At 44.3% G+C, this 71,425-nt stretch overlaps 4 protein-coding genes and 1 pseudogene across 11 annotated transcripts in view; 1 reads left to right on the plus strand and 4 right to left on the minus strand.

The window, feature by feature from the left end:
• Positions 1–3,668: 3,668 nt before the first annotated feature.
• On the plus strand, positions 3,669–8,045 carry nop9 (NOP9 nucleolar protein). Of its 2 annotated transcripts, none has more exons than XM_020463420.2 (11): positions 3,669–3,779; positions 4,229–4,601; positions 4,716–4,952; positions 5,056–5,280; positions 5,362–5,469; positions 5,594–5,735; positions 6,112–6,304; positions 6,541–6,801; positions 6,962–7,174; positions 7,330–7,435; positions 7,810–8,045. In XM_020463420.2, exons 2-11 carry the CDS (start codon positions 4,283–4,285, stop codon positions 7,962–7,964), a joined length of 1,959 nt encoding a protein of 652 aa, XP_020319009.2. In that variant the 5' UTR covers positions 3,669–3,779; positions 4,229–4,282; the 3' UTR covers positions 7,965–8,045. The 2 variants fall into 2 exon arrangements, with proteins under 2 accessions (XP_020319009.2, XP_031663092.1); XM_031807232.1 differs by having other exon boundaries at positions 3,771–3,944.
• Positions 8,046–17,244: 9,199 nt separating this feature from the next.
• On the minus strand, positions 17,245–37,144 carry LOC109872189 (GTP-binding protein REM 2-like). 3 transcript variants are annotated; one of them, XM_031806582.1, is made up of 6 exons: positions 36,601–37,086; positions 34,512–34,827; positions 33,802–33,875; positions 23,753–23,930; positions 20,479–20,834; positions 17,245–19,371 (listed from the first exon to the last, which is right to left on the minus strand). In XM_031806582.1, the coding sequence occupies exons 1-5, from the start codon at positions 36,610–36,612 to the stop codon at positions 20,509–20,511; spliced, it is 906 nt and encodes a 301-aa protein (XP_031662442.1). In that variant the 5' UTR covers positions 36,613–37,086; the 3' UTR covers positions 17,245–19,371; positions 20,479–20,508. The 3 variants fall into 3 exon arrangements, with proteins under 3 accessions (XP_031662442.1, XP_020318920.1, XP_031662441.1); XM_020463331.2 differs by having other exon boundaries at positions 20,484–20,834; positions 36,601–37,085; XM_031806581.1 differs by having other exon boundaries at positions 17,245–20,834; positions 36,601–37,144.
• A 4,722-nt stretch (positions 37,145–41,866) lies between these two features.
• On the minus strand, positions 41,867–47,807 carry LOC109871602 (somatostatin receptor type 3). Its single transcript, XM_031806583.1, has 3 exons — positions 47,741–47,807; positions 45,386–45,862; positions 41,867–45,303 (listed from the first exon to the last, which is right to left on the minus strand). The coding sequence occupies exons 2-3, from the start codon at positions 45,790–45,792 to the stop codon at positions 44,649–44,651; spliced, it is 1,062 nt and encodes a 353-aa protein (XP_031662443.1). The 5' UTR covers positions 45,793–45,862; positions 47,741–47,807; the 3' UTR covers positions 41,867–44,648.
• Positions 47,808–61,242: 13,435 nt separating this feature from the next.
• Positions 61,243–66,079, minus strand: LOC109871501 (kinetochore protein NDC80 homolog; annotated as a pseudogene).
• A 3,559-nt stretch (positions 66,080–69,638) lies between these two features.
• LOC109871930 (capping protein, Arp2/3 and myosin-I linker protein 3) overlaps positions 69,639–71,425 on the minus strand; it is a 47,861-nt gene continuing 46,074 nt past the window's right edge. For 2 of the 5 annotated variants that reach the window (XM_031806585.1, XM_031806584.1), the window contains exons 38-40: positions 71,322–71,405; positions 70,865–70,984; positions 69,639–70,541 (exon numbers count right to left, since the gene is read on the minus strand). In XM_031806585.1, the coding sequence (XP_031662445.1) occupies positions 70,492–70,541; positions 70,865–70,984; positions 71,322–71,405 (254 nt within the window). In that variant the 3' untranslated portion in view covers positions 69,639–70,491. The remainder of the gene's footprint in view (positions 70,542–70,864; positions 70,985–71,321; positions 71,406–71,425) is intronic. The other 3 variants (XM_031806586.1, XM_031806587.1, XM_031806588.1) reach the window with 2 other exon arrangements.

Below are 71,425 nucleotides of genomic sequence, written 5' to 3' on the forward strand. Positions count from 1 at the left end.
TATTGGTAAAGGAAAATAGAAAAAGTTGGTCTTACATAAGCTCAGAAAAGCGACTCTTTTTTCAAATTGCGTATTTATACTCAAATGTGTCTCGTCCTACTACAGTACAGCTAGCACAGTCTAGAAATGTCGAGAGTTCTTGTGATTGAGGGTGAGGGTCAAGAGTCAGGATTGGTATGTGCCTTAGTAACACCTCTTTGTTAAACAATAACTGAGTTATTCAGACCTCTCCCATTCCTGTTGAGGGGTTTACTACTTCAACTATAGGTGTGAGGAAAGTGAAGGTATTTTTTAGTGGGCAGCGGCAGGTATTGTAGGTATTGATTCCATATAATCACTTGATTGTCAATCTGTGTTTTTTTACAGGATATGGGTTTGGTCAGGGCTGATTTTTGTAACATTGACCACAGCCCATTACTTACATGTATTTTTAATTCCCCAATATTTCAATAGAGCGTATTGAAGAGCGTGGGTATTTTAGTCATATGTTCTGGAGCCTGAAATGAAATGGAAATGGGCAAGCAATGTTTAATATAGTGACTTATTGTATGTTGGGCTGGGTTTTAAGAAAGCAAAGCATCACAATTGAGAACATTCAGTAGGAAGTGATGCCTTCAACTGACAGGAAACGAGAACACGAGAGCGATAATAATTTTGACAGGCAGCCAAGTAGATAACTCCACATCGAAAAGTGTATAGAATAAAAATATATATTGAAGATAGCCCAGAGAGCCTATAGATGAGTAGAGCAACATTAATGTGAACAGGAAGGGAGTGAGGGAATTATGAAGAAAACAGATGATCTGTGTGCCTGTTTTGCACATACATGTTTTATTGTGTCATGTCTTGTGTCTGAGGGTTTGAGTGCATTTACAAGTTCCAGATAATGATCTGGTGACATCATGAGGGTGTTGGCCTCACTGTGTGCTTTACACAGTGGTGGGAAAAGTACCCAATTTTCATACTTGAGTAAAAGAAAAAGATGACTTCATAGAAAACAACTCAAGTAAAAGTGAAAGTCACCCAGTAAATTACTTGAGTAAAAGTTGAAAAAAGTATTTTTGAAATATACATATACTACCAGTCAAAAGTTTTAGAACACCTACTCATTCAAGGGTTTTTCTTTATTTGTACTATTTTCTACATTGTAGAATAATAATGAAACATCAAAACTATGAAATAACACATATGGAATCATGTAGTAACCAAAAAAGTGTTAAGCAAATCAAAACCTTTATTTTTCTTTTTGACAGTCTTCAAAGTAGCCGCCCTTTGCCTTGATGACAGCTTTGCACAATCTTGGCATTGTTTAAATCAGCTTCATGAGCTATTCACCTGGAATGCATTTCAATTAACAGGTGTGCCTTGTTAAAAGTTCATTTGTGGAATTTCTTTCCTTCTTATTGTGTTTGAGCTAATCAGTTGTGGTGTGACAAGGTAGGGGTGTGTCGTGTCTTTGGCTATGCCGGATTAAGTGATATGACATGCTATTCTATAAAATAATTTCTCTGTAACTAGTATTACCTGATTGAGCTAATCATGTGTAATTAACTAGAGAGTCGGGGCACCACAAAATAATATTAATGGAGCTGTTATCTTCCGAATAAACTCTTAAAGACCTAGTAATATTTTACATCAATAGCAGTCAATATTAATCGTCACCTTAAGTCTCATCTGAAAGTTGTAAACTCTTGGTTATCTTCACAAACCCTGGCTAACAAGTTGAATCAGCAATATAAAATTGGGTTTAATTATTATTCATTAAGTACCACCGCATATGTTCAATTGGTCGGATGACCAGAATATAGTTCATTTCCCCCCACCTTCTGATGTTCCCATAATCTCTATGTTAACCAAGGGGTTTTCAAATTTCACATCAGTAGGGTAGAGAGAGGAAAAAGGGGGGAATAGGTATTTATGACTGTCTTAAACCTACCCCCAGGCCAACGTCATGACAGGTGGAATACAGAAGATAGCCCTTTGGTAAAAGACCAAGTCCATATTATAGCAAGAACAGGTCAAATAAGCAAAGAGAAACGACAGACCATCATTACTTTAAGACATGAAAGTCAGTCAATACGGACAATTATCAAGAACTTTGAAAGTTTCTTCAAGTGCAGTCGCAAAATCCATCAAGTGCTGTGATGAAACTGTCTCTCATGAGGACTGCCTCAGCAAAGGAAGACCCAGAGTTACCTCTGCTGCAGAGGATATGTTCATTAGAGTTACCAGCCTCAGAAATTGCAGTCCAAATAAATTATTCACAGAGTTCAAGTAACAGACACATCTCAACATTCAATGTTCAGTGGAGACTGTGTGAATCAGGCCTTCATCGTCGAATTGCTGCAAAGAAACCACTACTAAAGGACACCATTAAGTAGACGAGACTTGCTTGGGCCAAGAAACACGAGCAATGGACATTAGACCGGTGGAAATTTGTCCTTTGGTCTGGAGTCCAAATTTGAGTTTTTGGTTCCAATGTCTTTGTGAGACGCGGTGTGGGTGAACGAATGATCTCTGCATGTGTATTTCCCACCGTAAAGCATGGAGGAGGAGGGGTTATGGTGTGGGGGTGATTTGCTGGTAACACTGTCTGTGATTTATTTAGAATTCAAGGCACACTTAACCAGCATGGCTACCACAGCATTTTGCAGCAATACGCCATCCCATCTGGTTTGGGCTTAGTGGGACTATCATTTGTTTTTCAGCAAAACAATGACCCAACACACCTCCAGGCTGTGTAAGGGCTATTTTACCCAGAAGGAGAGTGATGGAGTGCTGCATCAGATGACCTGGCCTCCACAATACACCGACCTCAACTCAATTGAGATGGTTTGGGATGAGTCAAACCGCAGAGTGAAGGAAAAGCAGCCATCAAGTGCTCAGCATACTGTATGTGAGAACTCCTTCAAGACTGTTGGAAGATATTTCCAGGTGAAGCTGGTTGAGAGAATGCCAAGAGTGTGCCAAGCTGTCATCAAAGCAAAGAGTGGCTATTTGAAGAATCTCAAATACAAAATATATTTTGATATGTTTGAGTTTTTTGGTTACTACATGATTCCATATGTGTTATTTAATAGTTTTGATGTCGTCACTATTATTCTACAATGTAGATAATAGTAAAAAGAAAGAAAAGCCCTTGATGGAGTAGGTGTTCTAAAACTTTTGACTGGTAGCGTAAGTATCAAAAGTAAATGTAAGTGCTAAAATATACGTAAGAATCAAACATAAAAATATGGCTGACTTAAAATTCCCTATATTAAGCATGGCACAATTAGTTTAGATTTATTTACGGATAGCCAGGGGCACACTCCAACACAGACATACTTTACAAATGAAGCATTTGTGCTAAGCATTCAAAAAGTAACAGGTGTCAGGGAAAAAGTATGGAGTAAAAAGAACATTATTTTCTTTATGAATATAGTGGATTAAAAGTACAATTTGTCAAAAATATAAATAGTAAAGTAAAGTACAGATTCTCAAAAAACTACTTGAGTACTTTTCCCCACTGGTTTTACTGTAATGTGATGAAATATCTGGACTCAGGAGAAATTAGACACTGTGACAATGATATTTTTGTTGAATCAATTAGAGCCCATTCATACAGTCAGTCCTAATGTATGACAACCAGCAACCACAATTCATGATTCGTTCCGTTGCCCTGTGGATAATGAAGCAAAGCCAAGAGCCCCCTGCTGGTTGAGGAAAGACATGCACGAAATTGACCTTTGGAAATCGACGTCATCTTCACGCGTCAACAACAGACCATCGTTTCACATGTGAGTTGTTCTATTAGCTAGCTTGATGTTACATTTTCTAACTTTTTAAAATGTTATTATGTGTCTTGTTTTTGACTCCATTCATATAGCTAGTTTATAAGTTATGAGACAATCAAATATACAGACGATTTGAACTGGAAGAGAACGGTCGCAGTGATCTAGCTTGTGAGCTATTTATTCTTATGGGTTATTCTTGTTAGCTAGCTAACGTCAGCTAAACCAAAACAGTTTATTCTTGTTGTTAGCTAGCTAGCTAAATCGAAGAAGATTCCGATTGTTAATGTATTGACAGCTCCTTGAATTTAGGTTGTTCTTAATCAAAAGTGTACTTTCAACTGACAAATATTTTGTCTCATATTCATGGCTGGTCCGTATTAGTTTAAGAGTGACCAGGGGGTAAGCATCTGCTTTTCATCTTATTCAACAACATGCACATTGTTTTTTTACAGACAGAAGATACCAGTACCCAAGTAAACAAGTTGCGTTGGTGTCCTTACTTTAAAATGCTGGCGAAAATGGAGGAAAATAACCAGTGGAGAGAGGCAGGATTGAAGAGGAAGTATCCTGAAGATAGAGGGAGAATGAGAGGAGAAGTGAGTGGAAGAGGAGGAGCGGGAGAAAGAGGAGAAGATGAAGGCAGAAATAGAGGAAGAGAAGCAGGTGAACGAGGAGAAGATGGAGAGGGAAAGAGAGGAGGAGCGGGTGGAAGAGGAGGGGGTGAAGGAGGAGGTGCCAAGAAGCGTCTAGATGCCTTGAGTGTGGGATACTTCCGCAGAGTGGGAGAGAGACTCAGCGAAGGTTTCACAGAGGACGAGGAGAAAGGTGAGAGCCCTTGCACAGGGAAGGAGATTGTGTCAATTATGTGCATAAATGTTTGCATGAGCATACAATGCTCTACAACATAGCTTCACATCTTAATTTCTTCCTCCCCTATAGTTCTCTTTGTGGAGAACGTGCTGACGGAGGTCAAAGGGCAGGCTGCCCTGGTTGCCATGGATGTGACAGGAAGTGTCACCCTCCAGCGTCTGCTCCCATTGGCTAGCCCCGGCCAGGTGGGGGAGGTGCTGGCTGAGCTTGGCGGAGAATCTGGGTCCGATTTTAAGACCGTGTCTTGTGACAAATGTGGGGGTCATGTCTTGGAGAGCGCCCTCAGACAGATGCCCAGATGGAGAGGTGAGTCTGATTGTGACCAGAGTCTGAAAACAATTTCTAGCATCTGAAATGTCAAGATATAATAGAATGACATGAAATGAATCTCCTTTATATTGTCTCTTAGAAAAGAGCTCATCAGAGGAAAAGACAGCTACCACAGAAGGAGATTCCGAGACAGAAGAGGGGGATTGTGGGATACTAGAGGCCCAGGTTCTGTCCCTGTGTCACGTGGTGATGGAGCACTGTGCAGAGTTCATCAGACACACACACGGCTCCCACGTGGCCCGCACGCTCATACATTTACTGGCAGGCTGCCTTGGTCCAGCCCGCACCGACACAGCACGCCCAGGTACACACACACACACGCACACAATTATCCAAACACACTCATACACACAATAACTTATCTTGTCTGTGTATTTTGTTCCAGGTGTAAAGGACAGGAATGTCACCACTCAGCTGACCTACTTTGAGGCGCCCACATCATTCTGGTGGGAACTAAAAACCCTGTCTACCTCCCTGATGGATAATGTCAATGGTAAGTCTTCTGTCATCAAGCTACAATACATTGAAACTCCTCATTGCACTTCGCAGTAGATCTTCAGAGTACATATAAGCTAGTCACAATGGCATTACATGACCTATCTCTCCACTTCCATCAGTGTGTGTGACTGATGCCGTGGCTAGTACAGTGTTCCAGACCATGTTGACGGTGTGTCACAGAAACCGACCCAAGCTCTGCAAGCTGCTCACCAAAGGTATCGTGGAGTACCTGACATCACTCAGCTCTGCTCCTGGAGTCAGGTCAGTGAGATTTCCTCGAGACATTTGAGTCCATGTATCTTTGCACCTTTTTTTTATCAGGGCCCGGACGATATTGCAGTATATTTCCATGCCAAAAATGAAAACACAAAGTAGACTCTTTGTTCGTTTAAAAACCTGCTGTATGTAAAATATTTTGTGCTGTGGCTGGGAAAATAAATACATGTGGCTGAATGACATCATAATGATGTTTGTTTAAAACATTAGGGCTGTTTTCCTGAAGAATTTAAATCCACTTGGTTGTTTGGTTTCCTTGCCACGATACTAACGAGTATCGCTGTACTGGTATCGTCCCAGCCCTACTTTTTATACGTTTGGTTTTATTGTCTTTGTCTCTCTTTTTGCCTCTTTCTCTTAGTCCTCTCTTGGTCTTTCTGAAGGACCAGGCCTCCAGTCGGCTAATTGAAATAGTCCTCCAGTTATCCCACAAGGCCTTGCTCCGTGACCTCTATAAGAACCACCTCCAGGGTCAGCTGGTAACCCTGGCCATCCATCCAATCGCCAACTTCCCCATACAGAGACTGACAGCAGCCTCCACCAATTACAAAGTGGTATGCCAATATGTATACTCCCTATAGTTATTGCTGTGATTAAGTTATATGTATGCATCATGGTTACTTAAGTGTTATTCATACAGATACCATACTATTACTCCTGAAATCCATAAGATGGTAGATACTGATGAATTTAATCTGTATTTACCAGGGTGCATGATAAAACAGAACAAAAGTTTACAATGACAGTGGTAACTCTACCTCCACTATTTGTCTCTCCCTTCCTCCCTCAGTTCCTGAAGGTGTTTGATGAGCTAGCCGAGGGTTTGGAGGCCATCTTGGCAGCAGGTCACATGGGTGTGATCGTCCAGCTGACAGACAGCTGTGCAGAGCGGGAGGACAAACAGGGAGAGATGATGCAACGCCTCCTTAATGCTTTTCACTGTGCTGAACCTGCCTCTCGACACACGGCCTGCCTGCCTCTCTTCCTGTCCCTGCTCACACACGAGGTGTACTACAGCTCCGAGGCAGTAGAGGGCAACACACAAACAGAGGTATTGGTCTCAAAGTCCCCAAATGAACTTGATGTTCTGAATGCACCCACCCACCCTACTTTGGATCTGACACCAAGGCTCATTGACGCCAAGCATATTGTGTGTCTATCCATAAAAAGACCAACACTGTCATCTTTTGTATTCCCTCTTCCCTCCCTAGCGCCCCCTATCCTCTATCTGTTACCACGGCTCACGTCTGGTCCAGTCACTGGCCAAGTTCAAAGACCGCTCCCTGCTCCTGAACAGCCTCCGCTCTCTGACCCCCGCTGACCACCTAACCCTGGGAACCGACCAATCAGGCAGCCACGTTCTGCAGCTCCTGGTGACCTCCTCCAGCGATAAGGGGAGGGGAAAGATCCTGAGGAGACTGGAGGTAGTTCTTGCTGGAGAGATGATAACCGAAACAGTACTTCCTCTCATTGTTAGTCATAGTCCAAAGCTGACTGTTTTGTTGTTCACATTCTCACAGCAGTCCCCATATCTCCTAATCCCCACTCTCTCCCTGCCATGTCCTTACTTGGCTCCCAGGGCCAGTATGTCCAGATGGCCTGCTCCAGGTATGGCAGCCGTGTGTTGGAGGCAGTCTGGAACAGCGCCACTGTCCCCCAGAGACAGAGCATCGCTAAGGAATTAGGTAAAATCTACAAAAATGTGTTAGTGTTGCTGAAGTTTAAGTTGTCACCCAAGAATGGAGCTGCTAGTAGCTACTCACTAGTTTACTGGTTAGTATTGATTTCATTGTGTTGGGGGTTGGGGCAAGCATATAATCAAATTCTGTTTCCCAAACTCGGTCCTGGGGACCCCAAGGGGTGCATGTTATGGTTTTTGCCCTAAAATAATACATTTGTCTTCAAGCTTTGATTATTTGAATCAACTGTGTGGTGCTAGAGCTAAAAACCAAAGTGTGCACCAATTGGGGCTCCCAGGACCGAGGTTTGGGAAAAGCTGTTTAAGACCATGTGTTTTGTTTTTAATGCCATTCTTGCTCTTTCTCTCTTTCTCTCTCAGTGCCTTGTGAGACACAGCTTAGATCAGGCCAGTTTTCTCGTCACGTTTGGGCCAAATTTGCACTGACCCACTTTGTGAAGAGGAAGGCCCAGTGGCAGGAAGTGCAGACGGGTGAATCGAAGAAGAGGAAACTCTTTAGTGACATTCTGGAGTGAGAAATTGTGCTGGGAATTGTCTTCTATGGAATTTCAATGTGATTTTTCTACGCGTTCCAATAAAAAGTATATAAACATCCACTCTTCATTTGTATGCATGGTTAGGAGTGATAGTAAAGTACACTAATTACCAAATCTCACATTAAGATTAACAGAAGTCATGCTTAATTGTATAGATTAGCAGTATATTTTTCTAGCATTTTAGTATGAAAATCCAGACACATTTTTTTACTATACCAACACTATTTTAGGGGTCTGTAATAAGGCATTTATAAATTGTGTGTTCACCATTTATCAATCATTACTTTCACACGAATAAATAATTTAATAATCATTATTGTTGCAGTCACTAATCTAAAGTGAGTGCTATTTCCTGTGCCTTCAGAAAGTATTCAGACTCCTTGACTTTCCACATTTTGTTGCGTTAGCCTTAATCTAAAATAGCTTTTTTTTTTTTTAAGCATCCTCTACACAATACCCCATAATGACAAAGCAAAAACAGGTTTACACATTTTTGCTAATTTATTAAAACTTAAATATTACATTTACATAAATAATCAGACCCTTTACTCAGTACTTTTGTTGAAGCACCTTTGCAGCGATTACAGCCTCAAGTCTTCTTGGGTATGATGCTACAAGTTTGGCACACCTGTATTTGGAGAGTTCTCTTCTCTGCAGATCCCCTCAAGCTCTGTCAGGGTGGATGGGGAATGTTGCTGCACAGTTATTTTCAGGTCTCCAGAAATGTTAGATCGGGTTCAAGTCCGGGCTCTGGCTGGGCCATTCAAGGACATTCAGAGACTTGCCCCGAAGCCACTCTTGCGTTGTCTTGGTTGTGTACTTAGGGTCATTGTCCTGTTGGAAGGTGAACCTTCAACCCAGTCTGAAGACCTGAGTGCTCTGGAGCAGGGTTCATCAAGGATCTCTGTATTTTGCTCAGTTGATCTTTCCCTTGATCCTGACTAGTCTCCCAGTCCCTGCCACTGAATAACATCCCCACAACATGATGCTGCCACCACCATGCTTCACCATAGGGATGGTGCCAGGTTTCCTCCAGATGTGACGCTTGACATTCAGGCCAAAGAGTTCAATCTTGGTTTTATAAGACCAGAGAATCTTGTTTCTCATGGTCTGAAAGTCTTTAGGTGACTTTTGGCAAACTCCAAGTGTGCTGTCATGTGCCTTTGACTGAGGAATGGCTTCCATGTGGCCACTCTACCATAAAGGCCTAATTGGTTGAGTGCTGCAGAGAAGGTTCTGCCATCTCTACAGAAGAACTCTAGAGCTCTGTCAGTGACCATTGGGTTCTTGGTCACCTCCTTGAACAAGGCCCTTCTCCCCCGATTGCTCAGTTTGGCCGGGTGGCTAGCTCTAGGAAGAGTCTTGGTGGTTCCAAACTATTTCTATTTAAGAATGATGGAGACCATTGTGTTCTTGTGGACCTTCAATGCTGCAGAAATGTTTTGGTACCCTTCCCTAGATCTGTGCCTCGACACAATGCTGTCTCGGAGCTCTACGGACAATTCCTTTGACCTCATGGCTTGGTTTGTGCTCTGACATGCACTGTCAACTGTGGGACCTTATATAGACAGGTGTGTGCCTTTCCAAATCATGTCCAATTAATTGAATTTACCACAGCTGGACTCCAATCAAGTTGTAGAAATGTTTCAAGAATGATCAATGGAAACAGGATGCCCCTGATGTCTCATAGCTAAGGGCCTAAATACTTATTTACATAAGGTATGTTTTATTTTTAATAAATGTGTAGAAATGTCTAAAAAACTGTTTTTGCTTTGTCCTTATGGGGTATTGTGTGTAGATTTCTGAGGATATATATATATATATTTTAATAAAGATGTAATGTAACCAAATGTGGAAAAAGTCAAGAGGTCTGAATACTTTCCGAAGGCACTGTATATTTATAAATGTCTGAGGGACCAGTGTAATTTCCCACAAACAGATGGGCATGCCATTGGTATACAATCCTGTAGTACCCGGCTATAAGAATAAGCGCTCAACACAGGATTATTATTTAAATATATATTTACACGTAAATAGCTAGTTTACTAACATTTACAAATATGGGAGTAATAATTAATAAATGTTGAGCATACAGTTTGTAAATGCCTTATAAATGGTTTATTATGGACCCTTATAATAAAGTGTTAACAAAATCCTTTATGCAAACTACCATAAAAACTGTCATACACACATTTGTTTATATTATCAAGAGGAAATGACCTAACAGGAAATTGTGGCCCTGAGCAGCAGGTGTGTGGATGGCACCTCATTAAAAGGTTATCTGGTTGTTTGTCAAAGGAGGTGAACGTTGGAAAACAACTATTAAGGCTCTCCATCAAATATTTAGCTAGTGACAGTAAATGAGGCCTTGGATTTGGAGATCAAATTTAAGGTCTGGCCACAGCTTCTGCAACGACTGCTTGCATCAGCACTGGAGAAGCTCAGCCTCCCTGGAATGTTGAGTTTCTTTGAAAAGGAGTCTTGTTTTGTAAATGCAACAGCCCTAAGAAGCTTTACCAACAACATGACAAAGTTTGAGGACACGGGTTATAAAGATTTAAAAGAAGAGAGCTATCCTGATCGCCTGTTGCAAAGGTAAAAAGTCCAGAGTTGTCCGATGGTAAAAGGTGAAAGCTGAGCCAGTTGAAGAGGAGATATCAGCTTCCTCTATCATGACTGATTAAGTGTGAGGATAGCTGAGGCCTATCATCATTGAGGTTATCAAGTAACATAAGACCATGAAGTTCGGATTCACGCAGTCTCCTCTGAACAGTTGATGTTGAGATGTGTCTGTTACTTGAACTCTGTGAACTATTTATTTGGGCTGCAATCTGAGGTGCAGTTAACTCTAATGAACGTATCCTCTGCAGCAGAGGTAACTCTGGGTCTTCCTTTCCTTTGGAGGTCCTCATGAGAGCCAGTTTCGTCATAGCGCTTGATGTTTTTTGTGACTTTCAAAAGGTCTTGAAATTTTCTGGATTGACTGACCTTCATGTCTTAAAGTACAGATGGTCTGTCGTTTCTCTTTGCTTATTTGACCTGTTCTTGCCATAATATGGACATGGTCTTTTACCAAATAGGGCTATCTTCTGTACACCACCCATACCTTGTCACAACACAACTGATTGGGTGGCTACTTTGAAGAATATCAAATATATTTTGATTTGTTTAACACTTTTTTGGTTACTAAATGATTCCATATGATTTTTCATAGTTTTGATGTCTTCACTATTATTGTACAATGTAGAAAATAGTAAAAATAAAGAAAAATCCTTGAATGAGTAGGTGTGTCCAAACTTGACTGGTACTATATATCTGGGTTTTTTTCCCTCACAAACATCACAGATGTTATTTGTGGATATTTACTCTCAATTCTGCCGGAAGTAGGATATGTCTCCTCTTCTTACCTTGTTCTCTATGTTTAGCATTTTACTGGTCCTGTGTATGACCTCTATTCTCTTCAAGTCTGATTAAGATGGAACAAGGGGCGGAAGTTGGCCTATAAAGATCTGCAAGTGTTCCAACTCCCCTGTTATTACCAAAACCTCAACCAGCCCAATACAGCAAGTTATGAAGATGCAACTTGCACAGGTCCAGACTACTGAGAAGCTCAGTCGCCAAAGGTCAACTGTATCCAGACACTAAACCAGATAAGACACATCCAGTCAGAAACGTGTGCTCAGTGTGGGAGAAGCTTTGGAAGGCTCACATACGCACCCATGAACGCAATACGCCTCATTGTACCACATGTGGGAGGAGCTATTGCTAATAAGGATGACCTTGTGCTTCATATGCAACCTACTGGTTAGAAGCTGTTTCCTTGCTTACAGTGTCAGGCTTCACAAGGAAAAGTGCCTTGTTGTATCATGGTCGAAGCCACACAGGTGAGAAGCCGTATCACTGCACTTTATGTGGAAAGAGCTTCACCAAGAGGAGTGGTTTGAAAAACCACGAGCGAGCCCACAGTGGATGCAAAGCTCATCAGTGCCAAGATTGTAACCCATCTGAAGGAGCACACATTTCTTCATGCTAGAGAAAGTCTGTATTCCTGCATTCTGTGTGACAACAACATTCAACAGAAAGTCCAGCCTTGAGCATCATATGTGCAAACATGCTGGACAAAGACCCTTCCACTGTTAAAAATGTGTCACGGACTTCTCAAGAAAACATGAGCTTGTTACACATCAGATGATACACTTTGAAGACCGACTGTTTCAGTGCTCGGACTGTGAGAAAGCGTTCCGCCTTCTCATCTCACATCACACATGAGAACTCACACCGGAGAGAAGCTATGTGAGAAGATGTTCAGCTCTCTCAATTGTCTGAAAAACCATCACAGTGTGAGAAGAGATTTAGCTGCTCTGGCGATACACCTCCATAGCCACACCAAGGAGAAACCATACAGGTGCTCCATATTTTACTTTTATTTAACCAGGCAAGTCAGTTAAGAACAAATTCTTATTTTCAATGACAGCCTAGGAACAGTGGGTTAACTGCCTTGTTCAGGGGCAGAATGACAGATTTTTACCTTGTCAGCTCAGGGCTTCGATCTTGCAACCTTTCGGTTACCAGTCCAACGCTCTAACCTGCAGCCCCATATGTGAGAAGAGTTTCCGATGCTCGACCACTCTGAAAGGCCATCGGGAAACTCACTCCGAGGACAGGCTCTTCTGTTGTCTGCAGTATGGTAAGACCTTCAAAACGACTTGACGGCCTCAAATGGCACGAGAAAAGTCATGCCAACCAGAGACTTTGCAGCTGTGATTACCGTGGGATCGGTTTTAATACTCCCATTACTCTGACATCACATCAGATCGTTCACTCCACAGAGGGACCGTTTCACTGTGGTGAGTGTGGCAAGACATTCACTAGAAAATACACTTTCAAGAAACACCAAGACTTCCACTCCGGTTCCAAAGAGTACAAAATGCCCATACTGCGGGGAAACCCTTAGCTCACCAACAACCTCAATCACCAAAAGTGAAAGAAGGCTGTATCATTGCACTGACTGTGAGAAGAGTTTCAGTTCAGTAGCGTACCTGAAGAAGAACCAATAGCTCCACAGTGGGGAGAAGCCCTACCACTGCTCAATGTGGAGAGTCCTAACTAGCCACCAGCTGGGCCACACTGGAGAGAGGGAACACATCTGTGACCAGTGTGGGAAGACCTTCACCCAGCTGATACACCTCAGAAGGCATGAGAAGATCCAGTCTGGGGAGAGGCCACACCAGTGTGATGTGGGAAAGGTTTGGTCAAGAGGGATCAGCTGAAGAGCCGTCTGCAAACTCATGTCGATAAGGCATGAAGGAAAGGAGGGTTTGTTTGTCACTTGAGATTGATTTCGTTTCACCCAGTGTTTCCCTAAAATAGGCAATTGATTTGACTTACTGCACGTTTGATTAGATAGTACCATCTATGGAAGCACCTCTTTGAAGGAGCTATTCAATTGCAAAGAAATATTGCATGAGTCATGTGACTGCATTATACTTGCATCAAAGCTGCACGAAAAGGATGTCATGCTTATTCAAATTTATTTTCGTTAAGAATCAATAAACGTTTTGGTTAATCAATTTTATTCCCTCCACCATTGTCATTCTAATGATGTTCCACTATGTGCTTGGTCATAATGGTATTGCAACTAGAACTGGGAGCACTTACCTGATTGTTTTATGAAGGTCTGGTAAAAAGGGCCTCTTCTTTCCAGCTCAGCATTTGAAGAATGAAACAATATGACCACACAATGCTCTATACTCTCCCCTAGATGGCAGTGTGATAGCAAATAATCAGATCATGCATTGACGTCACCATTAATCAGCTCATAAAGCACATATCTGTATGGATAATACTGTGTACATCATTGTAATTGTGAGTTAATTTTCAGTCTAATATTGGGCTTATAGGCTGATGGCATTGGCGGTAAAATAAATGATATGTTATTGATTTTGAACTCAAAGCTTTGTTCTCTATGATGGAGATCCTGGTCTAGGTTCAATCAATGAAACGTAATGTTGACCTGGTTACATAAATACGGCCAGTTTAGTTCATTCTCTTCATATTTCGTACAATGTTTTTTTCTCCAACAATAGGCCAATGTCCAACCATTCAAATCAGTACTAATGTCGTAAACCCATTCTGAATTCTCGAGCCAAAAAGAGCTTAAGAACCGCGTGGCCTTTCCTTTTTCCTCTTGACCTGCTATTAATCAACATTAGGGGGATTTAGTGACCATTTAGTGGGAGTTCAGACGATACTGAGGTTGATTTGCCACTTTTGCTCCCACAATGCAATCACTTAGCCTGATGAGCTGTTTCTACTCTGTGGGGCATGATTCTTATGCAACAAAATCTGCATGAATAAGAATAACCCGTTTCAGCCACAGTGCACTGTATTTATCCTCAGAAGCTCTAGGTTGTTTATTAGTGTCTATTCCTAATCAGCTCTACATGCACTGATGAGAGACGGCAGAACACTGACCTTTGGGATACAATGAGGCAGTGCCCCATGCATTTAAAATCACATCCATTCCCCTGGGATTCTGTGTTGCAATCACTCAATGCTACTCAATGTCTTAGTTACTTGAGTACATGGCAGCTATTAGTTGCGCAGTACAGCTGCCTTCATCTCTACTCCATCCCCCCTCGTGCCAAATTACCTCTTCCATAACATACCAACACACAAGCACGCATAGCGTGTGTAGATGTACTCCAATTGACAAAAAAAAAGTTGTTTACTTGTCAAGTTAAGATTAGTCAGAATGAAAATTATCTCTGGCATAGATAGTACTACACCTCTCTCTCCCCATCCCTCCTGCTCATATGCCCAGTCTGTTTCAGTCTATGCCCAGAGAATGAGTCAGCAGAGGAGGGAGAGAAGGTATCTGGCATCAGTCATGATTTGAGACATGATTCTGAAGCCTGATCAGTCTCATTTTCTATTTGCCCTCTGAGCTTCACCCCTGTAGTCCAAAATTGTAGGTTATCATTGTGCCGTGTTCGTTCCGTGTGACAGTGAATCCACAGGTATTTTTAAGTTGGTGTGATTTTGATATGTTAATGTATATGTGGTGTTTCTCAAGTGTATATTGCTGAATGTGTTTAGGGGTGTGTGCTCTGTCAGTGTTTGAGAGAGATGTGTGTATTTAAAAAAAGCTCTCATTAGTCCTAGGCTGAATATGTGCTTATCCTTTTCCCGCCTACTTTTTTACTTTACCACAGACTGCACCTCACTGCTAGCTATTTCTGTCCCTCTGTCTTCTTGAAAGAAAACAAACAACCTACCCCAAAAGATGCTAAAACAAATAAAAAGACAGATGCCATAGGACTCTGGGACTCCTGGTCTCCTTGACAACAGTCTCCAAGCAACTGTCACTCCTCCATCCCCCCAACCCCCTTTCTTCCCACTCAAGAGTTCACCTGGATCTACTCCAGCTTGCATCCATGAACATCAGTAGCTAACTGAAATACTCCAGCTAGCATCCATGAACATCAGTAGCTAACTGAAATACTCCAGCTAGCATCCATGAACATCAGTAGCTAACTGAAATACTCCCACTTGCATCCATGAACATCTGTAGCGAACTGAAATACTCCAGCTAGCATCCATGAACATCAGTAGCTAACTGAAATACTCCAGCTAGCATCCATGAACATCAGTAGCTAACTGAAATACTCCAGCTAGCATCCATGAACATCAGTAGCTAACTGAAATACTCCAGCTAGCATCCATGAACATCAGTAGCGAACTGAAATACTCCAGCTAGCATCCATGAACATCAGTAGCTAACTGAAATACTCCAGCTAGCATCCATGAACATCAGTAGCTAACTGAAATACTCCAGCTAGCATCCATGAACATCAGTAGCTAACTGAAATACTCCCACTTGCATCCATGAACATCTGTAGCGAACTGAAATACTCCAGCTAGCATCCATGAACATCAGTAGCTAACTGAAATACTCCAGCTAGCATCCATGAACATCAGTAGCTAACTGAAATACTCCAGCTAGCATCCATGAACATCAGTAGCTAACTATCTTTCACCAATAGATCTGTGTCTGTGGCTTCGGCTGTGTACTCCCCTCTGAAACGGAACATGATGATGTATAATGTTATTTTTGCCCACAAACTAGGGTAAAGCAGAAAGCCCTGCGCAGTACTGAGACACTCCAATGCTTTTCCTTTAGGGATTGTAGGTGTTGGTACACCATGTGGTACACAATGGGACAGTGGCAAATGCCAAGACAATTGTCCTTGATGAAGACTAATGGGCCAATAACGTTCTGGAGGAGTACAACATTTTGACATTGGAGTTATCTCCCAAAGTGTTGAGGTTGTACTTTTGCTAGAAGAACTGACACAGCAGAAAATGTAACTAGGGCACATACCTGCACTCAATGGCCTTTTTATAATATTTACAGAATACGCTTTTAGGATGACTTTATTTTACAAAGCCATTACTAAACATTAGATCAGGGATGGGCAACTGGGGGCTCAGTCGGGGTCTCAATTTACTGTTGAGCGTTAGAATAGTAGAATACACAAGATGCAATTTGGCTGTGGATCAGCGGTTTTTCCAATTGTCAGTCACTCAATTAGCCATGTCAGCAAAAATGATTTACATTGGTAAGTTAGTATAGCTAGCTAGCTAGTAATCATATTCTGAATACCAACCAGGACCCTGACCTCTTGACCCCATTGATGTTGTTAGTCACCCTCACTCAGATCTCATATTAACGGTGCATAAATTATGGCAAAATGTGTAGAATTTCAGGAAATTAGTTTTAAAATGGCAAAAATTGATAAAATTGCAGTAAAATGTTAATACTTCTGTCTGCCCCATGGCAGATTTAGTAGAATTGCATGTTATTTGGTATAAAATTGAGAGAAAAAATAATCTCCACCATATGGCAAAATGTGTAGAATACAAAAAAATTGCTTTAAAAAGATGCAACATTTTCTCAAAGCCCCATGGCAAATGTGTAGACATTCATTCTCCGCCTTCAAGACGGGGGTCAGTAAAATGTTTTGCCAGCGAGGTATAGGGGGGAACCAACCAAATCTCGCTTAGGGCCCCCAAAAGACTAGATCGGCTACTGGTATAATGCATTTAGTTACAGTAAGAGAGTTAAGTAGAGCCACTGTGGCCCCGCAAGATGAGTTCATATTTGTTGTGGCCCCCACCCCAATCAAAGTTGCCCATCCCTGTGTTAGTTTAACACTAGTGTGTGAAACAAATGAGACAAGAACATATAACACTCATCAAGGACGTCAAACAAAATGAATTTATTATCTTTCGAAAGACAAGTGTGTAATAATAGACAGTGACAAATGAGTGAGCATGTGTAGCTAATGTATGTCAATGTAGTTGCCACACGCGGACAAGACATCCAAGCAACGTTTCCAGAACGCTTATGGTTGTGCTTGCCTGTGTGGCCAGCCCCCACAGTAACGCTCTGTTCTATGGTAGTTCATGTACAGGTAACTGCCAAGATAAAGGGAACACTTGCGCAAATGAGGGATACAAAGTATATTAAAATCAGGTGCTTCCACACAGGTGTGGTTCCTGAGTTAATTATGCAATTAATATCCCCCATCATGCTTAGGGTCAGTGTTGTAGTACTCGAGTCCGTTTTCATGACTTGTGACTCAACTTGGACTCGACCACTGGTAACTCGGACTCAACTTCTCAACCATTGGCAGCCTGGTTTCAAAGACTAGACGTAACAAAGTAAATGTAAATTTGAGACACTCAAATTAGTATGATATGTTAGGTATGGTTACATAAGACAGAAGGTTACTTAAGGCAAAAATGAAAGGATGGTGATTGGTCGGGGTGGATGGGTGGGTGCATAATGCAAAAGTCTGGAAATTCAGACTTGTTCGAATCTCATCATGGACAACTTTAGCATTTTAGCAACTTTAACTACTTGCTACTTTGCATGTTAACTAACCCTTCCCATAACCTTAACCCTTTAACCTAACATTAGCCACAACAAATTGGAATTCATAACATATCATATGAATTGGATGAGCATCCAAAAATGAATACATACCATACGAAACATAACATATCACACTAAATGGGGAGTCTCGGATTTACATATAGAATAATACAAAATGATCTGAGACCAGGATGCCATTGTTGACTCGGACTCGCCTTCTTGTAACGTTACACTTGGACTGGATAGGCTACTATGAGACGCAGAATATAAGTGGCACTAGGTGTGCAGAGCAGCGAGGACTCTGCTCTCTAGCAGTGGGAAGGACATGCCACACCTGGCACATGCAGCCTACATCAGCTTGTGAGCTGCGGGGGAGCAAGCGATGTTTGTGGGCAGTCAGGATCCACTCCGGCTCCGATCATAGGCTACACATCGCGCAAGTGTCTCTTGCTTCCCTGTAACCACCAGCCTACTATTTAGCTTTATCTGCTTTACCAAATTGAAAACAATAGTATTGAGTTTAACAGTAAAACAACAGTCTAGCTATTTGTCTCTCTCCTAGACTATAGAAAAGTAGGCGGTCTTTGAATTTGTCATCTTGCTATACCCTCTCAATTTCCCCCCTGCATCCCATAGCCAGTCTCCCTTTAGTTTTCACTCTGCAATAAATAAATTAAAACTACACAAATGTCAGTGGGTCGATAACAAACAAGTAGTTGAGAGCCTGACTTACCATTCATTTATGTAGTAAATAAGTAGTGAAACACAGGTATTGAGTAGAACTTGTGAGGTAGTGATGAATAGTAAATTAGTTGGGTTTCCACATGAGGGAGTGACAATATACTGCCATCTGGTGGTGACCAGAAACAATTGCATAATAAGACCTATTACAAATTGGACGTAACTCGACTATTGGTGACTTGGACTCGAATTCAGCCATAGGGACTCGACTACAACATTGGGCTAGTATAAAAATGCACATTTTTATACATGATCATTATTTTGGCGCCCATGGCTAGAAGAGCTCAGTGATACAGCATTTTCCACCACCATCAACAAAACACCAAATTATGGAATTTCTCGTAGACGAAGGGTGTCACATCCCTCCAGTAGAGTTCCAGACACTTGTAGAGTCTATGTCAAGGCGCATTTACGCTGTTCTGGCGGCTCGTGGTGGCCCAATGCCCTATTAAGACACTATTATCTTGGTGTTTCCTTTATTTTGGTAGTTATCCGTATATGCAAATGTCCTATATGTATGTATGTAGTGTGTGTATACAATTTCAACAGGTAAAAAAAACACAAAAAAACTAACATGAAACAGCCACAGGTAGTTGAGTCTCTCTTGTCGTCTCCTCAACCCTCATCTTCGTCGATCTTCCTGTAGCAACCCAACGTGCTCTGACTCAGCCAGTAGTTAGTTGAGTGGGTTCTGCCAGTTTGTGTCTACACATAGGGGCCAGAGTTTTCCCTGATTAGGTCTTCAAGTCATGTGAACAGGAAAAACTCTGGGCCCTAGTTACAACTATTGCTTCTTTTCATTTAGAGCCATTTACTTATCGCTAGGCTCTGCAGTAGCTGCATATATATTAGGATCATAACTGAGTGCAGGGATGTTTACCATGGAGTCAGTGTAAAGGTGAATAGGTGGCCAGATTTCATATAACCGCAAAACCTGAGTCTACATCTACTATACTTTCAGAATAGCTACTGTAATAATACCCGCTCCAACCAAGTTCTCGTCTCTGTGGGGTCGCGGTAGAAAAAGAAAATACATCCCAAATCTATACCTGATTTAAAGGGATTATGCAGCGACATGAAAATCGACATGAAAACCCACAGTATAAAAAGTGCACGGATGAGGCTTTTATAAAGGGCCTTGCATTGGCGATCGCAGGGGAGGGGGGTTGTATACTGTAGCTACCGGCCAATAAGGGAATACAAGACATTATAATAATAATAATAATATGAGCCTCTCTCTGCAACTCTACTCACAGTGTAACATCATGCTTTTAAAAACAGGGACTATATAAGGGCCTCTATTCAATCCGTATCGCGTATTCACGGTCCACGCTGCATATGTCGGCTTAATTGGAAACGACCAATACATTAACTAGCGCGCAATCTGGAACGTTCCGGCGATCCAGATTGAATACAGCCCTAGGTCTACGTTAGATCTCTATCAGTCTCTACGTAATTAGACAGTGCGTGCCTCGTGTGTGTGTGTGTGTGTGTGTATTTGACACTCATTATTTTCCATCTTGCACAATAATTTTCCAATCCCCTTTTTCTTACTTGATTCTTTCTCCAATGTGACTTTTTTCCCCCCTCTACATTGCATAATGAGTCTACTAGTATTCATCTCATCCTGCTATTCTAATGACTTCACCTCTCGCTCTCGCACTCTAGTTCCCTAAGGTACAGCTTCATTTCTAACGGCCCCTCCCTCTCCAATGCTACACTTCTCACCATCCCCCGTCCCAGTTTTCCCCTCCATAACTCATCTCCCATCCTCTGTTTTCCTCAATTTTTTCCCCTCCCCTTTTCACACACCTCACCTCCTCTCTCGGTCTGTCTGATGTGTCACATTGCACTGAGATCATGGCAGGAGCGCGATTTCTGTCGGAGGATCTTGCTGCCCCGGTGTCTGCTCATCTCCCTGTACTGACCCCTGTCCCGGTCTCCTCGGCCGTAGGACCGCGGCACCAGGCCAGCCAGGAAGCGCTTGGCCTTGCTGGTAAGGCTCTCCCTGCGCCCCGCCCCAGGGTCCCCCTCCGTCCAGCCCGGCCCCACGCAGTCACCCCTGGCAGCCCTCACCGCTCCCTCCAGCAGCTCGGTGGTGCCGTGGTCCAGGGAGGCAGACAGCTCCAGATACTGGCATTCATACATCATGGCACTGGAGTGGGCCTCTGGAACAGGGAGAGATAGAGGGGTGGGGATGTAGAGAATAGAGATACCATGATAAGCCATGTTTAGTGGAAAGGATCAAATCTGATCAGATCAGCTGGGCTTATCCTACTATCTACTACATATAACTGATTGACTGGCGTCTCAACCTGATAACATTGAATTGAAAATAACATTGAATTGAATGGAGCTGAGCTGAGGCAGGGATGAGCCACAATGAGATGAGAGCAACATGAGAACATAGTGTGGCGGTGGGAGTGGCTGGCTGACGTGGAGATGTGAGGGTTGGCCACTGTTCTCTATGACTCAGCAGGGCTTCTGTGTCCCTCACAGCACTCCAACAGCAGACTCCGAGAGCAGGGATGCGACAAGGTAAGGTGAGCGAGAGAGGGGGAGAGAGGTGCAGGGAGGAGAGGAGAGAGGAAGGAGGGGAGGAGAGAGAGGGAAAGATTGTATTCTTTCCCTCCTTTGAGTGCAGGGACAGACTAAACAGCACACAGTCGCTGTACGATGAAAACGTCGCAACTAAAAATGTTTTTTGCCAATTTTCTTTTTTTGGTCTGACATTTATTGACTTGAGGACCAATAAATAACATGTATTTAAAATAGCTTCCGAGGTTTCATAATGGTTTGTTAATGGAAAAAAAAAACATGGTAATTTTATTACATTTCCTGAAAATGTTCTGTTTTGGAGACGATGTTGTCATCAGTCAGCGACGACATGCAAAGAGCAGCTCGGGCAGATATCAAAGCAACAGCAATGTGTAAACAAAGACGGTAGAGCTTCACCCTCGCTGAGAAGATGAATGAAAAACATAATGTATACTGTGAGAGGAGAGAGAAAGAAATGTCACTGTAATTCCATCAATTCATTTTAGGACCTACAATCTCAAGCACAATATGAATGTTGAGTTGTCCACCAGCCAGGCAAGTTCACTTCCTTACTCGGGCTTAAATATCAGTCAGGGAATCAGGACACAGAATGCAGAGGTAAGAGATGTAGCATTTGCATCTCAATGACCACATTATTCTTGTAGTTCTCTCAGATGGGGAACATGCTGAGCACATGGGTAAGGAGCATATCCTAAGAACAACCCTCCTCTCTCCTTTCCCCCCCTCTCTATCTCGCTGACTGCATGCCGAACCCATGACTGAGCATGAGTTCATGCACAACACAGACACACACCCCCTTCTGTGTCTTATGGTGGGCTAGACAACCTATACTAAAATTAAAAATTAAAAAAAGATTTCACCCAAAACAATAGGTCTCACACCCACACAAAAATCCCCACTCAATCACTTGTATTCACATACTCCTGCACCAGCCCTTGTAGCATGGCCATCCCAGGCATCTCTCCTCTCGGTTCATCCCCATTATCACAGCTTTCCACACGGCACAAGCAGTGTCACCCACACCACACAGAGAGTAGGGAGAGGTGTGAGAATGTGGTTGCCAGCTGGTACGTTTAAGTGCGAGTCTGTGTGTGCGTGCGTGGGTGCCCGTGTGTGCTGACACACACACACACACACACACACACACACACACACACACACACACACACACACACACACGTTAAGATAGTGATAGCCCTGTGCGCTAGAGAGATCATCCAAATAAAGTGGGGGAAGCCTCCAAAAACAACACAGAACAGGAGGCGAGGCACACAGCTGAAGTAACCCTGCAGGGGATGAGATAGGAGGGAGAGCTACGTGTCCATAAACACGTATACTTAAGCAATAAGGCCCCGAGGGGGGTGTGCAATAGGGCCAATAAACCACGGCTAAGGACTGTTCCGACGCACAACGCAACGCCTGGACACAGCCCTTAGCCGTGGCATATTGGCCATATCGCACAACCCCCCGAGGTGTCTTATTGCGGTTATAAATACTGGTTACTAACGTAATTAGAGCAGTAAAAATTAAAATGTTTTGTCATACCCGTTGTATACGGTCCGATATACCATGGCTGTGGGCCAATCAGCATTCGGGCTTGAACCACCCAGTTTATAAAAGTAGTTAGAGGTCACTGCTTTAATTGTGAACAGGTATGATGGGATAATAATAGAAGGAAAACAACTGGGGGTTGGTGTCCTATTTTCTGTTGCTTACTGTAGGCTATGTGACTAGGAGTTTTGCATTGTAATTACGGACGAGGTTACAGCGATATAGACATAGGCATTTCCACTAGACTAGATTAATGTGGTTCCAGAATCAGCTTTGTGCATCATGTCAGAATGGAACAATGGTCCACAGAAAAAAAAAAAAGGTAGCCAACATAATTCCCTGGCCCTAGAGAATGTTGTGCTTTTCAATCCACTGGAAGCCATTTCAGTGAATCACCGCGCCAAACTGGTGCTTATGGTTTCATTCGGTAACAATTACATGGGTCCATTTTTCTCCCATAAGGAGGTGGCAATGGGAAACATTTCTCTTCCCATATTGCTCCTCACAGCAGCCAGGAATTGATTTTTGGTGATCACAGATAAACTGTCTCTCTGGCTCTCAAATGGAAATACAGTTATAGGTGACAAATGGCATAACACACAGGCACAGATTAGGTGGGCCATGACGAAAGACAGACGGAGGACAAGGGTAGAAAGCAGACACCAATATTCAAAAGGAAAGGGAGGGAGCCATGCTGTGCTGAATGTTATGAGGCTCTGCCGGTTTAAACGTGAAAATGGTTGGGAAAGGGGGGTGGGGGGGGAGTGTTCATTGCATCGACTAAGTATGTACTGCATTCATTTTTATGCAATACTGCATTCTCTCTATGCACTGTACGCGATCACATGAGAATGGTGGTTCAATGGTGGAAAGGAGAGACCAGTAGATTGATAGGAGGTACATTATAAAACACTCTGGAGCGCTCAAGGTGATAATGGAGTGTGTTTTTACAGTATAACGAGGGCGTTCTCCCTACCCTCTGTGCTGATCTCCCGAGAGCGGACGAGGTCACTCTTGTTGCCCACAAGGATGATGGGAGTGTGGGGCAGCGACTCCCTGAGGATGAGGCGGAGCTGAGCGGTGCGGTGGAAACTTCTTCTGTCTGTCACAGAGAACACCAGGACAACCACCTCACACTGCAGCGTGGACAGGTCCTATGAACACCAAAACACACACACAGAGAGAGACAGATTAAATGACAATGATACACACTTCGTCGCTGTCGGATGTGCATTTTTGTATTTACGTACTCTGCTGAGTGGACTGACAGGGGCTTTGTCCCAAATCCAAAACACATGGTGCCCTTGTGAACTGGCTTCTGAACCTTTTCGCAGTGAAACACTGCTTCACTGGGCTTCCATTAAGGTCTCCCTCCCTCTAGTCGTGGCCTTTATAGTACGCTTTGGCTCTGAAGGACAGGCCTCTCAGATTAATTCAGGCACACAGGAGAAGAGCTGCCCCCCCCCCCCCTCCTAACCCACCATAGCCAGCCATGTCTGCCTGTGTCTGTTTCTGTCTGTGTGCCCTACATCCACACGACCCTGAAGATGAATTTCAGCCCTCTAGAGAGAGTCTCCGCCTGAAAAATTCACAGCTCCCACAAGCCAAAGAGGATTGCACCCCCACAGCAGGAAATCCATGGTCTCCGGAACCCACTCCATCTCTCTCTGGAGGAGAGGGGAGCTAGCGGCGCGGAAGTGAGCCTGGCCACCTGTCACCTTCTGGGCTGGGCGCGGGGGGATGAGGAGGGGGAGGGGGAGCAGAACTACCAGGCTTTGTGGAGGGAGAGACACACACACACACACTAATCTTTGTAAGCAGCGAAGAGAAACACGGCCACGTCGCAGATCGATTGGCGGCGTCATGACGGAGAGCTCTCCAGGGTAACTGTGACAACGTAAAAGGGCTTTCCATCAGAGGGATGCTTGCTAACTCAACACTGTGTTTGTCCTCCTTTAGTCAGTCAGCTCCTCTCTGTTCCATTTCACTGCTGTGGCCCAGGCCATCTGTCAGGGCATGCAGCCTTCCCCCTCTCTCTCTCTCTCTCACACACACACACACACACACACACACGGCGAGCTTGTGAGAGTCAGTTATCTTGTCACTTAGCATACGTCACCATATATGATTCAACTCCTGAGTAAAAGCCATCAACAGCAACCTGACATGTATAATATAATCCCTTTATAAAATGCCTCCCAGACAGTGTCATCGCCTGTATTCTCCTCCTGTGTCCTGTGTTAAACTATAAACTCTGTAGCACTATAAATCTATTTGCCCTAAAGCCACTTCTTTACGAGAAACCAGATGAGTTATCAGAGCTCAATGTAAAGCAGCTTTTACAGCGTGAACTTGGAAATCAGTTCAGAAATCTCACCTCATAACATCTAAAAACACACAACCACAACCCCCCCCCCCTTTCCTGGAACACAAACAGGGACTGGGATTAAAAGAGAAACTGCCCCTGAAAACCAACTTCTCCATTTGAAAATGGTCTATGTGGCATGGATGAGTCAGAAACATTTATTGTAGTGTACTTTTTTTTACTACAAAGTGTATATAGGATAGTTTTGGTCATGAAGTCAAGTCTCGAGACCAAACTAGCCAGTTCTAGCATATTGTGTTGCTGGACAGCTGCGCTGACTCAAGACCGGGCATTCAACAGGCAGTTGATACCGTTTCCACGGTAACAAGTCTTTACAAATCAAAGTGTATTGGTCCCGTACACAGTTTAGCAGGTGTTAAAGTGGTGCAGTGAAATGCTTATGTTACGAGCTCCTAACAACGCAGTCAAATGTCAAACTATTCAAATGTATAGAAAATTACAAAGGAAAAAAAAGGTCAGAAATCAAGAAATGGCAGGAACGAATCCAATTAACAGATCCATAAAGCAGCAGTATCAAGATGCAATCTATACATATGTACACCAGGGGGATTTACACAAGATAAACTAACAATGGTATGTACGGCAGTAGTTATATTAGGAGAGAGCCATGTCAAGAATCCAGTATATAAATAAACTCAGAAAAAAAAACATCCTCTCACTGTCAACTTGCGTTTATTTTCAGCAAACTTGACGTGCGGAAATATTTGTATGAACATAAGATTCAACAACTGAGACAAACTGAACAAGTTCCACAGACATGTGACTAACAGAAATTTAATAATGTGGCCCCGAACAAAGGGGGAGGGGGGGGGGGGGTCAAAATCAAAAGTAACAGTCTGGCCACCAGCTGCAATAAGTACTGCAGTGCATCTCCTCCTCATCGACTGCACCATACTGCACCATTTTATCCCACTCCTCCACCAAGGCACCTGCAAGTTCCCCAACATTTCTGGGGGGGAATGGCCCTAGTCCTCACCCTTCAATCCAACAGGTCCCAGATGTGCTCAATGGGATTGAGATCAAGGCTCTTCGCTGGCCATGGCAGAACACTGACATTCCTGTCTTGAAGGAAATCACGTACATAATGAGCAGTATGGCTGGTGGCATTGTCAGGCTGGAGGGTCATGTCAGGATGAGCCTGCAGGAAGGGTACCACATGAGGGAGGAGGATGTCTTCCCTGTAACACACAGCGTTGCGATTGCCTGTAATGACAATCTCAGTTTGATGATGCTGCGACACACCGCCCCAGACCATGACGCCCCCCCCCCCAAAAAAAACCGATCCCGCTCCAGAGTACAGGCCTCGGTGTAACGCCCATTCCTTCGACGATAAACGCGAATCCGACCATCACCCCTAGTGAGACAAAACCGCGACTCGTCAGTGAAGAGTACTTTTTGCTCTTCACTGGTCCAACGACGGTGGGTTTGTGCCCGTAGGCAACGGTGTTGCCGGTGATATCTGAGGAGGACCTGCCTTACAACAGGCCTACAAGCCCTCAGTCCAGCCTCACTCAGCCTATTGCAGACAGTCTGAGCACCGATGGAGGGATTGTGCTTTCCTGGTGTAACTCGGGCAGTTGTTGCCATCCTGTACCTGTCCCGCAGGTGTGATGTTCGGATGTTCCGATCCTGTGCAGGTGGTCTGCCACTTTAAGGACAATCAGCTGTCCGTCCTGTAGCGCTATCTTAGGCGTCTCACAGTACGGACATTGCAATTTATTGCCCTGGCCACATCTGCAGTCCTCATGCCTTCTAGCAGCAGGCCTAAGGCACGTTCACACAGATGAGCAGGTACCCTGGGCATATTTCTTTGTGTTTTTCAGAGTCAGTAGAAAGGCCTCTTTAGTGTCCTACGTTTTCATAACTGTGACCTTAATTGCCTACCGTCTGTAAGCTGTCAGTGTCTTAACGACCGTTCCACAGGTGCATGTTCATTAATTGTTTACGGTTCATTGAACAAGCATGGGAAACCGTGTTTAAACCTTTTACAATGAAGATCTGTGAAGTTATTTGGATTTTTACGAAGTTTCTTTGAAAGACAGGGTCCTGAAAAAGGGACGTTTCTTTTTTTTGCTGAGTTTACATATGCTGCGTGTATAAACAGTGTAAAAAAAATACAATGTACAGTGGTAGAAATATTAGAATAAGCCATGGTCGGGGATACAGTATTTAAATACACAGTGTGAAACGGGAAGCGACCAGTGGTTCAATGTCTCTATAGCATGGGACAGCAGCATTGGCTGAGTGTGTGTGTGTGTGTGTGTGTGTGTACGCATCTGCGTGTGTTCATGAGTTTGAGGTGTGTGTGAAAGCTTGTGTGTGCAGTTTGTGTGAGTGAGTGTGCATCACTTGGTAGACGGCTAGTGATGGCTGTTCAACAGTCTGATGGTCTGGTAATAGAAGCTGTTTTTTTTAGTCTCTCTGTCTTGGCTTTGATGCATCTGTTACGGTCTCGGTCTGTCAGATGGTAGCCGAGTGAACAGTCCGTGGCTCGGGTGACAGAGGTCCTTGATGATCTTCATGGCCTTTTTGAAACCGGGTGCTGTCGTAGATGTCCTGCGGGGAAGGCAGCGTGGGCTCGGTGAGGCGTTGGGCTGTCTGCGCAACCCTCTGGAGAGCCATGCTGTTGAGGGTGGGAGCGGTTGCCATAGCAGGCGGTGATGCAGCCCAACAGAATGCTCTCCTTGGTGCGTCTGCAGAGGGTCTTAGGGGACATGACCAACTTATTTAGTCGCCTGAGGTTGTAGAGGCGCTGTTGCACCTTCTTCACCACAATGTCAGTGTGGCGAGACCATTTCAGGTCCTCAGTGATGTGCACGCTTAGGAACTTGAAGCTTTTGACCCTGCAGCGATCATCAAGCTATGCTAGCTAGCTGCCGTCAGCTTGGCTAAACACCAAGTCAGCGCAGGACTTAGCCTACACATAGAACTGAATGAGGGCGGCAGGTAGATGAGCGGTTAAGAGCGTTGGGCCAGTAACCGAAGGCTTCAATCCCTGAGCCGACTAGGTCAAAATACTGTCGATGTGCCCTTGAGTAAGGCACTTAATCCTAATTGCCCCTGTAAATCACTCAGGATAAGAGCGTCCGCGAAATGATTAAAATGTGGCGGACCATCTTGAGATGGCGAGATAGTAAGGAGGTGAAAGGTCCTCAACTTCAAAACTTTCTTCTCTCCATAACAAAGCCATCTTGGATTACCTTAGCTCACTGTACTCACTACTGTCCTTGTTTGTTGTGATTTAAATGGCGACGACACACCCAAGAAACACCCACATCAAACAACACCCATAAGACAACTCATTTGGCTTCAGCAGTGACACTGGATATAATGACTAGATGCTTCTCAAGCTCCCGCCTATTCCTCTCTTTGGATTGGTCGACACATCTAATTATTTGAATATTTGACGAGGGGGGTGTTGACATCAACCGCCTGTATTTAACGGAGAATGAGATGCTATGCTAGCCTCATGAATATGGATAGACCTTCTCGAATTTCAACAGGGGCAACTCTCAAAGTGTTTTTTTTCCTCAAGGTTGCCGGGATGACATGTGCATCACACTTATGTCAATACCCTCGTAACAACCTCAGCATTATGAAAACTCTATCAGATCAAATAAGCCTGACGTAAGCCGCTCATTGCCGCCCATACAAAAAAACTCCTCACTTGCTTAATAATTCATGATCTGCTCAACAGGATTTTTGGCGGAGTAAACCCGCTCGCGTCGCCGCCTTCACCTCCTCCTCCTCCTCCTCCTCCTCCTCCTCTCTGGCTTCAGTTATGGCCGCTAGCATTTGTTAATGACCAAGCTTGAAAACGAGGCCAAATTAGAAAGTTCAGTCATTTAAACAAGAGGAAAAAAATAATCAGTCCAGGGTCCAGATAGTCAGAATAAAATAGGTCAAGAGAAAGATGAATGGAGCGGGAGAGAGAGGGAGAGAGGAGCGGAGATAGATTGGCCCAGAGACCTTCCTCTGGTTGAAGAGTCAAAATCTGATAATTGGATGTAACTCTTTAGTGGAGCCGAGTGCTGGGTTGGTTACTTGGGGCTGCATCGAGGCACCACACCCCTCCGGGCTGACATTATAGAGGCTAGCTCCGGCCGTACACACACACGTAGAATAGACACACAACAATAGATACTGACCGCACTATACAGACACACATAAGACTGCTCTGCATACACAAATATACAACGCCACAAACTGACCGCATTACACAACACCGCAGAACTGCCACCTCCCTTCACAAATACACACCGATATAGACTGATCTTTCACTACACAAATACGCACAACAAGAGACTGATAAATATACACAACGATGCAGACTGACTTCTCTACACAAACAAATGCAGAATGACCAGCCACAACAACCAGTCTATACACAAAGAACAACAGAATGACCGGTCAACATAAATACACAACAGTGCAGTCTAACAAATATACACATTACTGTAAAGACAAATATCTGTACACTGACCTCTTTTTATAGACACAAAACATCCAAAAATTCTTACTAGAAAATACTATTTTACACACCAAAACAACCCTTCACAAATAAACACACCATCTAAAAACCACACACATCCTCGTCTCCGTAGAAAATGGCTAATACACTATATATACAAAAGTATGTGGACATCCCCTTCAAATGAGTGGATTTGGCTATTTCAGCCACACCTATTGCTGACAGACGTATATAATCGAGCACACAGCCATGCAATCTCCATAGCCAAGCATTGGCCTTACTAAAGAGCTCAGGGACTTTCAACGTGGCACCGTCATTGGATTCCACCTTTCAAACAAGTCGGTGTGTCATATTTCTGCCCTGCTAGAGACGTCTCAGTCAATTGTAAGTGCTGCAATTGTGAAGTGGAAACGTCTAGGAGCAACAACGTCTCAGCCGTGAAGAGGTAGGCCACACAAGCTCACAGAAAGGGATGGGACCGCCGAGTGCTGAACCGCATACACATTTTATGTCCTTGGTTACAACACTCACTACCGAGCTCCAAACTGCCTCGAAGCAACGTCAGCACAATAAATGTTTGTCAGGGGCTTCATGAAATGGGTTTCCATGGCCGAGCAACCGCACACAAGCCTAAGATCACCATGCACAATGCGAAGCATCGGCTGGAGTGGTGTAAAGCTCGCCACCATTGGACTCTGGAGCAGTGGAAATGCGTTCTCTGGAGGGATGAATCACGCTTCACCATCTGGTTTTGGAGGATGCCAGTAGAATGCTACCTGCCCCAATGCATAATGCCAACTGTAAAGTTTGGTGGAAGAGGAATAATGGTCTGGGGATGTTTTTCATGGTTCGGGCTAGGCCCCTTAGTTCCAAAAGGGAAATCTTAACACTACAGCATACAACAACATTGTTGACGATCCTGTGCTTCCAACTTCCTTTCCTGTTTCAGCATGACAATGCCCCCGTGCACAAAGCGAGGTCCAAACAGAAATGGTTTGTCGAGATCGGTGTGAAAGAACTTGACTGGCCTGCACAGAGCTCTGACCTCAACCCCATCAAAACACCTTTGGGATGAATTGGAACGCCGACTGCGAGCCAAGCCTAATTGTCCCAATATCAGCGCCCGACCTCACTAATGCTCGTGGCTGATGCTCGTGGAAGATGCTCGTGGAAGCAAGTCCCCTGAGCAACATTTCAACATCTAGTGGAAAATCTTCCCAGAAGAGTGGAGGCTGTTATAGCATTAAAGAATTAAAGGGGGGGGGGGGGACCAACTCCATATTAATGCCCATGATTTTGGAATGAAATGTTCGACTTGCTTTTGGTAATGTAGCGTATATACTGGCTGACAACTGACCTCAGACTCCATCCAGGATTTTCTAGTATAACTATTTAATATTTATTAAATAATTATGGACACCTCCAGCAGACAGACAGTGTATTTTGAGAGGCTGACTTGTGTAGTAATTAATGGCTCCACGCTGAGATCCATTCACTCACAGCTGGCTCAGACCTCCAGCATGGAGAAATCCTGGTGGTGAATACAGGTGATACTAGCCTGTTATTAGAGAGAGGAAGTACTAGAGAGTCAACCCACAGCCATCAAAACACCTTGGCTCCTCCCATTGGCCATGATAGATGCTGATTGGCTGTGGTGTACACAGAGAACGACCCATGGTACAGTAAATGTAACATGTACAGAGGAAACCCTCGGCCTGTCAGGTCACAGCCAAGCATGCACTGGCTATTTTAGGAAACTGGATGACTTATTTAAGCCATTCTCTGCCTGACGTCAAGAGCACTCCAAGTCCCATGGCTAGCTGAAGAGAAACTCGGAGAGCCGCTGTGTGTGTGTGTGTGTACTCAGTGAAATCTTCTATGGTGATGTGGCTGGATGGCTGTGAGGGCTGCCTAGTGTGAGACTCGGTTGCTTTGACATGGAAGCTTCAACTTGAGTAGCAGCTGGTGTGAATCAGCTGGGAATCAAGGAACCATACACAGCAGTTATCTATTTGTTGATTCTTTTTTTAATCCGATAAAAACACCCAACCATAATTAGCGGGGTGATGAAGAGGTACTGTACATGAAGCTGGAATAAAACCAGTGTTTTCCCCCGGGGAGCAAGAAGCTTTGTAGCCCAATGCTTCTACATGATTTGACCCATGAGGGGGGCGGGATTTGTTCAGTCCACTGGTCACCATGGTAACCCGGGGAGGGTGGGGCACCCATGGAATAGGGGACTAGCTAGGGACTCGGGAACTAGTCAAAATCCTCCGGGGTCATTGCACACACATACACACTGCTCTACTCTGCTGCTCCTGTCAGTGTCAAGGGTCATTTGATGGGCAGCGTGTCGTGGCGCAAGCATAAGCAGTGAAAGGAGGGTGTGGGTGGGCGTGTTTGAGTGACAGTGCACGTGTGTGTGTGTGTGTGTTGGGGGAGAGGGAGCTGGTCCAGTCCCCTCTCGCTCTCTGCCGCTGCTGGGCTGGAGCGGCTCCAAATCCCACTGGCCTGCTTATGTTGCCATGGCTTAATACCAGCGCTTGCATTGGCACGCAGAGAATAACAAATGTAATTGACTTTCAGAGAGAGTTAACTTGAAAAAAAAAGGGGGGGGTCAGTTCTGAGTATGACAGGGAGAACACGAAAGAGGGGGGGGGGGGGGGGGGGAGATGGAGTTTGAGATGATGACACAGCTGTAGGAAAAGAGGTCAACTTGGGAAGAGATAGTGAGGAGAGAGAGAGGTACTGGAGAAAGGGAGATCAGACAGTTAAAGAAGTGAAAGATAGAGAAAGGCCTTTAAATGGAGTTCCCCTGAGCTAGGTTTAAATAATTCAGACCCGGTAAACCAAGGAGGACTCCTGAGGGGTATCCTACAATGCAAGCTAGATCTACTGAGGGTTTTTGTAAAAGGTAGCCAGCTTCAGTTAGCTTCACATTCCAGCTAAGGCTTCATCCATATTACGATGGTGGATATTGCTCATCCACCGATCGCTTGTAGCTGCGTGTGCATGTCGCACGTGGCTAGTTGAACACCAAACTCTTCATTGAGACAATGCTGAACCTTCAATCCATGGGCGAGTCAGTGCCACATTTGAATTTGTGCCAAAATCGAAATGAAAGAAAAATGATCTTGCATATTCATCAGGCTAGTGTGTGAAACAGACTTTAAGGGCCTTCTTTATTTTATTACTTATTGGTAGACCCCTTTCCTGCAGTCAATGACCAAAAGCGCCATCTAGTGGCCTCATGGGTGGAATACGAATATTTTTCATAATTGCATAGTTAATCAAATCTAGTGTTTCTATGTGAAACAGTTTTGTTATGTGTCAGTCTTCTGTGATGTATACAACGTGTCATATTGAGATGCAAACTCAAAATTTCAACTCTAGATCTGACATGGTACAGGTTGAATCGAGCCCTAGGTCACGTGGCTGTACACACAGAACTGCACCATCACATGGTTAATATTAAACTATTACAGTGTACTTTATCATAATGAAATCCTCAGTGACACACACACACACACACACACACACCTCAGAGCAGCTGTGCTCCTCTAGCCTCATTATAATTCACTGAATACGACAAAACATCTCATTCAAAGCACATTCAAATTCTGTCTATAGAGAGGATGGTACGCATTCATGCTGTTTGTAATATGTAATGAAGAGAAGAACTGGAACAACCGCCCTACAAATATCTGCAGCAAATGAAAGCAATTTCAATTTTTGTAAGTTAGCATTTATTTATTTTTTTCAATAAAAAGGGACAGTATAAAAACCAGTCTGCCACTGCCTCAAGGTGGCCACACACACGTAGGGTTGAACAATTCTTTAAACGTTCGACAAATTCCCTGGTTTCCTCGAAATTCCGGCTGGATGATTTCCAGAATGAGGAGGGACTAAATTGGAAATCCGGTACCCTCCAACCAGCATTTCTGGAAGCCCAAGGATTTTGATTTAAAGTTCTCGGAATTCTGCAACCCTACGCACGCTTCCTGACACATTTCCATTTCAAATGCAGCAGCGTGTGAACAGGAATACTGGCAGAGGGAATTGCATTCAGAGAGAACGAGACAGACCAAGACAAGACAGTATAGAGAGGGTTGGCACAACACATTACACATGAATGGAATGTCGGTGTCGTGGGCCATAAATAACTCACCTGTTTCCAGTTGTCATAAATGATGACTGAACTCTGCTCATCGTCAACTGACACCGTGCGCTCGTAGCATTCTCCTGGAAACAGACGTGCTTGTCACAAACACACACGTCAACATAGTGACACTCAAAACACAAGCACATAAATGCTTTGAGGTGAATATACAGTATAGGGAAGTGATTCAGCCCATTTGGACCGGTCCAGTTAACCTGGGCCCATACCTGGTATTATTACACAATGACAGCCTGAGGAGTTGTCCCAGATCTGGGACAAGGTTATTGTAGAATACACAAGGGTGCCCCACATAAAACATTGAGGTTACACTTGAAAACAAGTCGACTCTCCAAGCAGCCTAGGATCTACATCCTGTGTGGACTGCCTCTTCATGACATGTCTGTGGCAGCCCCTCCTACAGAGCAATGTGCCCATCCCTTTTCTGGGGCATTGATTGATTATTTGGCCCAAGACTGGTTTTATTATTACCCTGGCCTTCAAGACGGCACAATGACACACAGTGCTGGCGAATGGCAGCTGGTCTCGTTATCGCTCAGCCTTGAGTGCACTCAGAAAGTAAATGGGGAAAGTAACTTTCAATATCACGACTCAGATTGGTGTTGCTCTTTTGTGGCAGCTGACATTAGGTAATAGACATAAAGTAGACACCATGTGCACACTGCACGCACAACACACACACACACACAGAATAACTTTACCACAGGCTGTTTCAGAGTCCACAGACAGTGAGCTGTCTGACAGTCCAGCCAGGGCCAGAGAGAGTGCCGATTTCCCAACCCCATTCTGCCCGAGTAGTACGATCCTTATGGCACTCCCGTGACACCCCTCCGACGCCTGACTAAATGATTCATCCCGGCAAAGGGCGTCACTGATTGGCAGCGTGGCCGGCTCGTCAATCCCTGGTATCCAGTCATGGTCCTCTGATACGGCCTCCTCCCGCCTCAGCTGGTGCTTGATTGGTAGAGGTGTGCTTCCTCTTCTCAGAGGGGGAGCGGCGGTGAGAAACATACTGTACTGAGAGAGACGAGAATGGTAGTGAGTACACAGCCCAATGGACATGACCCTCGTGAGAATGGAGCTGAGAGCATGTTAACACAGGAGAGGAAGTGTTACACAAAGAGTTGATACAGCAGGCCTTCTACTACGGAGACAAGGATGGGAAGAGAGCGGAAGAGCGAGCGAGTGTGTGTGTGTGTGAGAGGGAGAGAGAGAGGTGAAGCAAGAGACAGAGAGAGATCCACAGAGAGAGAGAGAGAGAGAGAGAGGGAGAGAGAGAGGTGAAGCAAGAGACAGAGAGAGATCCACAGAGAGAGAGAGAGATCCACAGAGAGAGAGAGAGAGGTGAAGCAAGAGACAGAGAGAGATCCACATAGAGAGAGAGAGAGAGTTAATATGCTATGTAAAAGGGGTGGTACTGTACGGCAGGACTTCCCAAACTCCATCCCCTATGACTTCACTGCTGATCCAAACAACCCAGCTTTAATTATTTGAATCATCTGTGTAGTGCTAGGAAACCCTGCTGCACAGCTTAGTGACTGATGGGACTCTGGGATGCATTAGCAGAAAGTAGGTCAAAACATGAATGTCCATGACCCCTCCTCCCTCCCATCCTTGCATGTAACACACACAGTAAACTGCATCCTGTGTGGGCTCTATGTACGTAAACAGTAAACACCTAAGCCTACGTAAACCTTTGTGTGTGCATATGCAAACACACACACTTCACTGTCCTCTGATTTCAACAACACTAAGGGCCGCTTAGGATAACACTGCCAACAGTCTGCCTTAAACAAAAGCATTGCTGCGAGCGTTCTGTGTGTATGGAGCACCAGGTCAGGCAGATGACCTCCATCAATATTAATACAGCAATTAGTCTAGGTGGAGCCCTCACGCTGTGAGCCAGCAACCAGCCATGAGCAGGTGTGCCTGTGGCTGAGCTATAGAAGCTCCACTCCTCTCAGTGAGTGAGTGAGTGAGAGAGAGAGAGAGTACTGCTGGACTCAGCCACATAACCAATTAGACTAATTGAGAGGGTCTAATTAATTAATCATGGTCAAGGAGACGCAGGGGAGGGATGGAGAAAGACGCAGAAGATTCTGTGACAAGGCTGAGGGGAGCATGTCATCAGTTAATTTCACCCGGACTGACAGGTGATAACTAGGGTAAACAGTAAAACACAGAAAACGACGCAATAACATATTACAGTACAGTAAAGGCAATGCGGTGTTGCTATATTTGTTAATATCATCACTGTAAAACGTCAATTAGCGTAATCTTGCTTCTAGGCTACTATGGTGTTTCCCCTAAAGTGCAATACATTAGGCCCACTATTATTATTATTATTATTATTATTATTATTTCTCCCACCGGTGTTCACATTTCAATTGCAGTGTTGGAATTCCACAGTTAGAGTAATTATACTGCAGCATAATAATAATAACACTAATTAGGATAAATTTATTCTAAAAGAGAGAAGAAAAGACTCAATTGAATACTGTACAAATACTGTACATTTCACAACTGAGTGTCCGCATCTTTTGAAGGCGACAGACGAGGGGGATAGAGTGAGTTGCGAACATAAAAGTGTCCGCGTGCTTCTAGAATGCTAGCTTACTTATTGCGAGGCTCTTTTCTTGAGTCGTTCCGCTAAAGAGGATGTGTAGCCCACACCGCAATTGTGTGTAATAATTCAATATAGCCTACTGAACTTAAAGAAAACGTTTGGCACACGTAAACAGCGAGGTGATGCTAGGAAAAAAAGAAAAAAAAAAAGGTATGTCACCTTACCTGGTCAGTCATCGTGTTCAATTGTTCCTCTATTTTTCAGAAAGAAAGTGTTTACCTGCGACCACCGCTATCTATGTCAAGTCATTTGCGATCGCACCTAACTAGTGCGTCTCGACAGTCACAACCGGGAAGTATAGATGCGGGCGAACAAAAGAAGCGCATCTAATGTCAATTAACATTGCGAAACCATTTTCCGGTGCAATTAATTCCTCCGGAAGCCCCTTGGTCTCGATGTGTAGATTTTAATTTAAGAACAATGCAACGCATGTGCCTAGGTGGCCTGCCCTACACCTGCTTCTGGGAGTGTTATGAATAAGCGGCTTTTCTCGTGCACCAAAAAAAAAACCTTTAGCACGCCCCCTCCTCATCCCCTCCTCTTGTCCCACGCCCAAGAATGCGCTCCAGTGTGTACCTGAGTTGCTCTCTCTCTCTCTCCTCTTTCTCTATTTTACTATAATAAATATGCACCAGGGCCGCGTCCTTGACTAAAGTCTTGGCTGTCACTGCCAGCATTACTCATGCAATAAAAAAGCAAGCACAACCTGACCGCTCTCCCAGAACAATCTGCCTGCCGTTGATTGTTCGAGCCGCTAGAGGGAAGCAAAGTACAATTTTCTGAAGAATGTTTGTGACGGAAATGGAATAGGGTTTTCGTGCTCCAAGCAACATCTGAATGTAGTGAATTGCTCTGATATGGTAACTGTGAAATCATATGAACCTATTGGTTCTCATCCGTTGGATGTTAGAAGCTGCATCAATTTACGACCATAGTATTTATGACTGGGTCATTCAGGGGCTTAACTAAAATGGTCTGTCCGTGACCTTATAACCTTATAGTGGTTTGTACTCCCATGACTCACCCTGGATCTGTGATGATCCTGTATCTGGCTGGTTATTAGACCGGGTTGTCTATGCACCTTAAGACTGTATTATTCCACTAAGTTAAAGCCTGCAGGCATTTTCTCTGGGAGCTAACACAGGTCTGTATATAGGTCTCGGGTGAGGTTTTGTTACTTATCACATGAACAACATTTCACTGAACCACCTCCAACACACTCACTACACCCCGGGGATAATGAACAAGATCCCTAGTCGCTCCTTGTGGTTGATTGTTACATGCTCACGTTGCTGATAAAGCAATTTCCTGTGTCTGTCTATCTTGCTGTCTGGGCCCCAACCTCAGTGGCAGTTAGGTAGCATGTACTGGTTAGAGGAAGACTGATGCGGACTGAATGAGGACTGAATGGGGACTGGGAGATGAGCTAGCACTCCTCAATGGGCCTGTGGAGCTGAGCTTTAATCTGCAGACTTTAATTAAGTCTCATCAAGCCATCAGAGCGAGAGCCGTGTGTGTGAGAGAATCACAGTGCAGACGGATCACTGAGATAACTGCACTCATTAACGGCAAGCTCAGCCGGACAAAATTCTGCCTGCTCCATATTAATGGGCTGCAAAGATTATCAATAGCGTACAGCATGTTTCCAACTGAAATAGGTTAGAGGGGTCAAGTGACAAATTGGGCAGATTTGAGACTAAACTGAAATGACTGCAATTTTCTATGTTCATCCCAGCTCGCCAATCTATTTTTCTCATGGTGAGTTTGTTGGATGTTGGTCACAATTCAGATTGGTGATTGAAGTGGATGGATGCAGATGTTTTACTTTTAAAACAGAGATGCTAGTTCAGGTCCCAAGAAACAAAGAGATCTGCTGTTGCATCTGACAATTCATCTTGATGGTTTATACAGATGTCTCAAATAAAACTGTGAAGGACCTTGGCGTTACTCTGGACCTTGATCTCTGTTTTGACTAAATTATCAAGAATATTTCAAGGGCAGCTTTTTACCATCTTCGTAACATTGCAAAAATCAGAAACTCTTTGTCCAAAAATGATGCAGAAAAGTGAATCCATGCTTTTGTCGCATCTAGATTAGACTACTGCAATGCTCTACTCTCTTGCTACCCGGATAAAGCACTAAATAAACTTCATTTAGTGCAAAACATGGCTGCTAGAATCTTGACTAGAACCAACCAATTTGGTCATATTACCCCAGTGCTAGCCTCTCTACAACAGTTTCCTGTTAAGGATATGGCTGATTGCAAGGTTTTACTGTCAACCTACAAAGCATTACATGGACTTGCTCCTTCCTATCTCTCTGATTTGGTCCTGCAGTACATACCTACACGTATGCTATGCTCACAAGAAGTAGGTCTGCTTATTGTCCCTAGAATTTCTAAACAAACAGTTGGAGGCAGGGCTTTCTCCTATAGAGCTCCATTTTTGGGGAACGGTCTGCCTATCCATGTGAGAGACACAGACTCGGTTTCGACCTTTAAGTCTTTACTGAAGACTCATCTCTTCAGTATGTACTATGATTGAGTGTAGTCTGTCCCCGGGGTAGGAAGGTGAACGACAAGGCGCTGGAGTGGCGAACCGCCCTTGCTGTCTCTGCCTGGCCGGCCTCCCTCTCTCCACTGGGATTCTCTGCGTCTGACCCTATTACGGGGTGGGTCACTAGCTTACTAGTGCTCTTCCATTCCGTCCCTAGGAGGGGTGCGTCACTTGAGTGGGATGAGTCACAGACGTGATCTTCCTGTCAGGTTTTGTACCCCCTCTGGCTGGTGCTGTGGATGAGATATTTGCGGACTATACTCAGCCTTGCCTCAGGGTAGTAAGTTGGTGGTCAGGTCATTTCCCTCTAGTGGTGGGGGGGCTGTGCTTTGGCAAAGTGAGTGGGGTTATATCCTGCCTGGTTGGCCCTGTCTGGTTGGTCCTGCCCCCCCCCCCCCCACTGTCTCAGCCTCAGCTTACAGTATCTATGCTGTAATAGTCTCTGTGTCGGGGAGTTAGGGTCAGTCTGTTATATCTGGTGTAATTCTCTTGTCTTATCTGGTGTCCTGTGTGAATTTAAGTATCCTCCCTCTAATTCTCTCTCCCTCCCCTCCTGGAGGACCTGAGCCCTAGGACCATGCATCTGGACTACCTGGCCTGATGACTCCTGGTCGTGCTGCTGCTCCAATTTCAACTGTTCTGCCTGTGGCTATGGAAACCTGACTTGTTCAATGGATGTGCTACCTTGTCCCTGACCTGCTGTTTTCGACTCTTCCTCTCTCTCTCCCTCTCTACCACACCCGCTGTCTCGACCTCTGAATGCTCGGCTATGAAAAGCCAACTGACATTTACTCCTGAGGTACTGACCGGTTGCACCGTCTACAACCACTTTGAGTATTATTTGACTTTGCTGGTCATCTATGAACATTTGAACATCTTGAAGAACAATCTGGCCTTAATGGCCATATACTCTTATAATCTCCACCTGGCACAGCCAGAAGAGGACTGGCCACCCATCAGAGCCTTGTTTCTCTCTAGCTGTCAACCTAGGTTCCTGCCTTTCTTGGGAGTTTTTCCTAGCCACCGTGCTTCTACATTTGTATTACTTGCTGTTTGGGGTTTTAGGCTGGGTTTCTGTATAAGCACTTTGTGACATCTGCTGATGTAAAAAGGGCTTTATAAATACATTTGATTGATTGAATGATATCTGAGTGAGAGTGACTAACAAAATCAACAGGGGACCACTGGAGGTCAGGGCCCCTGGGTCTGGTCGCTATTCGTCCACGATTACAACAGGTTTAGATAACTGGCTAGACTAATTTACCAATCTAAACATTGTTAGCTGACATGGCTAATTGAGTGACTGCTGGAAAACTGCTAGTACACAACTGAATTTTGAACTTGAACCTTGTGTATACTACTATTCTAACTCTCAACAGTAAGACCCCGACTGAGCTTATGTCACTTATGCCTGGAGCTGGCCCTGTTTGTAAGTACGTTTTCCATGTCATTGCGCTGTTAGATTACACTGGGATTTGAATGTTCTCTCAGACTTAATTTCAGTACAACTGAAACATGCACTCCAATCGCACACGCGCATACACTGATGCACACACACACACACACACACACACACACACACACACACACACACACACACACACACACACACACACACACACACACACACACACACACACACACACACACACACACACACACACACACACACACACACACACACACACACACACACACACACACACACACACACACACACTCTCAGCCGGATGCCAAACAACTGATTAGCCTATCTAATCAGCCTGGAGTTCAAGTGACTCCAGTCTTTCCAATGAATTTTAACTTCCCAATGAATTTGAATCGACTTTCGCTGTCTCTCAATATGAATTGCCTAACATTCAAATCCAATTACCTCTGTTTGTCAAACCAAGCCACTTTAAACACATGGGATGCCCTTTGTGCTGTGTTATTAGACCAGACCCAAGTGTGTTGATCTGATTGCAAATCCTGTCCCTGTACATTTAACAGGTGATTTTGTTCAACCTCCAGATAAAAACAAGACACTTTCTATCAGCACTCATGAGTCGAGGTAGTCTTTCATCACGGTTACTATGCCAACTGAAAGCCCTCAAATAGCCTATATGACATGCTGTTTGTGTGTGCATGCGCGTAAGTGCTTATGTGTGTGTGTGTGTCCTCTGGGTGTTGCCTGTCTGTCATAGGGCTTAGTAATGGGGTTATGGGTCTGTATTTCCCGCAGTAAACCAGTGGATATGATGTAATACAGAACCTAGCTACTAGAGGAGGGGATATTATTTCATTCTGAACACCAACCTCATCCTCTATTCCACAGGAGGCTGCTGAGGGGAGGACGGCTCATAATAATGTATGGGATGGAGTGAATGGAATGGCATCAAACAGCTGGAAACCATGGAAACCGTGTGTTTACATACTTGATACCGTTCCACTGATTCCGCTCCGGCCATTATAACTAGCCCGTCCTCCCTAATTAAGGGGCCTCCTGTGCTGTGTCTTCCTTATCCACCGCTCACTTTACTGCCATTTTGTTCTGTGCTCAATGAAAGCTCCCCACAGGGATTTCAGTTTATTCTATATGCGGTACTTGGATAGGTCATGCCTATATATTAGGCAGTGTAGGTCCCTGAAGTGTGATGGAGTAGAGGGGAAATGAGCTGTTGCAGTGGGTCGCTGGTTCAAATCCCCAGAGAGAACACTGTTTTAATGGAATGGCTAAAAGGTTACTGGCCTGGATTGGTTTAGGGAGAACTCCAATGTATAAAGCATGACAAATGTGTGTTATGTGCAGCCAGTCTCGAAAGTAACGTTTCAAACACATTTAGAATCATTTATTTAGCCAATAAAACATTCAAAGGCACATTTATTTTCCCTTTTGTTTACGTGTTGAACAGACACATAAACACTGAACTTATAGCTCTTCACTCCCACACTGTAAATTAAAAACACAATATTTACGCACTGAAGAGGTACTGTAGAATGAAAACAAACACTGTTTGGACATCATTGCACGCACTGAAGAGATACTGTAGAATGAAAACAAACACTGTTTGGACATCATTGCACGCACTGAAGAGATACTGTAGAATGAAAACAAACACTGTTTGGACATCATTGCACGCACTGAAGAGATACTGTAGAATGAAAACAAACATGTAACTGTCCGAAACAGAGGCTACGGTATAGAGTAGCACACAAGGTCTTATCTGATGACCTGGAGTGAGAGATTGCTTAAAACGTATCATGTATTTTGCAGACCAGTTTCATGGGCTTAGTAGTCTCAAATGCAGAGAACATGCCTACGAATTGGCACATCGAAACATCATCCCTGTCCCAGACAACTGGGAAAGATATGGAAGAGGAAGTGATATTGAGCAGAGGTATCCATGTCTGAATGTAGGCGTACATTTAAGATATGCAATATTATACCACACCCTCATTCCAAGAATTCAACTTACCAGACCTACCAGCACCATCACCCCACTGTCACAGAACAACATCACCCCACTGTCACAGAACAACATCACCCCACTGTCACAGAACAACATCACCCACTGTCACAGAACAACATCACCCACTGTCACAGAACAACATCACCCACTGTCACAGAACAACATCACCCCACTGTCACAGAACAACATCACCCACTGTCATAGAACAACATCACCCCACTGTCACAGAACAACATCACCCCACTGTCACAGAACAACATCACCCCACTGTCACAGAACAACATCACCCCACTGTCACAGAACAACATCACCCACTGTCACAGAACAACATCACCCCACTGTCACAGAACAACATCACCCCACTGTCACAGAACAACATCACCCACTGTCACAGAACGACATCACCCACTGTCACAGAACACCCACTTACCCCAAGGCTTACCCTGTCCCTATTTTGGGGGGCAAGCTATGTTTTTAAAACGGTTATATTTAAATATATGTAGATATATTTATATTTTTAAGGAATATTACATTTCCATTGATGTAGTGATGTAGTGATGTAGTGATGCTGAATGTAAAACTTGGCTCAATATACCTCACTCTCCCCTATTTGGGAGGCATGTTAAGAATACCAACCATGTTGTTCAATACCTGATGGCATAAATGCATCTCACCTGTCAATCATGTTGTTGTTTTCTAGGTGGGAGAAACACTAACAATATTTCACCCCCTTTCGCCTTCATTAATGTAATTTTTATTCCACACACAAACACACACATACCGCTTGATCAGCTCCTTGAATCTGTGTCTTGGTTATCCTCTCTTCCTTCTCTTATCCTCTCCGTCTCTCTGCCAGCCCCCCACCTAGTCTCTCCTTGTTAGATAACTCTGCCAGCCCCCCACCTAGTCTCTCCTTGTTAGATAACTCTGCCAGCCCCCCACCTAGTCTCTCCTTGTTAGATTACTCTGCCAGTCCCCCACCTAGTCTCTCCTTGTTAGATTACTCTGACAGCCCCCCACCTAGTCTCTCCTTGTTAGATAACTCTGCCAGCCCCCCACCTAGTCTCTCCTTGTTAGATTACTCTGCCAGTCCCCCACCTAGTCTCTCCTTGTTAGATAACTCTGCCAGCCCCCCACCTAGTCTCTCCTTGTTAGATAACTCTGCCAGCCCCCCACCTAGTCTCTCCTTGTTAGATTACTCTGCCATCCCCCCACCTAGTCTCTCCTTGTTAGATAACTCTGCCAGCCCCCCACCTAGTCTCTCCTTGTTAGATAACTCTGCCAGCCCCCCACCTAGTCTCTCCTTGTTAGATTACTCTGCCATCCCCCCACCTAGTCTCTCCTTGTTAGATTACTCTGCCAGTTCCCCACCTAGTCTCTCCTTGTTAGATTACTCTGACAGCCCCCCACCTAGTCTCTCCTTGTTAGATTACTCTGCCAGTCCCCCACCTAGTCTCTCCTTGTTAGATTACTCTGACAGCCCCCCACCTAGTCTCTCCTTGTTAGATAACTCTGCCAGCCCCCCACCTAGTCTCTCCTTGTTAGATTACTCTGCCAGTCCCCCACCTAGTCTCTCCTTGTTAGATAACTCTGCCAGCCCCCCACCTAGTCTCTCCTTGTTAGATTACTCTGCCAGTCCCCCACCTAGTCTCTCCTTGTTAGATAACTCTGCCAGCCCCCCACCTAGTCTCTCCTTGTTAGATAACTCTGCCAGCCCCCCACCTAGACTCTCATTGTTAGATTACTTGTTAGATATTACTGCACTGGCTGAACTAGACGCACAAGCAGTTCTCTACACTCACATTAAACATCTGCTAACCATGTGTATGTGACCAATACAATTTCATTTGATTTGATTTGATTCTATGAGCCTGCTAACTGACACTTGCAAGGTGAAACCTAAGATTGTAAGATTCTAAGCCTCTGTTTTTATGACACACCTTCACATTTATGACACTTTAACCTGTCTCCTCCCATTCTCCTTCTACACTGACTGAAGTGGATTTGACAAGTGACATCAATAAGGGACCATAGCTTTCACCTGGATTCACCTGGTCAGTCTATGTCATGGAAAGAGCAGGTGTTCCTAATGTTTTATACACTGAGTGTATGTAATCACAATCTGTTGAATAATTGCGTGTGTGTGTGCGTGTGCGTGTGCGTGTTCATCTCACTGGATCAGCCTGAGTGTCAAGGTGTGGTGTGTAGTTACAAAGTAGGAAGAGGGCGGAGGTGAGGAAAACGTGGGGTTGGCGCGGGGGTGATAGGTGGTCGCAGGCTTCCCAAGCATTTCCTCAGTGACGGCAGGAGGGCACGGAGCTGACGCACCGCCGGGCGAGACAACAGGAAGTAGAGGGGCGGGTTCCAGCAGGGCGCCAAACACACCAACAATATGGCCGACAGGGACGCCACCTCCCAGAGGAGAGACACCTCCGTGTCCCCCTCCGTGGGTGGGGACAGGGACGCGGACGAGTTGAGGGAGGAGGAGGTTTGTTGACTGATAGGCGAGGCAACGAAGCTGACGTAGGGGGACATGACATTGACAAACTCCAGGGCGTAGTAGGGCAGCCAGCTGATGGCGAAGACCAGTGTGGAGCCAATCAGGAGCGCCGTAGCCTTCTTGTTGCGGCGGTCTGCGGCCAACGTACCCCGGCAGCGGTGGAGATGGGTGATGATGAGGCCACAGTTGAGGGCAATGCAGAGGAGCGGAGCCACGTAGTAGACCAGGAAGGCTGGCACCAGGAAGCCCAGCCACTGGCCACGCCCCACAGACCATGTACAGCCACTGTCAAACTGGATGTATGTGACCTTGGGAAGGGCCATGGTGACAGAGACTAACCAGATCACTGCCACGATGCCGGCTCTGAGAGAGGGGGGAGAGAGGAGGTTACATAGCTGAGGTGGGTCTAAATGAATGCAGATGAATGGTTTAATTCCGTACTCACACTTGTGTGGGACTGGGGGGCGGTCTAGCAGGTGGGGCCACTATGCGGTATCTGAGCACCGACAAGGCGGCCAGACTAAATATATCCACTCCAGCCGTCAGGGAGGTCATGAAGCCCAGCAGCACACAGATACCGCCCCCTAGCTGCCAGTCCTGGGAGCTGGCGCTGAGTAGGACGCAGGGCAGGGTGAGCAGTGCTCCCATGTCAGCCAGGCTCAAGTTGAGGAGCAGCACGGAGCTAGGTTTGGAGCGTCGCCGAGGGTTACGCATCAGCACCAGCCACATGAGTAGGTGACCTCCGACCCCCACCAGGAGGGAGAGGACGCTGACCAGAGGCAGCACCAGGGAGAAGGAGATGGTGGTGTTGGTAGACACCGTATTGAAGAGCAGGTTCACTATGGCCGGCATGGTGGTGGGAGAGGGATGGAACGAGGGGAAGGAACAAAAGTATGATCTAGCTGCTCCCGTTGGGGATGGACTGAGAGAGGAAGGTGGGAAAGAGGGATGTACATAATTAGAAAGGCAGACAAATTGATTTGAGGGATGAATAAGATGTTTTAATAATTGATGTTATTCTATCCCTTTTATTATTAATCTATTAATAGTTTCTGTTTGTCTGGTGCTGGGTTGGTGAATCACCTGGCTGCATAATTCACTGGGCCTCCCCTTAAACTGGCAGCTGTGATGACTCAGAACCAGGCTGGGATGACTCAGAACCAGCCTGGCAGGCCAAGTCATCTCGTTCAGACACACAACGCTGATGGGTAGCCTGAACAGTCTGTGTCAGTCCTGTGCCGCTTCCCCTGAGAGGAGACATGATGTCTTTTTGTGTGGCGGCGTGTACTCTGTCTCCATCTCTCTCTCTTTCTCTCTGGGGAGAGTACACCTTAAGAGCATAGATTCAACACAGGCCAGCACACGTCGTCACACAAACTGAAAAAGACATCACATCTGCTCTCAGGGGAAGCGGCAGCGCAGCAACAGCACTGACACACAGTGTTCAGACCACTCATCAGCATCACAGCGTTGTCTGTCTGAATGAGATGCAAGGTGAGGAAGGGAACAGGAACGAGCTGACCACTGGGAACAGACTGTGACTGTGGTACACTACCTTGTCAGCTTGATGGGTGAAGTGAACTACTCTATCTAGGGCTTGACATTTGGAATGCTGTTGTTTGTTGGGTGGCAGGTAGCCTAGCGATTAAGCGCGGTTGGGCCAGTAACCGGCAGGTCGCTAGTTCGAATCCCCAAGCCGACTAGACAAAAGGTCTATCCAGGTGCCATTGAGGAAAACATTTAACCCTAAATGGTCTAGATAAGAGTGTCTGCTAAATGACTAAAAATTGAAATAAAAGTCCAAAAACTAGCCCAAAGTGAATAGCTTGTGCAGATCTTTCCATCCACACTAGTCATGTATACAAATACTTTTAGTGGCCCTGCCGACTCCACACCTTTTTTCTTATCCATTCTATATACACCGTATCATCACCCTTCTGTAGATATGATGTGTCAAAATATTAGGCCTTAAATGTATTTGTTCCATATGTTGACACAATGAAATCCAAATTCAACCTCCCTGTACGTTCAATGATGACGATACGCTGTAGGCAGATCCACGCATACAGATACATTATATCTCTGTTTGAATACATGCACACTAAAGAGATGCTAGTAAATCACGCTGAACCACCTGAGAGAGAATAATCCCTGCAGCGCCTCAATCTGAACGTTGTACTGGGATGCAAGCTATTGACAAAACCCTACTGTGAATGTGTGTCTCATACGTACCTTTCCCCATTCAACCAATGTGTGAAACACACTGCAAATATTACAGAGAGAGTGAAGGGAGGAGAGACAGAAGTGCCCAAATATAGGATAGAGGAGAGGGGGAAGACATGGAATGAGGTGAAAAGAGGGAGGAAGACAGCAGCACATGAGAATTTACGAGCAACATAAACGTAGCTAATGGGAAACAGAGGGATAAACTAATTGTGCATTATTTTAGACACATTGACCTCCAGCTGAACCTAATTACAGCAATTTATGGCCGGCTATTAAATCCTCTTAGTATCCATGTTCATAATGTCATACATTTATCCAGGATTGTTGCTTTAACACTTTGCACCAATAATCCAAAGGGAATTGGCTCTTATTAAATTCCCTAACCATTACATGACATTATATAATTATGTCTTCAATCACTAGAACGCCCTAGCTGGAAACTTAACTGAATATAAAGACAAGAGTCTGCATGCTGAAATGACAGTAGGAAGATTGCTAAACAGAAAAGGGGTCAGTGAAGGACAGCAGCAGTAAGCAGAGAAAACCTTTCTTTAAAGATGTGTGTCACACTCACTGTGGCCAGTGTTCTGCTCCAGGGAGAAGTCATCCTTTCACCATCAGTGGCTTTGTTGCATAAAGAGACACAGAGAGAGAGAGAGAGAGAGAGAGAGAAGCGGGCACACACCTGCGTCCTGCCCTACATCCTCCCTCACTCGCTTCCCACCATCTCTCTCTCTCTCTCACACACACAAACACACACACACACACACACACCACCAAAAGGGTGGGGGGGGGGAGGGGGGCACACAAGCTCTGGGGGCCCATGTGCCTGGAATCGATGTCTATTATTTATTTATTTAATAAATCATTTTGACAGTAACACTCTAAAAAGTACTTAATATACCTTTTCTATGTCAGTATGTACTAGGAAGCTACGTGTTTGTTTCTTGGGTGTCAGGAATGTGGCTGAAGAAGTGCCTTAGACCCTTTTCTTTAATGATTGAAAGTATAAGGGGATATCGGTGAACAAATATTGGTCGCGGGTACGACGGCGCATGTGCAATAAGTGGAGCTCACTCAGATGTTCAAAAGTGCCTGTCAGACCGAGAGCCTAATGCTTCTTAGGTAATTCTTCATGAGTTTTATTTCAGAGAACTCTCTCTCCACAGAAGCGACAGTTACAGGGATGGTAAGAACAGCGTGATGCTGTAGCAATGTCAGGGAAACTGGGCAGAAGGGAATGATGCTTCAAATACAGCAGTTCTGCAACATCTTTAATTAAACCACTCATTCTTCTTAATTGCCGGTCTCAGCATGTTAGGGAAAGAGATGAAGTGTATAGGAAGCTCTGAGGACAGGTCGTCTGGATACTGATGCAAACAGGTTATCATCGTTAGTGGACAACAGTTCTTGAAGGCTTGAACAAACAAAAAAACGCTTTGCGATTTCATTCATACTGGTGAACCGACGTTTTAGTTGTGTGGTCGCAATTTCAACAGTCCTTTATCGCTGGTATATCTTGGCATGCATCCTTCAAGACTAAGTTTAAATGTGTGCAGAGCAATGGGCATAGAGTATTTTTTTATTTTTTTTTATTTTTTTACCTTAATTTAACCAGGTAGGCAAGTTGAGAACAAGTTCTCATTTACAATTGCGACCTGGCCAAGATAAAGCTAAGCAGTTCGACAGATAAAACGACACAGAGTTACACATGGAGTAAAAACAAACATACAGTCAATAATGCAGTATAAACAAGTCTATATACAATGTGAGCAAATGAGGTGAGAAGGGAGGTAAAGGCAAAAAAGGCCATGATGGCAAAGTAAATACAATATAGCAAGTAAAATACTGGAATGGTAGTTTTGCAATGGAAGAATGTGCAAAGTAGAAATAAAAATAATGGGGTGCAAAGGAGCAAAATAAATAAATACATTAAAATTAAATACAGTTGGGAAAGAGGTAGTTGTTTGGGCTAAATTATAGGTGGTCTATGTACAGGTGCAGTAATCTGTGAGCTGCTCTGACAGTTGGTGCTTAAAGCTAGTGAGGGAGATAAGTGTTTCCAGTTTCAGAGATTTTTGTAGTTCGTTCCAGTCATTGGCAGCAGAGAACTGGAAGGAAAGGCGGCCAAAGAAAGAATTGGTTTTGGGGGTGACTAGAGAGATATACCTGCTGGAGCGTGTGCTACAGGTGGGAGATGCTATGGTGACCAGCGAGCTGAGATAAGGGGGGACTTTACCTAGCAGGGTCTTGTAGATGACATGGAGCCAGTGGGTTTGGCGACGAGTATGAAGCGAGGGCCAGCCAACGAGAGCGTACAGGTCGCAATGGTGGGTAGTATATGGGGCTTTGGTGATAAAACGGATTGCACTGTGATAGACTGCATCCAATTTGTTGAGTAGGGTATTGGAGGCTATTTTGTAAATGACATCGCCAAAGTCGAGGATTGGTAGGATGGTCAGTTTTATAAGGGTATGTTTGGCAGCATGAGTGAAGGATGCTTTGTTGTGAAATAGGAAGCCAATTCTAGATTTAACTTTGGATTGGAGATGTTTGATATGGGTCTGGAAGGAGAGTTTACAGTCTAACCAGACACCTAAGTATTTGTAGTTGTCCACGTATTCTAAGTCAGAGCCGTCCAGAGTAGTGATGTTGGACAGGCGGGTAGGTGCAGGTAGCGATCGGTTGAAGAGCATGCATTTAGTTTTACTTGTATTTAAGAGCAATTGGAGGCCACGGAAGGAGAGTTGTATGGCATTGAAGCTTGCCTGGAGGGTTGTTAACACAGTGTCCAAAGAAGGGCCGGAAGTATACAGAATGGTGTCGTCTGCGTAGAGGTGGATCAGGGACTCACCAGCAGCAAGAGCGACCTCATTGATGTATACAGAGAAGAGAGTCGGTCCAAGAATTGAACCCTGTGGCACCCCCATAGAGACTGCCAGAGGTCCGGACAGCAGACCCTCCGATTTGACACACTGAATTCTATCAGAGAAGTAGTTGGTGAACCAGGCGAGGCAATCATTTGAGAAACCAAGAGTGTCGAGTCTGCCGATGAGGATATGGTGATTGACAGAGTCGAAAGCCTTGGCCAGATCAATGAATACGGCTGCACAGTAATGTTTCTTATCGATGGCGGTTAAGATATCGTTTAGGACCTTGAGCGTGGCTGAGGTGCACCCATGACCAGCTCTGAAACCAGATTGCATAGCAGAGAAGGTATGGTGAGATTCGAAATGGTCGGTAATCTGTTTGTTGACTTGGCTTTCGAAGACCTTAGAAAGGCACGGTAGGATAGATATAGGTCTGTAGCAGTTTGGGTCAAGAGTGTCCCCCCCTTTGAAGAGGGGGATGACTGCAGCTGCTTTCCAATCTTTGGGAATCTCAGACGACACGAAAGAGAGGTTGAACAGGCTAGTAATAGGGGTGGCAACAATTTCGGCAGATCATTTTAGAAAGAAAGGGTCCAGATTGTCTAGCCCGGCTGATTTGTAGGGGTCCAGATTTTGCAGCTCTTTCAGAACATCAGCTGAATGGATTTGGGAGAAGGAGAAATGGGGAAGGCTTGGGCGAGTTGCTGTTGGGGGTGCAGTGCTGTTGTCCGGGGTAGGAGTAGCCAGGTGGAAAGCATGGCCAGCCGTAGAAAAATGCTTATTGAAATTCTCAATTATGGTGGATTTATCAGTGGTGACAGTGTTTCCTATCTTCAGTGCAGTGGGCAGCTGGGAGGAGGTGTTCTTATTCTCCATGGACTTTACAGTGTCCCAGAACTTTTTTGAGTTAGTGTTGCAGGAAGCAAATTTCTGCTTGAAAAAGCTAGCCTTGGCTTTTCTAACTGCCTGTGTATAATGGTTTCTAGCTTCCCTGAACAGCTGCATATCACGGGGGCTGTTCGATGCTAATGCAGAACGCCATAGGATGTTTTTGTGTTGGTTAAGGGCAGTCAGGTCTGGGGAGAACCAAGGGCTATATCTGTTCCTGGTTCTAAATTTCTTGAATGGGGCATGTTTATTTAAGATGGTTAGGAAGGCATTTAAAAAAAATATCCAGGCATCCTCTACTGACGGGATGAGATCAATATCCTTCCAGGATACCCCGGCCAGGTCGATTAGAAAGGCCTGCTCGCAGAAGTGTTTCAGGGAGCGTTTTACAGTGATGAGTGGAGGTCGTTTGACCGCTGACCCATTACGGATGCAGGCAATGAGGCAGTGATCGCTGAGATCTTGGTTGAAGACAGCAGAGGTGTATTTAGAGGGGAAGTTGGTTAGGATGATATCTATGAGGGTGCCCGTGTTTAAGGCTTTGGGGAGGTACCTGGTAGGTTCATTGATAATTTGTGTGAGATTGAGGGCATCAAGTTTAGATTGTAGGATGGCTGGGGTGTTAAGCATGTTCCAGTTTAGGTCGCCTAGCAGCACGAACTCTGAAGATAGATGGGGGGCAATCAGTTCACATATGGTGTCCAGAGCACAGCTGGGGGCAGAGGGTGGTCTATAGCAGGCGGCAAAGGTGAGAGACTTGTTTTTAGAGAGGTGGATTTTTAAAAGTAGAAGTTCAAATTGTTTGGGTACAGACCTGGATAGTAGGACAGAACTCTGCAGGCTATCTTTGCAGTAGATTGCAACACCGCCTCCTTTGGCAGTTCTATCTTGTCTGAAAATGTTGTAGTTTGGAATTAAAATGTCTGAATTTTTGGTGGTCTTCCTAAGCCAGGATTCAGACACAGCTAGAACATCCGGGTTGGCAGAGTGTGCTAAAGCAGTGAATAGAACAAACTTAGGGAGGAGGCTTCTAATGTTAACATGCATGAAATCAAGGCTATTACGGTTACAGAAGTCGTCAAAAGAGAGCGCCTGGGGAATAGGAGTGGAGCTAGGCACTGCAGGGCCTGGATTCACCTCTACATCGCCAGAGGAACATAGGAGGAGTAGAATAAGGGTACGGCTAAAAGCTATGAGAATTGGTCGTCTAGAACGTCTGGAACATAGAGTAAAAGGAGGTTTCTGGGGGCGATAAAATAGCATCAAGGTATAATGTACAGACAAATGTATGGTAGGATGTGAATAGTATAATGCACAATGTCTCAGGAAAAACTGTCTGGGTTGGCAATACTCAGTATAGAAAACGGTCCGTGGGGAATCATTTGCACACACAAAAAAAAAGGCCTTCAGGAGACCAGGGGAGTCTCTCAAGTTGGATTAAATTTGATTGTATTGAACTGACCTTGAATATTTCAGGCCATTATTGGATGCAATTAGCCAGGCAAAACCTACTGAGTTCAACAATAAGTAGTGGCTGAATTGCTGACTACTTTTTTTCTCATTGTTAGGCTATTTGATGTGTAATGTTTTATAAAAAGTGTATAAATAGCAGATAAATACCGTATGTAGCTATAGATAATACACTGCACAACGAAACAATCCCTAGTAAGATAGTGTTTTGAGGTTGGACTGACTGTGTTATTTGGCATTAATAGACTGGTTTTACTCACAACAACTTTCTATCCGAGCTGGGAGAGAGCGTGAGGACGGCTCATGTCATTCACACCTGACAACACTTAACAAGATAGAGGATAGAGTGAGTTTTGCTGATGATGAGAACGGAACGTATATGTTTTTTAGTGCTGAGCGATTAACCAAAAGGTCTGTTATGTTTCCAGCTATTTGACCAATCGGGTCAAATATTTGAATTCCATTTTGTTCGGTGAGCTCAATGTGCACATTGCGCAGTTTCTCTAGAGATAAATCAGATCCAGTCTGAACCGTGCGATGTAGTAGGGAGTTGTAGTTTCCATCAGGTCAATATTCTACATTAGTTCAGTGCATAAAATGTGGTAATTAAGTACAATGACCATAATCCATTGCCCATCTACTTTTCCCGGGCTTAATAAGTGATAAGCAGTAATGGACAGTCACTACCATCATGGGACTTTTATTCATTGTTTTATTCTGTGTTGTTGCACCATTCAACCCAAATAATCAAACCCGCACAGGTAAACAGGTCAACATTCACAAAGCAACGGGGCCAGACGGATTACCAGGACGTGTACTCCGAGCATGTGCTGACCGACTGGCAAGTGTCTTCACTGATATTTTCAACCTGTCCCTGACCGAGTCTGTAATACCAACATGTTTCAAGCAGACCACCATAGTCCCTGTGCCCAAGAACACTAAGCTAACCTGCCTAAATGACTACCTATCACGTCTGTAGCCATGAAGTGCTTTGAAAGGCTGGTCATGGCTCACATCAACAACATTATCCCAGAAACATTAGACCGACTCCAGTTTGCATACAGCCCCAACAGATCCACAGATGATGCGATTTATCTTGCACTCCACACTGCCCTTTTCCACCTGGACAAAAGGAACAAATACGTGAGAATGCTGTTCATTGACATCAGCTCAGCGTTCAACACCGTAGTGCCCTCAAAGCTCATCGCTAAGTTAAGGATCCTGGGACTAAACACCTCCCTCTGCAACTGGATCATGGACCCGGCCACCCCAGGTGGTGAGGGTAGGTAGCACCACATCTGCCACGCTGACCCTCAACACGGTGGCCCCTCAGGGGTGCGATCTCATTCCCCTCCTGTACTCCCTGTTCACCCTTGACTGCATGGCCAAGCACAACTCCAACACCATCATTAAGTTTGCCGACGACACAACAGTAGTAGGCCTGATCACCGACAACGACGGGACAGCCTATAGGGAGGAGGTCAGAGACCTGGCAGTGTGGTACCAGGATAACAACCTCTCCCTCAACATGATCAAGACAAAGGAGATTATTGTGGACTACAGAAAAGGGAGGACTGAGCACGCCCCATTCTCATTATACGGGGCTGTAGTGGAGCAGGTTGAGAGCTTCAAGTTCCTTGCTGTCCACATCACCAACCAACTATCATGGTCCAAACACACCAAGACAGTCGTGAAGATGGTACGACAACGCCTGTTCCCCTTCAGTTTTGGGTCCTCAGATCCTCAAAATGTTCTGACTGGTTGCATCACCGCCTGGTATGGCAACTGCTCGGCCTCCAAAAGCAAGGCAATACAGAGGGTAGTGCGTACGGCCCAGTAGATCACTGGGGCCAAGCTTCCTGCCATCCAGGACCTCTATAACAGGCAGTGTCAGAGGAAGGCCTAAAAAATATACTTAAGTATCAAAAGTAAATGTAATTGCTAAAATATACTTAAGTATCAAATTCCTTATATTAAGCAAAGTAGACGGCACCGTGTTCTTGTTTTTAAAACATACGGATAGCCATACGCACACTCCAACACTTAGACATTATTTATAAAAGATGCATGTGTTTAGTGAGTCCGCCAGAACATAGGCAGAAGGGAGGACCACTTGTTCTCTTCATAAGTGCGTGAATTTTCCTGTGCTGCTAAGCATTCAAAATGTAAGGAGTACTTTGGGTTGTCAGGGAAAATATATGGAGTAAAAAGTACAATATTTTCTTTATAGGAATGTAATTAAGTAAAAGTTGTCAAAAATATAAATAGTAAATTAAAGTACAGATACCCCAAAAAACTACTTAAGTAGTACTTTAAAGTATTTTTAGAAACATTAAGTACTTTACCCCACTGCCTAGAACATTACCAAAATGTAAATTAAATCGAACCATGTTTGACCATTTAGGAAACGTTCTGTGAAAGTAATGAAATACCAAGCTAACAACTTTTTATTTGTCAAGTTTGTTAAATGTGCCGAGAATGATCCAAAACGTTTTCCCCATTCCCTGCATCCCCCCACACACTGACCTTTCTATCTCTCTGTCTATCTCCCCTCACTTTCCCAGATTATGTTTCACTTGGTTTTCTCCCTTCACCCCCCCCCCCCCCCTCCCACCGCTGACCTTTCTGTATCTCCCCATCCCTCCCTCTCTCTATCCTCTGTTTGATCCTCTCTAATCCAGTGGCAGTCTGGGATCATGAGATTCACCTGTTGTTAAGGAAACCCTTAAGAACAAACATACCCAGGTGTGGAGGGGAGGGAGAGAGGGAGAGGGAGAGGGAGAGGGAGAGAGAGAGAGAGAGAGAGAGAGAGAGAGAGAGAGAGAACTATGGTGCTCTGTGGTACACAGGGTCATATAAACTCATTATGAGCCTTCTGGTGTTTACACAGCCATGTCAAGTGCCTCGCCAATATAACCCATCTGCCACTGTCACCCCCCACCACTCTCTCTTTGTGTGTGTGCACATGCATGCATGCTTGTGCGTTAGAGTGTGTGTGTGTGTGTGCAGTGCGCACGTGGCATCTACTTTATGTCAATTGCCTTATGTCAGCGGTGTGTGTGTGAGTGTGCATGCGCGCGCATGTTTATATGGGCTCATGCATGTGTAAAGCTTCCAACATGGCATGTGTGGGTGTGTGTGTATATTAAATGCTTCCACTCTAGTGTTGAAAGGAAGTAGGTCTAATCAGAGCTGGCTCTACGGGGTGGCAAAGCCAGGCCTGGACCACCCCAGATTGAATTTGTGTCCCCACAGTTTTGTTTTCCCATAAACATAACACAATGGTATATGAATTACCCTGCCCGGTTTTTCCAATGTAGCGCTACCGGGCCTGCCAGTAGAGCAGACCAGGACAGAGGCTATATTACAGGTGTTAACTTATGATCTGAGGAGGGGTGGGGGAAGGGGAATGTAATATTATCATATTGAGTCATTAAAATAAAATGCTTCTGATTGGCCATCTAGCCATATAATTTCATAAGGTACTGCCTTCATTACCTTGTTTAGGAAGCTGATTGGATCCCATGCCGTTTTTTCTCTCTCACAATTTTGCAGACTACTAGCTTTATTACGTTTCGGCAGCAACACACTGAATACTTAATGCTAGCTGGCTAAACATTGATCAGCATGGATATCCAACAATGTCTGGTCACTGCGAAGAGCAAAAAAACTGGAGGACCACCATGTCGAGAGCGATGCCAAGCTCACCGACCAGCATGCAGGCCCAACCACGGATTGTAATACCTGCCCATTCCCCACGCCGCCTGCTGACCAACAAGATCGAGAAGAGCCAGGGCCTAGCACCAATAGCACGAGGGTAACATCACAACAAGCACCTGAACCTCTGTTAACCCAGCCACTAGCACCTGACAACCTGTTGATTCTAACCAAAACAGAACCAGTGGAAGCAGAGTTTATTGTGGCGCGCACATTCTTGGAAAGTGAAATCGCAACCACAGTCAGCAACAACAAATGGGCCAATCAAATCAAATGTATTTATATAGCCCTTCGTACATCAGCTGATATCTCAAAGTGCTGTACAGAAACCCAGCCTAAAACCCCAAACAGCAAGCAATGCAGGAGTAGAAGCACGGTGGCTAGGAAAAACTCCCTAGAAAGGCCAAAACCTAGGAAGAAACCTAGAGAGGAACCAGGCTATGTGGGGTGGCCAGTCCTCTTCTGGCTGTGCCGGGTGGAGATTATAACAGAACATGGCCAAGATGTTCAAATGTTCATAAATGACCAGTATGGTCGAATAATAATAAGGCAGAACAGTTGAAACTGGAGCAGCAGCACGGCCAGGTGGACTGGGGACAGCAAGGAGTCATCATGTCAGGTAGTCCTGGGGCATGGCCCTAGGGCTCAGGTCCTCCGAGAGAGAGAAAGAAAGAGAGAAGGAGAGAATTAGAGAACGCACACTTAGATTCACACAGGACACCGAATAGGACAGGAGAAGTACTCCAGATATAACAAACTGACCCTAGCCCCCTGACACATAAACTACTGCAGCATAAATACTGGAGGCTGAGACAAAATCTTTGCGAGGCTTCTCTTCAACATCCTGTGTGCAAAATGACAGTTGTTGTGAATATGGCTGCATTTCAGATAGGCCTACATTATTGTAGGCCTACATTTTGTATGTCGCAGTAGTAGGACCAATACCTTGTGTAGCCCACTAAAAGAAGTAGGCAAGCATTCACTCTATAACCATTCATTTGCATTACACAGTTGTTGAGTGATAGGCTACAGTAAAAGTGATGTGAATACTGTAAAACTCCACATAGCCTACTTTTTCGCCCACTCCCTGTTCTCTTGCTATAGTGTGTGCGTGAGTAAAACTCCCCGAACACAGAAAGTATTTCCCACTTGGAGAAGTTGAGGCTTGTTTACGCTCATTGCATATTATCCCCAATTCGACAGCAACGTAGCCTAGTTCTGATGATTGAAGTTGAAGTTATGAAGCCTGTAGGAATCTTTAATAGCCTATTGGTGCTCATACTGTCGAGCTGATCTGTACGTGTTGGTAGGTGCAAATTATGTGCAGCTTCGGATACACTAGTCTGTCAGCATGCGCATATCTTTATGATATATAAAACAATGGTTTTTGATATGTACGGCTACATTTCAGATACATTTTTGTACATTTGAACAGTAGGACTAATCTACCTTATGTTATTAGGGCTCTAAAACAATACTAGTTGTGCCAATACTATTATTATGGATGGGATATGTTCTGCCCTGATGAACACTGACATTTTGATATGAAGTCTGTCAAGGCCACACAGAGACGGAGCTTTGATTTTTTTTTGGTAGCATCTAAGGTATTATCGCAAAAGCCCACAAGACAGAATTCATAGCTGTGCATCTTGCATGAGGGCACCATCATATCAGGCATAACTAGAATGAAAACTCACCGTTTACAGACAGAACGCTAATATAGTTCAAGTAGTTTATTTGCCATTTGCAAAAATTAAAAGTAACACATACTGCACATTTGAGTTTATTGTATAGATCTAGTCTACACGCCGCATTCAATTGGTCATGTTTATCAGATATGCATGTTGTGAATTACCTTTGATTTTGTTCTTGAAATTATGCAAATAGAGTGCATTCGGAAAGTATTCGTACTCCTTCACTTTTGGATTACATTAATTGTATTCCTCAATCTACATACAATACCCCATAATGAGAAAGCAAAAACAGGTTTATAAAATGTACCACATTTAAAAAAAAAAATGGAACAGAAATACCTTATTTGCATAAGCATTCAGACCCTTTGCTATGAAACTCTAAATTGAGCTGAGGTGCATCCTGTTCCCATTGATCATCCTTGAGATGTTTTGCAACTTGGAGTCCACCTGTGGTAAATTCAATTGATTGGACATGATTTGGAAAGACACACCTGTTTAAATAAATGCACTGCAGTTGACAGTGCATGTCAGAGCAAAAACCAAGCCATGAGGTCAAAGGAATTGTCAGTAGAGCTCAGGGACAGGATTGGGTTGAGACCCAGAAGGGTACCCAAAAAATTCTACAGCATTGAAGGTCCTCAAGAACACAGTGGCCTCTATCATTCTTAAAAGGAAGAGACTCTTCCTAGAGCTGGCTGCCTGGCCAAACTAAGCAATAGGGGGAGAAGGGCCTTGGTCAGGGACGTGACCAAGAACCCAATGGTCACTGACAGAGCTCGAGTTCCTCTGTGGAGATGGGGGAACTTTCCAGAAGGACAACCATCCACCAATCAGGCCTTTATGTTAGAGTGGCCAGGCGGAAGCCTCTCCTCAGTAAAAAGGCACATGACAGCCCTCTTGGAGTTCGAAAAAAGGCACCTAAAGGACTCTGACCATGAGAAACAAGATTCTATGGACTGATGAAACCATGGCCTGAATGTGTCACGACTTCTGCCGAAGTCGGTTCCTCTCCTTGTTCGGGCGGTGTTCGGTGGTCGACGTCATTGGTCTTCTAGCCATCGCCGATCCATTTTTCATGTTGCATTTGTTTTGTCTTGTTTTCACACTCACCTGGTTTCAATTCCCTAATTACATGTTGTATATTTTCCCTCTGTTTCCCCCATGTCCTTGTCGGGAATTGTTAATTGTAAGTTCTTGTGCTATGTGTTACTGGTGCGATACGGGTTTTGTACCGATGTGTTTGTTGTTTTATATGCCGTTAGTTTTATATATTAAACTGCTCCGGCTATTCACCAAGTTCTGCTCTCCTGCGTTTGATTTCCCTGCCACCAGTTACGTACCCCTTACAGAATGCCTAGCCTCACATCTGGAGAAAACCTAGCACCATCCCCACGGTGAAGCATGGGGGTGGCAGCATCATTCTCTTGGGATGTTTTTCAGCGATAGGGACTGGAAGACTAGTCAGGATTGAGGGAAAGATGAATGTAGCAAAGTAGAGAGATCCTTGATGAAAACCTGCTCCAGAGCGCATAGCACCTCAGATTGGGATGAGGTTCACCTTCCAAAGGGACAACGACCCTAAGTACACAGTTAAGACAATGCAGGAGTGGCATTGGGACATGTCTCTGAATGTTCTTGAGTGGCCCAGCCAGAGCCTGGACTTGAACCCCAATTTAATAACATCTCTGGAGCAACCTGAAAATATCTGTACAGCGATGCTCCCCATCCAACCTGACATAGCTTGAGGGGATCTTCAGAGAAGAATGGGAGAAACTCCCCAAATACAGGTGTACCAAGCTTGTAGCATCATACCCAAGACACAAGGCTTTTTAATATATTTGAAAAAAATGTCAACCTGTTTTTGCTTTGTCATGGGGTATTGTGTAGTGTCGGGAAAATTAATGTATACTAAGAGAGATTTGAATAATTATTCAAACAATCTTTAACATCGATTAATTATTGCAATAATGAAACTGGTCGACCGCACACTCTGAAGTGTGTGTTGCAGAGCTTAACCTTTCAGAGGAATCCTGGTTCTTATATAACTGACACTAAAAATGCTTAGTCATGGCTGTTTCCACCCCTCCCTTGCAGATCGGGGGGCATCATAAGCCATCTTTGGGTTCATCTAGTGCAGGGCTGCCCAACCCTCTTCCTGGAGATCTACCATCCTGTGGGTTTTCAGTCCAACCCTCATTTAACACACCTGTTTCTAATAATTTGCTGCTCAACCAGACCTTAACTAGCTGAATCAGAACTGCTAAATTAGGGTTGGACTGAACCTACAAGGCAGTAGATCTCCAGGAAGAGGGTTGGGAAGCCCTGATCTAGATCTATCTGCTCCTGGTGTTTTAACCCAGATGCCAGGTTGATTAGGAACAAAAAAAATTGGGGGGGGGGGGGTCCATTTTAGAAGGCAATACCGTAATAATGTGGAAAACATCAAGGTGTTTCAGTACTTACCAAATGCACTGTACGTTAATTGTGTTTGTATGATAATGTACCTTAAGTAAAACTTGTTCAATTAAAGGTGATATCAAGACCACTATTAATCACTACCTGAAATTCAATTTTATTCAGGACTTTACTTCATTTCCTTATCTCTCTAACAAAGACTGATGTCATGGGATGAGAAATAAAAGTACAGTTCTGTAACTCCAAGACTATGTCACCAACAGCCATTAGATACGGGCACTCACGGAGTCTAGATTGACAGCGTTGATGGGAAAGGGTGCTGCACTGTTGCGATTACATCCTTGACTCAGAATAGGAATCTCATTTCAATGTCAATTGTTGCAGAGCATGTTATGTTCGGCAGGGTAGCCTAGTGGTTAGAGCGTTGAACTAGTAACCAGAAGGTTGCAAGTTCAAATCCCTGAGCTGACAAGGTACAAATCTGTCATTCTGCCCCTGAACAGGCGGTTAACCCACTGTTCCTAGGCCTTCATTGAAAATAAGAAATTGTTCTTAACTAACTTGCCTGGTTAAAAAAATGTAAATAAAATGTTTGCAGAACGGGTTGTATGGCATTTAATAGTCTAGATTGACATCCCTTACAAGAAGGTGTAACCACCACAAGTATTGGTTGTTCCTTGTGCAACTAAGACCACATTTTAAAGCGGGTCATGTTGGCTATGAGCCATCACAGGTGTTTTGTAGTGAGAGAGTTACTCCTGACTGCAACATGTATGCCTACCTGGATCATGTTCTTCAGGGCACAGTAGTATTAAAATCAATACAGTAAAAAAAAACTACTGGTTTTTCAAAAAAATTTCTTTACACAGCATGAATTTTAACACAGGGTAGGGTTACAATCAGTCTTCTGCATAAAGCTCGCCACGATTTCTTTCAGCTTCAGGTGATCCGACTCATCCTCCTGAAGGGCTTCCCTGTATAACTATTGAGTCGGTCATCCATCCATTTCTGTGAAAAAAAGGTCAAAAGTAATATTTAGGGGCCTCGAGGGTGGCGCAGTGGTTAAGGTCGCTGTACTGTGCCACCAGTGACTCTGGGTTGGCTCCCAGGCTCTGTCGTAACCGTCCACGACCGAGCTTCATTTGGGTTAGGGAGGGTTTGGTCGGTAGGGATATCCTTGTCTCATCGCGCACCAACAACTCCTGTGGTGGGCCGGGTGCAGTGCGCGCTAACCAAGGTTGCACGCTGTTTCCTCTGACACATTGGTGCAGCTGGCTTCCGGGTTGGATGCGTGCTGTGTTAAGAAGCAGTGTGGCTTGGTTGGGTTGTGTATTGGAGGATGCATGACTTTCAATCTTCGTCCCTCCCGAGCCCGTACAGGAGTTGTAGCGATGAGACAAGATAGTAGCTACTAACAATTGGATACCATGAAATTGGGGAGAAAAAGGGGTAAAATGAAATGTTAAAAAAACTAATATTCAGGATCAGTACTGAAACAAGACACTGTATGAAGGAATGAGGCCTTGAATTCATGTCAGGGATGAGGATGTTTGCATTTTGTGGCACAGAATTCATATTTGATGATATAGCATGCTACAGACAGATCCCCATACAGGATTGACTTCTACAGTGGACAGGTGTTCGAAAGCCGTGGTGAACACACTGGCTAGGTTCAACAGTCCGCTGTGCCTCTGGTTTCTTGCAGCACAGTCTGGTACCTGTTAAGAAAACGTAAAAATGACTGGGAAAACGTGCATTTCCATGTTAGTCTTTCCCTGTAAAATGACTATGCGCAACGGATTACATTTTGTTATTGCCGACTTCATGTGATAGTGTCCAAAAGAGTGCGCACTGTTGCGTGGCATCATCGTATCGTAAGGTCACCTTCTCCAGTAGCGTCCTGTGGTTCTCCACGTTCTCCATCTCAGCAGCCCACTTATGTTCCTCACGGTCCATCTCCTACACACCATGGAGAAGGGAAGGAGAGAAACCTACTCACCTTTCTGCAAAACATTTTGCTACACCATTAAACATGACAGCACGCCCATTATGACACATAGACAGCCCTAGGCCACACGTTTGTTTTCTACATTCGGTGGCAGTGGTGGGATCCAATGGCTGCAGGGCAGCAATGTCGTCAGAATAAAGGGCCGGGCACAAGGTCCTTATTCTACACACCCGTGGATGAAGACGATAGCCAAGCGTAAAAGTAAACATTTGTGATGATAGCATGCCTGCATGTTGTGTTCAAGCTGCTTGTCCATCTTATGAATGTGGGATCAGTTGTTTCGAAGTCTGTTGCATTTTCGGAAATATTTGAATCAACCTGAAAGAGAACGAGACCATATTAGAACCTCGAAGCAAAACATGCATGTTCCATCTTAAACCAAAAGAATGTACAGACTGGTCTCACACCTGTTCCACAGACTGTTCCGGAACAGTGTCTGTGTCAGCCGACTACACTCTCCTTCCAGGTCAGTGATCATTTTCTACAGTGGATTCTGTAAAACAAATAAAACAGCTCCTGATCCTACGCAGTGCCCAAAAGATATGTGAAAAAGTGAGCAAAAGAATCACACTTGAATCTGTGTTCTGTATTGGACCATAGTCGATGGCTTGTATTCTGTCGTGGTCCTGATCTCAAAGTCAGTTATGAGCTTCAGTTTGTAGGCCAGCTTGTTGTACGCGGTTAGCGTCGCTTCAGCCTAAACAAGATGAGAGAATATTTAAATACCTATTACGTATTTTGTATAAGCATTGGGCAACACCAGGGTTATTTTCATTAGGCACCAAATGGCAGAAAAACAGACTAAATGGGAAGAGAAAAAAGTTGTTGCAAAACTTTCAGTAGCATGTCCTAATGAATGCACCCAAGTTAAAGTAGCCGCTCTAAAATTCTCTTCACTTACCGTCTCTTTGACCTTGGCCAGAGCAATCTCTTTCCACATGTATTGCTGAGCCAGCTCCAGGCTCTTGGTCTGATGCAACTCCCTTTTCTCAGTTAACCCACTCAATGTATGCAGGGGTGAACTTCTGGGTGGAGAGGATGTGCTGGAGCCTCGATTGCTCCTGTTCCAGGGTGTCCTGAAACAGACGGCAACTGTTCAGCATTTAAAGAATAGCAATTGCCAATAGTCTTCCAACACCCAGTGACAGGACCAGGGCTCGTATTTAAAAAATATCTAAGGCAAAACTGATCCTATGTCAGCACTGCTGAGCCAGGATTTAACATGTTACAAGGAACAATATTTCACCAGGGGATTTCCCAGTGGTATAAAGTACTTAAGTGCAAATACTTTAAAGTAAAACTAAAGTAGTTATTTTTGGGAAACGATTTATATTTGACAACATACTTCACTAAATTCCCCCAAATATTCCATACCCCTCCCACACCCAAAAGTGTCAAATTCGTACACTCAAGAGAATATCCCTGGTGCAGTCCATGAGGAGGAAATGCACTGCAGTACTTAATGCAGCTGGTGGCCACACCAGATACTGACTGTTACCTTTGTTCAGGGACACATTATTACATTTCTGTTAATCACATGTCTGTGGAACTTGTTCAGTTTATGAGTTTAGGACAGGTTAAGCATGAGAGGCTATCTGATCGGAAAAAGTTAAAAGGGCAAGACTGTACAGCTTCCCTGTGAGAAACCAACCGAATCTGTCTAACATGAGCTCAAAGCACTTGGCCCCCAAGGACCATACAATTACAACCGATAAACTGGTTCTCCAATGTAAAAAGCAATTCTCACATCCATTGCTCCATCTCTTAAATCAGATGTGATTATTTTTAATGCTATTTCATCACTACGCATACATGACAACAAAGTGTTCTATGCGCACCGAGGCGTGCTCTCCTATTACCCACAAATCAATTAACGTATGTCAGAGTTCCATGTGTCCTAACAGAAAATATGACCAAAGGAAACCACACATTGAATTACATAAACAGAAATTCTACCTCGTGAGTCTTGCAAACATTGACGTGCACTACAAACACTGTGTCCACTCCGAGCAGGGTAAGTAAACGCTAGCAATTATTTCAGTATTAAATGTCATATAGATTTAACACATAGAGCCTGTGAAATGTGAAAGCGAAAGCAAACTTTTCAACGAGAATAAAAAGCCCTCCACTGGCAGGAGTTGAGAGTCTTCCCACAACAGGCTAATAATTCATTTGAACAAATACCAAATGTAGCTTCATAGGTAAATCAAACACTTAAAGTAATTGTTACACACCAAAAGACCAGTACTCCTATGCTGGTAATTGTTGCCCCACAGCTAATCTGTTACAATTGTCTCTGGTTGAGTGTAGAGTAATCCACGTGTGGCAAACTACAAAACCTGGCCAGATAATGTCAAGTCAGTCTCAAGTCAAATACGGAAAGTTGTTTAAACTGACCAGAGAAAATAAAGGGCAGTCAGTCGCACGGCATTCAAATGTAAATATATGTTCAACCTCATTGGTTTACTCAGTCATTACTACTGGTAGGGGATTGACATTTGACACTATTTGCAGGTGGAATTGTGACATGTAGTACTTGTAGAAAGAGTCAGTCATCTCCTACTGGGCTGTACTTCACAGTATCAATGAGCCAGGTCAGAGTCCCTAAAACATGTGGCCAGGTATGTGGAGCTCCCACAGCGAACATGGGACTTTTAGAGAGTGCAAATGGATACCTGCCTGCAGAGAGTTAGTTGTCAGTAGACATGAACCTGCTATGAGGCGAACATGTAGAAATTGTCAGTTGATGTTTGAATCACATGATTTCCAAAATTATTGATTTACCCCAAATCTTTGAGAATCCTGGGGACCTCCTCCACTTCGGAGGTTGGCATCTGGAAGGTGGGCTCAATGAGGCAGTAGAGGAACTCAAAGATCCTCAGGAACGCCTTGGTGGAGGGACGCTTGAGAGACTTTACTGACACTATACCAGGAAACCACTAATCAGGAACTATAGGAGAACTAGGGGGAAACCACTGTCAGCAAGACAAAGGAGCTGATCGTGGACTATAGGAAATATCGACGGGACTGAGGTGGTGCAGGTCGAGAGTTTCAAGTTCCTTGGTGTCCACATCACTAACAAAATATCATGGTCCAAATGCACACAAAGACAGTTGTGAAGAGGGCACGACAACAACCTCCCCCCTCCCACCCCCCACTCCCCCAGGACACTGAAAAGACTTGGCATGGGTCCCCATAAACACTTGTTTATGTTTTGTATTATTTTCCAATTCGGTGTCCTTCTGCTCCCTTTTGCAACGAGGGAGTGTACCTAACCAGATTCGTGCAACCGACACCACGCAGTGGAGAGCTTCTCCGTGCCGAGGTCAACAAGGATCTGGAGGTCAGGGCCAAGGCTCAGGCTACATACTCAACGTGAGGGATAACTTACTGTATAAGGTCCCCAAACGGTCTAAAAGCCAAGATATCTCCGATTTGATTTGGAGATGTGCGGTTGTCTGTTTTGCCCCCTTGCTAGGATTAATGAGGTCATCATCAGTGAACCTTAGAACATCACCAACCACAGGACCGGACCACCCAATGGGAGTTTGTAATTCAGTGGAGTGCCACTCAAGATCTGGAGGAACATTTCCCCATTTGCTTCATTGCTGAGGAGGCGGACAGGTGAGTGTCATGGCATCATGTTTCATGGTCCTGCAGCATCACCAGAACAGCTCTGGTACTTTGATACTTTCTGCTACTTCCTGCTACATTCCTCTGGAGAATCATCTCTGTTATGAAATTGTCATTTCCCAACGCAGCTGGAGAGAAGTTCTTATTTGATGTGGGTGTTTAATAATACAAATATTACATATTCTGTGTTTTTTTTTTACCCTGATCCTCTCTGTCATGTCAGGCATTTATCAATCAGAGATGAGCTGCGTCCTGGTGGACGCAGTAATGGGTTGTAGATTATTTTATGATCAAGGATGATCTATGTTGGAGTGTAAATAGGCATCTTAACAGATAAACCTGTGGACATGAGTACATACTAGTACTACTTATTCCAATATTTATCAAAATCATATTCATCATGATACTGATTGACTTTTCAGATAGTGCCCATCATTAAGAAGAAAAGTTCAAATGGCCCAAACCTAAATCATGGTTTTACAATCCCGTTGTTTTGAATAAGACGGATACATTTTACAATAACAAGATACAGTATCTCCTGTGTCAGTCACAGCCGAAGGTGGTTTGCCACGAGACGAAGATGACAGTGGAAGTGGAGAAGTTCTCTATCACTGGAATTCATGAGGACCATCTCCGCCTCGACGACCCTAGAAACTCTGCCCGCAACCCGGCAACGCATCTCTAACAGCACCCACGTCATCGGAGTCACCCCCCCCCCCCCCTAAATGCCTGTGGCACTCAGACAGAGGTGAGTTTTAACTGAACTGGAAGTAGCAAATAGACGATTAGCAGCATGAATGAATTTCTGCTTTGCAGAGAGGGTTATTGAATGAACAATTATCTTATGGTTGCAGTCCACAAAATGAAATTGCATTGAGTCACATTCATTAGATCCTTTGATTTTCCGTCCGTAGGGCGGGCAGCGTCTAGTGTAAAATATTATATGGGGATGATGGCTATATGGATATCTCTTTGGGTGAGACTTATTCACTCCTGGGTCTGTGTTATCAATATTGAACCTGGTCGAATGAAATATTCGCCCCAAAGGACAAATTGTAGATTGTCATTGAAACAGAAAGCCCATAAGGTTACCTTTCAGAATAGCTAAAAAGCTAATGAGCATGTCTCAGCTTAGAATGACAGGGGCCAATTCTAAGACTAACACTGTGCAGGACTGATTTTGAATGGGTTCCCTTAGAGAAAGGGTCAATATGTAGGGTTTTGGTGAGGAGTGGGCCAGTGGTTCCTGCTGTCCTGTGTTACACCGACACACAACCCTCACACATTCACAAACACTACATACAGCACACGCATTAAACACACACACGCACACTGACACAACACAAACACACATGCATATGCACACTCACACACACTTTTACACTCATCATTTACTGCTGCTCCTCTGTTCTTTATTTTACTCTTATTGTAATCTTTCCGAATACCTAGTCACTTTACCCTGCCTTCATGTACATATTTACCTCAAGTACCTCGTACCTCTGCATATTGCTCTTGTACTGTCACTCCCTGTATATAGCTCCATTCTTGTGTCATTTCTTTTATTCATTTTGTGTTAGTTACTATTTTATATGTTATTTTTACTTTTAAACTCTGCATCGTTGGAAAAGGTTTGTGCGCAAGCACTTCACTGAAAAGTCTACACCGGTTGAACTCGGCGTACGCGATAAATCCAGTTTGATTTAACTACGAGGCCCTAATTTCCAAGAACGAAATCCACACCTTCGACAACCCCAACGACATCATCACCAGGCGGAGATCCATTTCTACAGCCAGTACGCCGAAACATGGTGATGTGACCCTGGGCTTCAACACACACAGGGATGTGTCACAGTCATGGAGAAAGGCTTCGGCATGTTGACTCACCAGTTTGAGTTCTACCAAACAAGCCAGTGTGTTTCCCCTGACTACCCGCCAGACTGGGCAGTGAAGTAAATCATATACAGTGGGGCAAAAAAGTATTTAGTCAGCCACCAATTGTGCAAGTTCTCCCACTTAAAAAGATGAGAGAGGCCTGTAATTTTCATCATAGGTAAATGGGGACAGACTGCTGGATGATTCTGGGTGATACTCCCTCAGTTCAGTGACCTTTTAGCTCTCTGGCTGTAGGTGTACATCAGCTGTTCAGTAATCCTGTGTGAGGCTGGGAACCTCAACACCCGGTGTGCCCAGGGCTGCGTCAACTCAACCTCCCCCAGTCTGCTGGTCACCACCACCGCAAGAGAGAAGCCCTCATGCAAACTGCCAGGGTCCCAGGGTCCTTTGTGCCTGAGACTTTCCCGAAAGCTTAGGTAACTATAGCTGAGGGTAACTATAGCTCAGGACAAGCTAGAAGTCAAATGTTGTACTTTGAATGGTTTAAGTTACAACAGTTCTTATCTGCAAGTCTAGTCCTAACAGGCATTAGCATCTCAGCCTACATCTCAGTCTGGATGGAAAGGTGTTTTTGTGTTTGGCAAAGAGTTTTGGTGAAAAGGGTGTTGACTTTGTTTTCTTGTCCATCCAGTGACCAACATGAGCAGGGTGTTCATGGCTGGGTGTCTCCTAACAGCCGTTGCCAAAGCAACTAGGGGTCAAATACCAGTTAGATGACAGCCATCCTCTCACATGTAGCCTGCAATATTTATAGAAGAATGAGAGGAAACATGCTGTCTATCATTTGGCACAGCGGTCTCTAACTTTTACAAGGATTATGTCAACCTCTTGGGATCAATGAAGTATTCATCCATGAACATACTTAGTGGACACTCCCAATAACATGTTTTAAGGGTTAAGTGTTCGTTTCTTATCATCATCTACAGGTGCAGGATCTTCATTTGATCACACTGAAATATAAAAACGTATATGTGTACCTGAGGTTGTAAAAGGCTTCTGAAGTTTGTCATTTCCACTTAGAAATCTCAGACTTGGTTTTCCCTTACAAAAAAAGGAACAGATCTTTGTATATTTAAAGATGGAATCCGCAGTAGGGGGAAACAGCGACACTGTCCACCCCCACGGGCGTGGTTCTGTTTTTTTGTTCTGTAGACAAACTACAGGTGCATCGTGCATCATGGTTTAAAAATAAATAAATGCATTTCATATGCTGATGCTCTATCGCGCTTGCAATGATCACAAACGGACGTGGCAGGTTCACCATTCAGGATTCCAGATAAACTAGCTTATCCCCCCATATTGACTAATTAATGTGATTAGCAAAGCTCCTGAATGTGCACTGTCCTCTGCTATAGAGGTGTGCTCTTTCATTCTGTCAAACTCAGGTGTGAAAGAGGAGCTTTTGGCGTCAGAGGACAAGTGCTTTCTGGTCTTTTAAATCCAAATTGTGTGTGTGTGTGTGTGTGTGTGTGTATTTTGTGACATTATTCATGACATGATTAATGAATGTGGACATTTAACACAGCCAATTTAATATTTGCCTAATTCATTGATTAATGTATTCGTGGCCCGTCTGTCAGTTGAAATTCCTTTTAAGCCTACTTCAAACAAATGGACGCTACCAATTCTATGTTATATTTTTTTTTTTTACAGACATTGCTCAGGCATAGTCTGTGCCTCTAACTTGTGTTTCATCCAAGTCTGTTTCATCACTCAGCTCTAAGTATCTAGCGCCCTCTGCTGCCCCCTTCATAGTACTGCTCCAAAATCCATCAATGTCATTTTCATAGAGGGTCAAATCCTAATCTTGCACAACAAACATATGAGTTCTTGAAGAAGATGTCAGGTTAGGGTTGTTTTCACCTGAGATAGTGCATCATCAGTTTGGTTCCTTTAGTTAAGTCCATTTTATTGATTGATTCATTATATTAGCATTTTTTTGAAAATATACTAATTTCAGTCCTGTAAAATATGAATAAAACAGACTAAAACTGCCATTGTTCTATTGACCAACTACTAAATTACTGTAATAATGTTAAACAATACACGTTATTACCATCTTCTCAATAGGAAAAACATCCTTACAACACACTCACAGTCATCTTAACCTTATTGTAAAATTAAAGCATGAATGTTACCCGTTACCATGTAATGACTTGGTAATAACAATGGTTAGTGCAGAGTTTGTTCACTTATGTTCAATAATTACATAATACTAGTTTCGAATACATACCGACTCATTCTTACAGAAACAGGGTCACAGATTGTCAATAAAAGAGAGACGAGGGAGAATCAGAAGTATGATCAAAGATCTTTGTACAACAAGAAGTGCAAGAAACAACAGCGGCATGAGAATACCAGAGGGCCCTCAGAGACCTCTCTGTGTGTGTGTGTGTCTGTGTGGATAAGAGTGTTGGCTAAATGACTCAAATATAAAGGTAAAAATGTGTGTGTGTGTGTGTGTGTGTGTGTGTGTGTGTGTGTGTGTGTGTGTGTGTGTGCGCGTGTCCCTCTGCAAAGGAATGAAGGCGAGTGCAACTAAGTATGAGGGAGGAAAAAAAGCAGAGTGTACATGCATGTTTCGTAAAAATGAAGGAAATGAATGCTGTATACGAGGATAACCACAGTTGGGTCTATGGTGATCAAGTTCATCATTTCCCTTCTCTCTCCATCTCTTCACTCTCCTCTCCCTCCAGTTGTCCAGAATGTTGTCTTCGCCTCCGGTGTGTTGTTGTTGTTATGACGACGTCACACCATTGTCGTTGGCGGGCTCTGGACTCTCAGGACCTAGACAGAGAGAGATCTAAAAGTCAAGAGTCCTTGTTCGGCCTCGTCTTATCTACCACTAAGTATTAGAAAGGTGACTCTCCCTCATCTCCCCAAACAATGCCTAGGCCACAGTCAACAGGATTTTAATGGCCCAGCACGGCCCAGTCTTTTTTTCTGATCATGTGACACATTGGGTAGACAGTCAATGCCATGTCAATTCCCTCTTTCACCACTGAGTCATGAAAAGGAGGCTTTACAGTATAGTAGCTTATGAACATTCCCATGCTTGCACATACTCATACAGTATGACACAGAGAGGGGTCCAGAGAGCAGATACATACAGACAGTCCTGGGGAAGTCCAGAGATCTGTTTCTGTTCTCTGGGAGTCTGGGTCTTTTCACAGGGGGTTTGCGATCTGAGGACCCCGTCTCCAGATCGTTGGGGCTATTCCGTTCCATGCCTGAAGGGAAATGATATGAGACATACACACAGGGCCACACAGACGGTGACTGGTGACAGGGGGTAGTTGCAGTAATGTAAGAGTCATGATAAGCAGCGATCTAGTCCCTGGCAGAGGGATGGTCAGCGTACCTAACAGCGACACAATGAGTCAGCATTCAATGACTGCAATAGCAAGCAAATAAATGCATCAAATCACAAATTGGAATTCAAACATCCGAATTCAAAAGATAGTGTAAAACAAGCGTATGCATGCAGGGATCTGTAGAGACAAACATGTATGTACAGACAGACGTACAGCACACATTCACACATGCATTGAACCCACACACGCTCACCCTCACACATACCCATGTCACATGAGTCTGCCTTCCTGTTGCGATGCGGCTTCAGTGGATAACCATTTCTTCCTCCCGCCTCATCTGATTAAATAGTCAAAATG

This window comes from Oncorhynchus kisutch, linkage group LG27, assembly GCF_002021735.2.
Source record: "Oncorhynchus kisutch isolate 150728-3 linkage group LG27, Okis_V2, whole genome shotgun sequence".
Classification (NCBI taxonomy): Eukaryota; Metazoa; Chordata; class Actinopteri; order Salmoniformes; family Salmonidae; genus Oncorhynchus; species Oncorhynchus kisutch.

Bases quoted from the DNA above. Each gene is read 5' to 3' on its own strand.
- nop9 (XM_020463420.2), top strand. From the start codon at position 4,283: ATGCTGGCGAAAATGGAGGAAAATAACCAGTGGAGAGAGGCAGGATTG. The intron at 5,736-6,111 runs GTCAGTGAGATT...TCTTTCTCTTAG, and splicing joins AGCTCTGCTCCTGGAGTCAG to TCCTCTCTTGGTCTTTCTGA. The intron at 7,175-7,329 runs GTAGTTCTTGCT...CTTGGCTCCCAG, and splicing joins AGATCCTGAGGAGACTGGAG to GGCCAGTATGTCCAGATGGC.
- LOC109872189 (XM_031806581.1), bottom strand. The intron at 23,931-33,801 runs GTGAGTTATTTA...TGGTGTTCATAG, and splicing joins TTTATGACAACTGGAAACAG to GACCTGTCCACGCTGCAGTG. The intron at 20,835-23,752 runs GTAGGGAGAACG...TCCCTGTTCCAG, and splicing joins TCGGGAGATCAGCACAGAGG to AGGCCCACTCCAGTGCCATG.
- LOC109871602 (XM_031806583.1), bottom strand. From the start codon at position 45,792: ATGCCGGCCATAGTGAACCTGCTCTTCAATACGGTGTCTACCAACACC. The intron at 45,304-45,385 runs GTGAGTACGGAA...CCCCTCTCTCAG, and splicing joins CCCCCCAGTCCCACACAAGT to AGCCGGCATCGTGGCAGTGA.